Here is a 72,089-nt window from a genome sequence, read left to right on the forward strand (position 1 = left end):
TTAAATTGTTAAAGGTTGATTAATATTTTGAAGGAGTAATTTTTTGTTTTTATAATTTTAATTAGGATTTTTAATAATTGAAGAATTAAATTGGAAATTAAAAAGAGTGGTATTAAATGGGCAAAAACGGATCTGGGCCAAATTTTCTAAACAAAATCAGGCCCAATCCAAATGACCATGTCCGGTCCAATTTAAAACAGAATCAAACGACGTCGTTTGGTTACCCCTTATCAAGGGCCGTTGGATTAAATCCAACCAACGGCCAAGATCTCATCACCCTAACCTAAGACCCTTACCCGATCCGATACCCAGTTCAACCCGTTCCCCTAACCTAAACCAAACGACACCGTTTGGTTAAGTGAGTAGATCTCATCCATCCATTCTACTTGATCCAACGGACGATACCAGTCCACCCCACCCCTATATAAATCCCAAGCCTCTACCCAGCCCCTAACTGAACACCCCCCCCTCTCCGCTCCTGTTCATCATCGTTCCAAACAGACCCCTAACCCTAGCCGCCCCTATTCCCCTTCGCCTGAAACCCGGCGGCATCAACGCCGCCGGTCACCAACTTAACACCCTAGGACCTCCTGAACCTCCCCTACACGAATCCAACCTTAGTTTCCTTCGAATCAGGCCACAACTCTTCGAATCTTAAATCGAAGGTTGGCCTGAAAACTTGATCTAAACCAATCAGCCCCAAATTAACACCATGGCTTCCCTAACAACCCTTGTTATGGATCTGAAGTTAGTTTGGTTCGAATCAGCTCTGAACTTCTCGAATCTTATTTTGAAGATTCGGACCAAACAAGGACGAACTCAGATCCGTTTCAAACTAGCACCAAATGACCCCTAGGCTACCCTCACCATTGTGTCATGTTTGGTTCTTCTCGAATCTGACCAGAAATGGTTAAATCCCAAATCGAGTTTTTAAGAACCCTAAAAATACCAAACTTCCGGATTCGGTTCAGATTATGATGGAGATTGAGGTTTAATCGACCTTAGTCGAAGTATTTTCAGTGGAAAATACTTCGACTAAGGTCAGTTTGATTTCAAACAAAAAAATCCGAAATCCAAGTTGAGTTCGAGTCGGATTAAAATTAAAATTCAGAGGTATTTTTCTATTTATTTTGTGTATTCTACGTATATTGTTGTCTGTATTAATAGCTTGTTAATTTTTTATATTTGTGTTTTGATTAATTCTGTCATTACTGTTTCTTACCTATCTACTTGATCAGAATGTGAATTGTTTCTATTGATTGTGATTGTTTACAATGTGTGTAATCGACTCGATTAAGTTCGTCGATTAGTTATATTACGAATTTTTCATTTCTGAAAATGTTGACTGAAACAGTCTGCTTCTATTGTTTAGACTAATTATTGACAAATGTTGTAAATAGTCAATTGATTAGTATTCGTCAATTAAATCATGTTTGTTTATGAATTAGTGAATTCAAATGTATGTTGTATTGTTGTTTTCTAAACGGGACATTGTCAGTATATTGACAATGCTCCTGTATTTGTTTGCTTTTAATTCAGTTTTGAATTCCAGTTGAAAGAATCCTGCATGTTCTGTATAATGTTAAGGTTGTTTTTGTTCAGTTGAGAATTCCCTGTTTAAATTCAGTTTTTGTCAATCAGCCATTAGAGATGTAATATACTGTCTCAAAATCATAGGATTGGTTATAGCTGAAAATCAAAAAGATAGTTAAGTCTATACAGTTTGTAGAATCTGTTTTACAGTGGGTTCTGATTTTTCAAGTAATAACAGTAGGTCAGGGGCATTTCTGGGAATGAAACAGTAAAAAACAGGGTGTTAATGCTAGTATATTATAATGTAATGTTAATGGCTATATTTAAGTAATAAAGGGGGAACAAGGGATAATGGGGCTGCTTAAAATCAGGATAGGGTCATTTAATTTATTCAAAAGCAGTTTTTTTAATGGAACTTTTGATTTTAAAAATAAGAAGGGGGTCCAAGAAGCACTTAAATTGCCTAGGACCAGTCCTGTATAAATACAGGAGCTGGACAGACAGTTAAAGGGCAGAATTTTTCAGAGGGAAGATTTTAAGAAAGAAAAAGAAAGACAGAGAGAATTTTTAAGAGATTTTGAGGGCTGAGATTTTAAAGAAAGGAAACAGAAAATAGAACACTCACATACACACTCACACACAAATACAGCAGCAGAAACAGAAAATCAGAAACAAACTGAATTTGAAACTGAAGAAAAACTGAAATCTGAAATGTTGTTCTTGTGTTGAATCTGTTCAACTTTGTGTGATTCCACTGTTCAGTAAAAATCTGAAGTGTCTTTTAAAATACTATACTGTGCATCTATTTTCTTCGGGTCTTATTATTGTTCAAATCTGTGGGAATACTGATATTTGGCTGAGTGTGTTACTGTTGCTACTGCTGAAATTTACTCCTCCTACCTTCATTTTCAGGTATATGTCTTTTAAATTTTAAGTTGGAAAAAGATTCAACATGACTCATCAGTGAAGCTTGAACTGAAAGTCTATTTTCTATTTGTCCAAGTTCATTAATTTAAATTTCATTTTTGTTTCATGTTAGTTAATTAGTAGTGAATTCAATTTGATAGCTATGAGCTAATTGTCTTACTTTGAAAGTTTGTATAAAGGTTTGTAATAATATTAGTTCATTATCTCATTAGTTTAATAAATTGTCCAAATAGGGAATATGGCATGAATGTTGGTCATTATTTAATTTTGTTGTTAGTTAAGTAAGAAGTGATGTAGAAAACTACAATAATGATATTTATTTGTTAAATAAGGTTAAGATGGTGTTGATGGTATATTTTTATATAATAGATGTGGGTATAAACGTTGGCGAAAGGTAATATGATATAGCTCGTCATGATGGTAAAACGTTATGAATGTTTACGCCAAATAGTTGGGTTGCATGTAAGGTAACTTTGTTGAATTAACTTGCATAATAATGCCTTTTCTATAAATTCGATGCTTATCTACTTTCATAAAACAAAGTGACCAAATAATTAGGCCTATTAGACTAAAAGTGAGTGTATGAGAATGAAAAGAGATGTACAAGCATAAATTGCCACACTTTACATAATTGATAATTAGAAATAGAATTTGCATTAAGTAAACAATGAAAATTCTCGGAAAATATTTCCTTCCTTTATGAATCATTTATTTTCAGTTTCATATGCCATTTATTCTTTGGCATGTATATATATATGTCATATTTGTTTTTAAAGATAGTATTAATCATATTCTTATTATGTCCTTTGAATTTGAACAGTTGGAATAAATTTTTTATATTCGGAAAATATAATCAACGGTCAACTTTTAATATTGTAAATTCTTTGAAACCTTAAATGGGAATTTATCATGATTTTCACATAAAAATGTATGGATATAATAAATAATTTGTGGAAAAATCCTTAATATCATTGCAAATATTTTTGCGCAATTAGGGATACGTTCGCGTACCTTGATTATATTTTTAAAAGCAAAAAATTCGGATTATGCGTACGCGCAATTTCGAACGAATATTTAATAAAAGGATTTATCCAAAGGCGTTAAATCAATTTCATAAAAACCCGAGATGTACGGTTCACTATTCAAGAAAAATAAATATTCTTGATTCAACACAATCTCGGAAAAATGATTGCTTAATATATTATCAAAAATTATTGTGTACACGTACGCGTGACACAATTCCGCATTTTTAAATTTGTAACACGAATATACGTACGCGTAATTCGATTCAAAGAAGGGTCCTTAATCACGATAAGTAAAAGCGGTAGAAAAATCACGTAACAAAAAGTATTTAATAAAATCAAGATAATTAAGCCATTAATAAAAAACAGTTAAGCGACCGTGCTAGAACCACGGAATTCGGAAATGCCTAACACCTTCTTCCGGATTAACAGAATTCCTTACTCAGGATTTCTGGTTCGCAGAAAAAATAAACAGAGTCATATTCTCCTCGATTCAGGGATTATAATTGGTGACTTGGGACGCCTCAAAATTCCCAGGTGGCGACTCTGAAACAAATAAACAAATCCCGTTTCGACTGTCCTTTAATTGGAGAAAACTCCCCACGCACCCCAGTGGGCGCGGGAAAAAGGAGGTGCGACAGCTCTGGCGACTCTGCTGGGGACAAAACTGTTATTGTAACCCAGAACCATTGGTTCAGGGTTTAGAGAATTCGAGCTTAAAATATCTGTTTTTATTGGATTTACTTACTCTATAATTTTCAACTGTTTATATGCTAATATGCTAAATGTTTTTTTTACCGCTTTAATATTATTTGAATTGTGAATATATACAACTGCTACGAAACCCCCTTCTTTCTGAGTCTTCTGAATTTATGGTGTACACGTGCGCGTGACCCACCTTTCTGTTAAAGTCATACCAAATAAGACGGAGTTGGGACAAGTAACTAGGCCGGGCAGACTTTCGTGCTCCCGGTACGTTGCCCCCGCTTCGGCTCAAACTGTCCGTTTGGGTAAGCCAGGTATAGAACAATTAACCTAAGGTTTTACACTTAGAATAACTCAGTCATGTACCGGATCCCTAGTAGGAACGAATATTTGCATCATATGCATTTGGCCTTGGAGACTCAACACAGGGGTTGGGTCTGTCTAGGACATGTGAACCCAAAATTAAAAAAACCATCATGATGCATCCTATTTGTTATTTGTGCATTCATTCGCCTCGAACATGCTTGTTGACCAGCTTAAATAAAATCTTGATAAGGAGAAAGGAATAAAATGGGTTGCTTTAAAAATTTTGAAAAAATATAGTTTTAAATTATTATTTTTTAATAAATAAAAGAAAAAATTTCGAAAATGATTTTTAGTATAAATTTTGACTTTATTAAAATTAAATTTCAGATACAAAATGAGCACTACACAAAGCCCCTCATCCACAAGTACGGAGGAATTTCTATGTCAGCTTCAAATGTGGTGGTATGATTTAGGCGAAGACGGTCAAAAATGGGTCGTCAAGCATTTGGGAAATCTCACGGACATTATGAAAGTTGAGCCTCGGGATGATCTGATTACGGCATTAGTAACTTTCTGGGATCCTGTTCACAATGTTTTTCGTTTCTCTGACTTCGAGCTTACTCCTACATTAGAGGAGATAGTTGGCTATGTTGGTTTTGACGGAAGTTTAAGAAATCAAAGCTTGATATTCACAAAGGCTCCTTCAATACATCGATTCTTCGGTCTTCTGAACATCAGCAGTCAAATCAGAAAAAGCAATGTCATCAATGGATGTTGTTCCTTCAATTTTTTGTATTCCAGGTTTGGAAAGTCAGATGGGTTCAAAATTCATGAGAAAGGCCTTACTAATAAGCAAAACAAAGACACTTGGCAGATGCACCGTCGATTTGCTTTCATGGTGGCTTTTCTAGGAGTCATGGTCTTCCTAAATAAAGAGCGAACAATTGATATTCGCACCGCAAAAGTTGTGCAAATCCTCACCACTAAAGAAAATCACACCCTTGTCCCCATCATTCTATCAGATATTTATCGGGCTTTGACTTTATGCAAATCAGGAGCGAAAGTTTTCGAAGGATGCAAAATTTTGTTGCAAATGTGGGTGATTGAACATCTCCAACAACAACCCAAGATCATACAGTATGGGTCGAACAAAGCTAATTGCATCGAGAGCTATGAGGAAAGAACAAAAAATTATCAAGCTCCAGAAGGGATAGAAGCATGGGTATCTCATCTAAAGGCTTTAACGGCAAATCAAATTGAATGGACTCTGGTATGGCTCCCGATGAGAGAAGTAATACATATGTCAACCTCAAATAGTTATCTACTACTATTAGGATTGAGAAGCATTCAGCCGTATGCACCACTAAGAGTCCTAAGGCAACTAGGGAGATATCAAATAGTTCCTGATGAGGAAGATTTGAGTATGCAAGTAATCGAGTTACACCCAGAAGCCACTATTCCCGAAGCTTCACTTCAGCAAATGTGGAATGGGTGCCGATACTTGAAAAGTGATACTCAAGTCCTAGACACTACCAAGGGTGAGATAAATCCTGGATATGCGAGGTGGTTCGAAAAGCGGTCTCGCGTGGATGATGTACCAGAACCTGAGCTAAAAAGGCCAACAAAAAGACCCCATGTTCAAAGCTTCAATGATAAAATCCAAGAGCGGTTAATCTAGGGAGAAAAAGAAAAAGGGTACAAAGCCACTATCCATGCCCTAAAAGAAAATCTAAGAAGCCTCAGTTTGGAGAAAGATTTGCAAGAACAAGAAGCCAAAGGCGAGAAAAAGAGTCTAGCTTGTGAGAATGAAAATCTTCATGCTCGATTCCAAAAAATGAAAAGAGTCTCTGAAACGCCAAAGAGAAGCTGGAAGGATCAAAAAATCATCGCCAATCTCTTCGAAAAATGCAAGATTATGATTCCATTCTTGCGGAAAACGAAAGGGCATTGAGCAAAGCAAAAGAAAGGATCCAACAATTAAACGAAGAAGCCAGATCTAACAAGGAACGCCAAGATAGGCAATCCGAAAAAGACAAGGCTCAATTCAAGAAGGAAAAAGACTATTGGATGCGATCAGAAGACCAGCTTCGTGCACAACTAGAAGAGGCAAGAAGATGCAACAGAGAATACCAACAAGCAGACCTCGACAGGGAAAGATCGCAAGCAAGATTAGAGCAGGCCAGACTCCGAGCTCTATTAGAATCAGCTTTAGATCGTGAAAACTGTGTCAGAGACATAGCCACCACTCGTCAGCAGCAATTGCAAGACCAAGACCAACGTCTCCAAGGTTTCAGGGCACAAATCCACGACTTGGCAGTCTTCACATCTCAAAGTTATGTAAACTGCCAAGGAATGGATTATGAAAGGTTTACAGAGCATGCGCCCACTTTTGCTCGTCATCTAGCAATGGAGTTGGAAAGGATGTATCGTACGCTGGGAGGCCATCCAGGTCAAGCCCCACGTTGAGCAGATAATCCAATATTAGAGAACAAAAGTGGAAAGTGGGGCATTTTGTGAGATGTTATGAATTGTATCTTTTATTTTGATTTAAGTGTGTGTGTTTCAAGCTATTTTCTTAAAGTTTTCAAATGTAATTCCATCTTTGTGTAATAAATAAACATGATTGACTTTGGTCCGAACTACGCAAGGTCTGATTCATATTTGACATGATACGTAGGCAATCTCTAAGATTCGACCACCACGATAAAGATATATATAGTAAATAAAAGCGAATGACAATTTTTTTCAATTTCAAGAAAGCTGGGACGACACAAGCAACCGAGCGAATGCATAATAGAAAGGGATTATTTGTCTAGGAGCATTGCATCTCAACGTGTGATTATATATGTGTTAAACTCTCAAAACTAACAAGTTTGTTCATTTTCAGAATTCAACCAGTTAGTTTCTCTAAAGAGTATACTGGCATACTATCACTATCATACAAGATCAAAAGGACCAATACCCGAAAGTATGTCTATCTCAGATGTTGACACAGGTATGGAGATAGAAGAGATGGATGTCGGGAAAATGAAAGAAGAAATGCTTAAGCTCAAGCAGCAAATGGCTGAAATGTACCAAGCTTGGTCTACAGGACAGTTACCCCCATCTTACCCAAATAACCCTGCTCCATCAATGATCCAAACTCAGGATAATATCACCACTGAATTATCCCCAAGTTTTCCCATTTATCAGCACTACCGAGGCACCACCTCTCAGACACCACAGTCTCCACCTCCAAAACCAGTTCTGTACCTTCCTCCACCTATGACTCCCGTTTTTGTAGCACCTCCCCCTGCTACATTTCACAAATCTCCTAGTGAGCCTACATTTCAGGCCCAAGACAACCAATATTACCCCCGGAGCCCACCTTCAAAGCCTCCGAAATCAATTCACCTGCTCCTCGGTTTGATCTCCCAACCGAAATTGACAAGCCAGCCAAAAATGCTGAACAAGAAGAGATGTTCAGGAAGGTCAAAAGTCTAGAACAATCGTTCCGAGACATGCGGGGATTAGGTGGGCAAGTCAGTGTAGCATACAAAGATTTATGCCTATTCCCTAATGTACAATTGCCATTTGGCTTCAAGATGCCCAAATTTGACCTATACAGCGGGCACGGCGACCCAGTAGCCCACTTAAGGGGTTTCTGTAGCAAGATGCGAGGAGCTGGGGGAAAGGATGAATTATTGATGGCTTACTTCAGTCAAAGTCTAAGCGGATCAGCTTTGGAGTGGTATACACGCCAAGACCATGGAAGATGGTACACCTGGGATGACCTGGCACAGGCATTCGCATACCATTTCCAATACAATCTGGAAATCATCCCAGATCGATTATCTTTGACCAAATTTGAGAAGAAACACAATGAAAGTTTCAGAGAGTATGGTTTTCGGTGGAGAGAACAGGCAGCAAGAGTGGATCCTCCTATGAAGGAAAGCGAAATGGTAGACTACTTCCTCCAAGCCTTGGAACCAACTTACTACGCCCATTTGGTTTCAGCGGTTGGAAAGTCATTCAACGAGGTAGTGAAGATGGGAGGTATGGTGGAAGAAGGCCTCAAGACAAACAAAATCATGAGCTATTCAGCAATTAAGGCAACTACTCAAGCTATTCAAGGCGGGGTAGGAGGAATCGGAAGAAAGAAGAGGGAGGAAGCAACCATAGTTGATTCAGGAATTTGGCCGGGACCCAGGGGTTCACCGCTTTACTATAATCAGCAACGACCTAGCCAATCAGCTTACCACCATGATTCATCCCAACATTACTATCACCCTTCAGAGCCTCATTTCGCCATTAACAACGCTCAAGCATACAATCAGCCACCTGTTCACACCAATTGGCGTGCTCCTGTCACACCAAATACCTACCCCCGAGCTTATCCCGGACCAGGTTTCAGGCCTAGGCCAGCATTCAGAGGAGAAAGGGAACAGAAAAAGAAAACTTACACTCCATTGGGAGAGTCTTACACTAGTCTGTTCCACAGGCTGAGACAGTTAGACATGTTGAGACCAATACAATCCAAGCTACCCAATCCTTCACCAAAGAATCTGGATTACACCATTAGCTGTGAATATTGCTCCGGTGCACCAGGCCATGATACGGAGAAATGTTGGCATTTGAAAAATGCAATACAAGAGCTGATTGATACTAATAAAATCGAGGTTCAAACCCCCGAAACTCCAAATATCAATAGAAATCCAATGCCAGCCCATCAAGAGGCTAACATGATAGAAATCATACAAGCTGATGGGGAGACAAAGAAGCCGTCACAAACTGTCATGATGATCAAGTCTCATGAAACCAAGCCAGATAAGCAGTTAATGGAGGAGAAGCCGGTGTCTAAGCATAACAAGAATGGTGGTGAACCGTCTATGATAGTCGATGAGGGATCATCGAACAAAGTTGCCGCAAAACAAGAGAGGCCGAAGGTGATAGTACCAGGGGTTGCTAACAAACCCGTTGTATTCGTGGAAGGAGCACGTACATATCGGGTTATTATTGCACCTGTAATCCAGCTGCCAATCATCAACAACAAAACCATCCCATGGAACTATGAACGGGTGACCGTAATATACAAGGGCAAAGAAATCAAGGAAGAAGTGTGTGAGGTGCAAGGCTTGACTCGTTCGGGAAGATGTTTTACTCCCGAAGAGCTGAGAAAAACTAAAAACAATCCAATGCCAACAAAGAAAGTTGTGACGGAAGAAGAGGCGGAGGAGTTTTTAAGAAAAATGAAGCTCCATGATTATTCTGTGGTGGATCAATTAAAGAAGACCCCCGCTCAAATTTCATTGTTGTCATTACTGATCCATTCAGAGGAACACCGTCTGGCGTTGATAAAAATCCTGAATGAAGCTCATGTTCCTAAAAAGATCTCTGTAAATCATTTGGGCAAAATAGCCAACAGAATATTTGAGACAAACAGGATTACATTTGCTGATGATGAATTACCTGTGGAAGGTACCGAGCACAACAAAGCTCTTTACCTCACCGTGAAATGTGAAAACTCCGTAGTAACCCGGGTATTGGTCGACAATGGGTCCAGTGCAAACATATGCCCTCTCTCCACTTTAAACAAATTAAAAATTAAAGAGGAGAGGATCCAAAAGAATAGTATCTGCGTACGAGGATTTGACGGTGGAAGCAGAGATTCATTTGGCGACATAGTGTTGGAACTAACTATAGGGCCAGTTGAATTCACAATGGAATTCCAAGTGTTGGACATGACTGTTTCTTACAACTTGTTGTTGGGTCGACCATGGATCCATGCTGCTAAAGCAGTCCCGTCAACATTACATCAGGCTGTCAAGTTTGAATGGGACCATCAAGAAATAGTCGTGCATGGAGAAGAAAATTTAAATACTCACAACAGCACCATTGTACCAATCAAGGGAGCAGAAATTGACCAAGGACCATGGGTATACCAAGTGTCAGACACAGTGTCGGTAGAGAAAATTCCAGAAGGAAAATACCTTGCGAATCCAAAGGTATCCTTTGCATCAGTCATGGTAGCTTATGAAATGCTGAAGAATGGCTTTATACCCGGCAAAGGTCTGGGCTTATCTTTGCAAGGAATTGTACAACCAGTATCTCTCCCCGAGAACTGGGGAACATTCGGTTTAGGGTTCACACCTACCACCAATGACGTGATAAGGGCCAGGAAGTTGAAACACCAAGCATGGGTTCTTCCAAAACCAGTACCACAGCTGTCGAAGTCTTTTGTCAAGACCGGTGCTAAAAATCGCCCGATAACAACAATTCCTAAATCCCAGGACAATCCTGAGGAGGAATTAATTGAAAAGTTCGAGAAATTGTTTAGTGATGTGAATATGCTGGAAGGCGGAGAAGGGTGTAGCAACGCAGAAGTTCAATTCGTTGGACCAGAAACAAAGCTCAATAATTGGAAAGCCACTCCTCTCCCAATTCGAAAGGAGTCTTGGTAGTTTATTTTGATCTTCTTTCAGTTTGTTTGGGTTATTTCAAGGTTGTAATCCCAAAGTTTATCTTACAGTTGGTTTGAAGTGTGCAAAACCTTGTTATCTTTCGTTATCCAATAAAAAACAGTTTCCTTTTTATTATCATTCCTAATAGCTTTCTTTTCTTTTTCTTCTTTTCTATACAGTTCTTTTTACGCTGGCTCTAGTGATATGGCATGCATGAGGAATCTTCAGCCCAGTCTTAAAAATCAATCTGGTTCTGAAGTAATAATTCAAGAAATATATTGTGATTATGAATCAGAATATGATGAAGATGAGGGTTTTGAAGAGATTAGTAAAGAGTTAATTCACTTTGAGGAAAAAATCAAACCTAACTTGAGTGATACCGAGGACATCAATATAGGGGACACGAGTAATATCCGAGAAACTAAAATAAGTGTCCATCTCGAACCAAAGATCCGAGAAGAGTTAATTAAAGCACTCATAGAATTCAAAGATGTTTTTGCATGGTCGTATGACGACATGCCGGGCTTGAGCACTGATTTAGTGGTCCACAAATTGCCCACCGATCCAATGGTGCCTCCTGTCAAGCAGAGGCTGAGAAAATTCAAGCCTGATATGAGTATGAGAATTAAGGAAGAAATCACCAAACAATTGGAAGCAAAGGTCATTCGAGTCACTCGATATCCTATTTGGTTAGCTAATGTCGTTCCTGTGCCAAAGAAAGACGGCAAAATTAGAGTATGCGTCGACTATCGCAATCTCAACAAAGCAAGTCCAAAGGATAATTTCCCATTACCCAATATCCATATTTTGATCGACAATTGTGCCAAGCATGATATAGGGTCTTTCGTGGATTGTTATGCCGGATATCATCAAATTCTAATGGATGAAGAAGATGCAGAAAAGACGGCATTCATCACACCATGGGGAACTTATTGCTACCGGGTAATGCCATTCGGTTTAAAGAACGCCGGAGCAACCTATATGAGAGCAATGACCACAGTGTTTCATGATATGATACACAAGGAAATTGAGGTATACGTGGATGATGTAATCATAAAATCAAAGCATCAGGCCAACCACGTTGGGGATTTGAGGAAGTTCTTCTTAAGACTTCGCAGGTACAACCTCAAGTTTAACCCTGCCAAATGCGCATTCGGAGTTCCGTCCGGAAAGTTGCTGGGATTCATAGTCAGTCGCTGAGGCATCGAGCTAGACCCATCAAAGATTAAAGCCATTCAAGAACTGCCACCTCCAAGAAACAAAACTGAAGTAATGAGTTTGTTAGGGAGGCTAAATTACATCAGCAGGTTTATTGCTCAGCTCACAACAACCTGTGAGCCAATTTTCAAATTGTTAAAAAAGGATGCTGCAGTCAAATGGACCAATGAGTGTCAAGAAGCGTTCGATAAGATAAAAGGGTACTTGTCGAAACCACCCGTGTTAGTCCCGCCAGAGCCAGGAAGACCTTTGATTCTTTACTTAACAGTTTTGGAAAATTCATTTGGTTGTGTATTGGGGCAACATGACCTCACGGGCAGAAAAGAACAGGCCATCTACTACCTTAGCAAGAAGTTCACAGCTTATGAGGTTAAGTATACTCATCTGGAAAAGACATGTTGCGCCCTAACATGGGTAGCTCAAAAATTGAAACACTATTTGTCATCCTACACTACTTACCTCATTTCTAGGTTGGATCCATTGAAATACATTTTTCAAAAGCCTATGCCAACAGGAAGACTTGCAAAGTGGCAGATATTGCTCACAGAATTCGACATCATCTATGTGACTCGAACGGCAATGAAGGCTCAAGCACTAGCCGATCATTTAGCCGAAAACCCGGTCGATGAGGAATATGAGCCGTTGAAGACTTATTTTCCTGATGAGGAAACAATGCATATCGACGAGGTGGAGCAAATTGAAAAACCTGGCTGGAAACTTTTCTTTGATGGAGCTGCTAACATGAAAGGAGTCGGAATAGGAGCTGTAATCATTTCTGAAACAGGGCATCACTATCCTGTTATGGCTCAACTACGATTTTATTGCACCAATAATATGGCTGAATATGAAGCTTGCATTTTGGGGTTAAGGCTAGCCGCCGATATGGGTATCCGAGAAATCTTAGTCATGGGAGATTCGGATCTTTTGGTACACCAAATTCAAGGAGAATGGGAAACCCGAGACTTGAAGCTCATCCCATACCGGCAATGTTTACATGATCTTTGTCAGCGGTTTCAATCAGTGGAATTCCAACATATTCCAAGAATCCATAATGAAGTTGCCGATGCATTGGCTACCCTAGCATCAATGTTGCACCATCCAGACAAAGCTTATGTGGATCCAATACATATTCAAGTCCACAATCAGCACGCTTATTGCAATATGGTTGAAGAAGAATTTGATGGAGAACCATGGTTCCACGACATCAAGGAATATATCAGGATGGGTATATATCCCGCACAAGCCACAGGAGATCAAAAGAGGACCATTAGGCGATTAGCAAATGGATTCTTCTTAAGCGGAGGAGTTTTATATAAAAGAACACCAGATCTTGGATTATTAAGATGCATAGATGCCAGACAAGCTACAACTGTCATGTCTGAAGTACATTCAGGAGTTTGCGGACCCCACATGAGTGGATATGTGTTGGCAAAGAAAATCCTCCGAGCTGGTTACTATTGGCTTACAATGGAGAGAGATTGTATCAATTTTGTGCGTAGGTGTCATCAATGCCAAATACACGGAGATTTGATTCATTCTCCACCATCCGAGTTGCACACAATGTCAGCATCGTGGCCTTTCGTTGCTTGGGGCATGGATGTGATTGGACCAATTGAACCGGCAGCATCCAATGGACACAGATTCATTCTGGTAGCTATTGATTATTTTACCAAATGGGTTGAGGCCAAGACATTCAAATCAGTGACCAAGAAAGCTGTGGTCGATTTTGTCCACTCAAATATCATATGTCGATTCGGAATCCCGAAGGTGATCATCACAGATAACGGTGCTAATCTTAACAGCAACTTAATGAAAGAAGTATGTCAACAGTTTAAGATTACACATCGTAACTCTACCCCATATCGGCCCAAGGCGAATGGAGCAGTAGAAGCAGCCAACAAAAACATAAAGAAGATACTGCGGAAAATGGTAGAAGGTTCAAAACAATGGCATGAAAAATTACCATTTGCATTATTAGGATACCGCACTACCGTTCGCACTTCAGTAGGAGCAACTCCTTATTTGTTGGTATACGGCACTGAAGCAGTAATTCCTGCAGAAGTTGAGATTCCTTCCCTTCGGATCATCGCCGAAGCAAAGATTGATGATGATGAATGGGTCAAAACCCGTCTAGAACAGTTAAACTTAATTGATGAAAAACGATTGACCGTAGTATGCCATGGTCAATTATATCAAAGAAGAATAGAAAGAGCATACAACAAAAAGGTGCGTCCCCGGAAGTTCGAAGTAGGTCAGCATGTGCTGAAACGCATTCTTCCACATCAGGCTGAAGCAAAAGGCAAATTTGCTCCGAATTGGCAAGGACCATTCATTGTGACCAGAGTATTATCGAATGGTGCACTATGTTTAACAGATATTGAAGGCAAATGCATAGATATGGCGATCAATTCTGATGCGGTAAAGAGATATTATGCATAACTTTTTGAATGTTTGTATTTAGCACTATTTCGAAGATTGAAATGACAAAGGCAATTTATTCTGCTATCCAAACACTATACCATTTGCTTCCCCTTTGAGCCATACTTGTTTCTTTCCTACCCTCTCTTGGAATCAATAAAATAAAAAATAAAAAATAAAAAAGATCAAAATCTTCACTATTACGTTAGTGAACTACGTTTGACCTGATTCCTCAAAGAAGGATACGTAGGCGCCTCACGGCTCGGTCATAGGGTGCACCACATGCACAATGTGCACGGAAAAGAAACATTAAGAGACCCCAATCAAGAAACTGGGGCAGGAATTGTGTCGGAAATAAGAAAAGATTTCAAGAGTTGTAATCTTAAACCCATACCAAAGCTATTTAGCTTTTAATACCTCTTTCATTTCTAACCCTATACAAAAAAAAGACCTTTCGATCAATCTTAGAAAAATGCTGAGGCAAGCAAATAAAGTGGTTCATAACACTCTGGTACAAACAAGGAAAGGAAGTAAAAATGAGAGAGTCTTATAGGTGAAAACCCACACGGGCACCATAAGGCGAAAAGGAAGTGAAGAAGTGAAAAACGAGAAAAATTTATCGGTGAAAACTCCTTGAGACAATTGAGAGGAGATTGATTAAAAGACTAGGTTGATTAATCCGAAATGCATACCCTGATCATTGGTGCCAGTAATTCCAATCAGATAAGTCCTTTATTCCTTTTCCAACAGTCATCCAAAAATTGGATTTTTCTTTTCATTCTATAAATTGTCGAAATCAGCATATTTCGTTACTAATAATCTTACTTTCTCCAAGCTTGGAGATAAGTTTTATTCCAAACAAATAAGAAGGAATGTCAAGGTATACTACCAAGATTCAAGGTTACAAAATACAGCCGCGAAAGGTGGGAGATAAAATACGGGTGTAAGAAAGATGAAACCAAAAGTGGATCAGCAAAATCAAAAGAGGCACATGATTACAGTTGAAAGGTTTTGAAGGAAAACACACAGAGGGGAATCCTATAGTCAAGGATCAATTACAAAGACAAAACAATCTTTTCAATCATTCCAAGGCAATAAAAAGAGACGAAGAGAAACATCACCATCTGCAAGAATACTACAGCAAACCACCCTACTTTAAACTAACGAAGTTTTCTTTGATTTAAAACAGGGGCAAAAACAATATTTGTGTTAGGAAATACCTGGTGAAGAATTAAAGAAATCAGGCGTCCACCTGGAGAATGAGGATGAGAAAAGAAGAAGTCAGGTGTCCACCTGGAGAATGAGGATGAGAAAAGAATTAAAGAAGTCAGGCGTCCACCTGGAGAATGAGGCTTAGAATTGAAGAAGTCAGGCGTCCACCTGGAGAATGAGGATGAAGAAAAGAAGAAGTCAGGCGTCCACCTGGAGAATGAGGATGAGAAAAGAAGAAGTCAGGCGTCCACCTGGAGAATGAGGATGAAAGAATTGAAGAAGTCAGGCGTCCACCTGGAGAATGAGGATGAAAGAATTAAAGAAGTCAGGCGTCCACCTGGAGAATGAGGATGAGAAAAGAAGAAGTCAGGCGTCCACCTGGAGAATGAGGATGAGAAAAGAAAAAAAGAAGTCAGGCGTCCACCTGGAGAATGAGGATGAAGAAATTGAAGAAGTCAGGCGTCCACCTGGAGAATGAGGATGAGAAAAAGAAGAAGTCAGGCGTCCACCTGGAGAATGAGGATGAAAAATTGAAGAAGTCAGGCGTCCACCTGGAGAATGAGGATGAGAATTGAAAAAGTCAGGCGTCCACCTGGAGAATGAGGATAAGAATTGAAGAAGTCAGGCGTCCACCTGGAGAATGAGGATGAGAATTGAAGAAGTCAGGCGTCCACCTGGAGAATGAGGATGAAAGAAAAGAAGAAGTCAGGCGTCCACCTGGAGAATGAGGATGAAAGAATTGAAAAAGTCAGGCGTCCACCTGGAGAATAAGGATGAAAGAATTAAAGAAGTCAGGCGTCCACCTGGAGAATGAGGATAAGAATTGAAGAAGTCAGGCGTCCACCTGGAGAATGAGGATGAGAATTGAAGAAGTCAGGCGTCCACCTGGAGAATGAGGATGAAAGAAAAGAAGAAGTCAGGCGTCCACCTGGAGAATGAGGATGAAAGAATTAAAGAAGTCAGGCGTCCACCTGGAGAATGAGGATGAGAATTGAAAAAGTCAGGCGTCCACCTGGAAAATGAGGATAAGAATTGAAAAAGTCAGGCGTCCACCTGGAGAATGAGGATGAAGAAAAGAAGAAGTCAGGCGTCCACCTGGAGAATGAGGATGAGAAAAGAAGAAGTCAGGCGTCCACCTGGAGAATGAGGATGAAAGAATTAAAGAAGTCAGGCGTCCACCTGGAAAATGAGGATGAAGAAAGAAAAGAAGCAGTTAAGGCACCCACCTGAAAAACGAGGGAATGCAATTGAAGTGTTGAAACCAAAAGCCCACTCATGTGAGAAAGGAGCACACTTAGAATCAATAAAGCAGAGGAATCCAACAGAATCTCCAGCAAGAAACAACAAGAGTTCCAAGAGGAATACGGAATAAGCCAAATGCCCAAGATTCACCAAGATATCAAGACAACAAGAAACGCAAGGGCATGATCTAGATAAGATTTTTATAATTCCTGTACCATAATCTAGCTTAATTTTGTATTTCCTTTAAAGTAAGGTGTAATAAGGAGGTCAGCAAGCAGTAAAAACAGCACGAAGCAGCAGTAACATCACAGTCCCATGGTAGTCCCAGCTACCAAAAAATTCCCGAACTACATTGACCTGATTCCTTTATAGCCAAGGATATGTAGGAAACCTTTGAAGCAGAGGTTCGGTCAAATCTTTCTAAAAATGCTTCCCACGGAGTATTCGAACGGGCAAAAATCGCTCGTATCCGCTCACTTTATCTTTGCACGAAAACTCTTCGAGTTTCCGCACAAAGAGGGGCAGCTGTGAGCACGTGATTTTTGCTTTAACGAAAACTACTCCAAAAATAAATCAAAAAAATAAAATAAATTTCTTTTACTGTGTAATTTTTGAATTTGCGTGGTATTAAATGTTTGTGTTATGTCCGTAAATGTTTATTTTGTCAAAATAAATCAAAAAATAAAATAAAATACATGTTGCATGCATATAGAATTTAATTATGCATTTAAGAGTTAATTTAAATAAAATTACAAAAAATATGCGTTTGTTCTAATTTTAATGTTTCACTATGTGATTAATATTTTTTGTCTATGTGTTAAATTGTTAAAGGTTGATTAATATTTTGAAGGAGTAATTTTTTGTTTTTATAATTTTAATTAGGATTTTTAATAATTGAAGAATTAAATTGGAAATTAAAAAGAGTGGTATTAAATGGGCAAAAACGGATCTGGGCCAAATTTTCTAAACAAAATCAGGCCCAATCCAAATGACCATGTCCGGTCCAATTCAAAACAGAATCAAACGACGTCGTTTGGTTACCCCTTATCAAGGGCCGTTGGATTAAATCCAACCAACGGCCAAGATCTCATCACCCTAACCCAAGACCCTTACCCGATCCGATACCCGGTTCAACCCGTTCCCCTAACCTAAACCAAACGACACCGTTTGGTTAAGTGAGTAGATCTCATCCATCCATTCTACTTGATCCAACGGACGATACCAGTCCACCCCACCCCTATATAAATCCCAAGCCTCTACCCAGCCCCTAACTGAACACCCCCCTCTCCGCTCCTGTTCATCATCGTTCCAAACAGACCCCTAACCCTAGCCGCCCCTATTCCCCTTCGCCTGAAACCCGGCGGCATCAACGCCGCCGGTCACCAACTTAACACCCTAGGACCTCCTGAACCTCCCCTACACGAATCCAACCTTAGTTTCCTTCGAATCAGGCCACAACTCTTCGAATCTTAAATCGAAGGTTGGCCTGAAAACTTGATCTAAACCAATCAGCCCCAAATTAACACCATGGCTTCCCCTAACAACCCTTGTTATGGATCTGAAGTTAGTTTGGTTCGAATCAGCTCTGAACTTCTCGAATCTTATTTTGAAGATTCGGACCAAACAAGGACGAACTCAGATCCGTTTCAAACTAGCACCAAATGACCCCTAGGCTACCCTCACCATTGTGTCATGTTTGGTTCTTCTCGAATCTGACCAGAAATGGTTAAATCCCAAATCGAGTTTTTAAGAACCCTAAAAATACCAAACTTCCGGATTCGGTTCAGATTATGATGGAGATTGAGGTTTAATCGACCTTAGTCGAAGTATTTTCAGTGGAAAATACTTCGACTAAGGTCAGTTTGATTTCAAACAAAAAAATCCGAAATCCAAGTTGAGTTCGAGTCGGATTAAAATTAAAATTCAGAGGTATTTTTCTATTTATTTTGTGTATTCTACGTATATTGTTGTCTGTATTAATAGCTTGTTAATTTTTTATATTTGTGTTATGATTAATTCTGTCATTACTGTTTCTTACCTATCTACTTGATCAGAATGTGAATTGTTTCTATTGATTGTGATTGTTTACAATGTGTGTAATCGACTCGATTAAGTTCGTCGATTAGTTATATTACGAATTTTTCATTTCTAAAAATGTTGACTGAAACAGTCTGCTTCTATTGTTTAGACTAATTATTGACAAATGTTGTAAATAGTCAATTGATTAGTATTCGTCAATTAAATCATGTTTGTTTATGAATTAGTGAATTCAAATGTATGCTGTATTATTGTTTTCTAAACGGGACATTGTCAGTATATTGACAATGCTCCTGTATTTGTTTGCTTTTAATTCAGTTTTGAATTCCAGTTGAAAAAATCCTGCATGTGTCTGTATAATGTTAAGGTTGTTTTTGTTCAGTTGAGAATTCCCTGTTTAAATTCAGTTTTTGTCAATCAGCCATTAGAGATGTAATATACTGTCTCAAAATCATAGGATTGGTTATAGCTGAAAATCAGAAAGATAGTTAAGTCTATACAGTTTGTAGAATCTGTTTTACAGTGGGTTCTGATTTTTCAAGTAATAACAGTAGGTCAGGGGCATTTCTGGGAATGAAACAGTAAAAAACAGGGTGTTAATGCTAGTATATTATAATGTAATGTTAATGGCTATATTTAAGTAATAAAGGAGGAACAAGGGATAATGGGGCTGCTTAAAATCAGGATAGGGTCATTTAATTTATTCAAAAGCAGTTTTTTTAATGGAACTTTTGATTTTAAAAAGAAGAAGGGGGTCCAAGAAGCACTTAAATTGCCTAGGACCAGTCCTGTATAAATACAGGAGCTGGACAGACAGTTAAAGGGCAGAATTTTTCAGAGGGAAGATTTTAAGAAAGAAAAAGAAAGACAGAGAGAATTTTTAAGAGAGAATTTTTAAGAGATTTTGAGGGCTGAGATTTTAAAGAAAGGAAACAGAAAATAGAACACTCACATACACACTCACACACAAATACAGCAGCAGAAACAGAAAATCAGAAACAAACTGAATTTGAAACTGAAGAAAAACTGAAATCTGAAATGTTGTTCTTGTGTTGAATCTGTTCAACTTTGTGTGATTCCACTGTTCAGTAAAAATCTGAAGTGTCTTTTAAAATACTATACTGTGCATCTATTTTCTTCGGGTCTTATTATTGTTCAAATCTGTGGGAATACTGATATTTGGCTGAGTGTGTTACTGTTGCTACTGCTGAAATTTACTCCTCCTATCTTCATTTTCAGGTATATGTCTTTTAAATTTTAAGTTGGAAAGAGATTCAACATGACTCATCAGTGAAGCTTGAACTGAAAGTCTATTTTCTATTTGTCCAAGTTCATTAATTTAAATTTCATTTTTGTTTCATGTTAGTTAATTAGTAGTGAATTCAATTTGATAGCTATGAGCTAATTGTCTTACTTTGAAAGTTTGTATAAAGGTTTGTAATAATATTAGTTCATTATCTCATTAGTTTAATAAATTGTCCAAATAGGGAATATGGCATGAATGTTGGTCATTATTTAATTTTGTTGTTAGTTAAGTAAGAAGTGATGTAGAAAACTACAATAATGATATTTATTTGTAAATAAGGTTAAGATGGTGTTGATGGTATATTTTTATTTAATAGATGTGGGTATAAACGTTGGCGAAAGGTAATATGATATAGCTCGTCATGATGGTAAAACGTTATGAATGTTTACGCCAAATAGTTGGGTTGCATGTAAGGTAACTTTGTTGAATTAACTTGCATAATAATGCCTTTTCTATAAATTCGATGCTTATCTACTTTCATAAAACAAAGTGACCAAATAATTAGGCCTATTAGACTAAAAGTGAGTGTATGAGAATGAAAAGAGATGTACAAGCATAAATTGCCACACTTTACATCATTGATAATTAGAAATAGAATTTGCATTAAGTAAACAATGAAAATTCTCGGAAAATATTTCCTTCTTTTATGAATCATTTATTTTCAGTTTCATATGCCATTTATTCTTTGGCATGTATATATATATGTCATATTTGTTTTTAAAGATAGTATTAATCATATTCTTATTATGTCCTTTGAATTTGAACAGTTGGAATAAATTTTTTATATTCGGAAAATATAATCAACGGTCAACTTTTAATATTGTAAATTCTTTGAAACCTTAAATGGGAATTTATCATGATTTTCACATAAAAATGTATGGATATAATAAATAATTTGTGGAAAAATCCTTAATATCATTGCAAATATTTTTGCGCAATTAGGGATACGTTCGCGTACCTTGATTATATTTTTAAAAGCAAAAAATTCGGATTATGCGTACGCGCAATTTCGAACGAATATTTAATAAAAGGATTTATCCAAAGGCGTTAAATCAATTTCATAAAAACCCGAGATGTACGGTTCACTATTCAAGAAAAATAAATATTCTTGATTCAACACAATCTCGGAAAAATGATTGCTTAATATATTATCAAAAATTATTGTGTACACGTACGCGTGACACAATTCCGCATTTTTAAATTTGTAACACGAATATACGTACGCGTAATTCGATTCAAAGAAGGGTCCTTAATCACGATAAGTAAAAACGGTAGAAAAATCACGTAACAAAAAGTATTTAATAAAATCAAGATAATTAAGCCATTAATAAAAAACAGTTAAGCGACCGTGCTAGAACCACGGAATTCGGAAATGCCTAACACCTTCTTCCGGATTAACAGAATTCCTTACTCAGGATTTCTGGTTCGCAGAAAAAATAAACAGAGTCATATTCTCCTCGATTCAGGGATTATAATTGGTGACTTGGGACGCCTCAAAATTCCCAGGTGGCGACTCTGAAACAAATAAACAAATCCCGTTTCGACTGTCCTTTAATTGGAGAAAACTCCCCACGCACCCCAGTGGGCGCGGGAAAAAGGAGGTGCAACAACAGGCAGATTAGAAAACTGAGGTCAAAGAACATTGCTTCGGTAAAGGTTCAGTGGCGAGGCCAGCCAGTCGAGGAGGCGACCTGGGAGACCGAGCAGGATATCCGCAGTCGTTACCCTCATCTTTTCACTACTTCAGGTATGTCTCTATGCTCGTTCGAGGACGAATGAATGTTTAAGTGTAGGAGTATGTGATGACCCGGCCGTTGTCTTTAGAATTAACGCCCCGATCCCCTATTAACTGCTTTCTCCAAGTTTATTTCTGCTGATGTAATTTTCGGGGATGTACGGTTTTGAGTTTCAGAGAGTTTGGGACACTTAGTCCCTAAATGAGAGCTTAAGTGTTGAAAAATTGACCGTAGTCAGAACATTGTGAAGACGGCTTCGGAATAGAAATCTGATGGTTCCGTTAGCTCCGTTAGGTGATTTTGGGGTTAGGAGCGTGTTCGGATTATGTTTTGGAGGTCCGTAGCTAATTTAGGCTTGAAATGCCGAAAGTTGAATTTTGGAAGTTTCCGGTTCGATAGTGAGATTTTGATCTGAGGGTCAGAATGGGATTCCGAGAGTTGCAGTAGTTTCATTATGTCATTTGGGATGTGTGTGCAAAATTTCAGGTCATTCGGACGTGTTTTGGTTGCATTTTTTATCGAAAACGGAATTTGGAAGATTTTTAGAAACTTAGGCTTGAATCCGATGTGTTTTGGTTGTTTTGATGTTGTTTGAAGTGTTTTGAAGATTTGTAAAAGTTTGAATAAGGTTTTAGGATATATTGATGCCTTTGGTTGAGATCCCGGGGGCCTCGGGATGAATTCGGATGGTTAACGGAGAAAATTTTGGAGTTGAAGTTGTGCAGCAGCTGGCCTTCTGGTATTTTTGCATATGCGGTTTGGGAACCGCAGATGCAGAGCTGCAGAAGTGGCTAAGCAGCCGCAGAAGCAAAAATTGGCCATCTCTCCAAGAAACGCAGATGCGGTGTATTTTCCGCAGAAGCGGTACAGCACCTGCGGGTAAAGGGCCACAGATGCGGAATCTGGTCTTAAGTAGGAAGTCGCAGATGCGACATTTGTTCCGCAGAAGCAGGACCGCAGATGCGGTCCCAGTACCGCAGATGCGGAAACTGCTGGGCATTATTTTAAAAGGGGTTCTGCGACTTGGGAGTTTATTTCCACCATTTCTAATCGTTTTTGAAGCTTTTGAGAGTGATTTTTGAGGAACACAAAGGGAAATCGCTTGGAGGTAACATCTTTGACTTCATAACTCGTTTTTATGTGATTAAAAACTTAATTAGTGGCGGGAAATTTGGGAAAAATGGTTAATTAGGGCTTGAGTTTAAGAGGCCTTTAAATGAGGATTTGAGGGGTCAATTGGACTCTGATTTCAGTGTTCTTGCTATGTATGGACTCGTGAGAGTACGAGGTTTCTGAAAATATAAATTTCACCCGATTCCGAGACATGGCCCCGAGGGGCATTTTGGTCATTTTTTATAATTTCGCATATTAGCTTAGAATTTAATTGTAGAACCAGTTACTTGAAGTGTTATTTACATTATGCAATTTAATTGAATAGTTTGGGACATTTGGAGTCGAGTACCCGTGGCAAAAGCGTGGGTTCAGGTTGATTTTGAGCTGGTTCGAGGTAAGTGGCTTGTTTAACCTTGTGTGGGGGACCTTCCCCTTAAGATTGGTATATTTGGTAATTGAAATGCCTTGTACGTGAGGTGACTAGTGCATATTTCGGGTCCAGTTATTTGCGTACTTGTGCTAATTGTTGGAAATCTGATTTTCTTAAGTAATTACTAGTATGCTTCCTTTCCTATTTCTATTTCTTGCACTATTAAGCATGTTGTTAGCTTAGGAAAACATGTTTAAGTGACTTAATTTGCTTTATTTGATTCAGCCTGCCTTACTTGAATTCTGTGCAACATGCTAGGCTAGAATCACTTGTTGCCTTAATATGAGATTTTGTCATTTCTGGATATCTTCCTGTTGTTGCTGTGTATTTATTTTGAGACTATGGATGTGGGATTCTGGTAGCTCCCCCTTGTATATTTACTTTGGGACTACGGGTTAGATTCCCGGTAGAACCCTCTGTACAGTTATATGGAACTACAGGAATGCACCCGGTAGATTCTCCCTAGTACTGGTATTTACATTTGGGACTACGGATCGGGATTCCGGTAGATCCCCGCGCATTGATAGTTGGACTACGGTACTGGATCCCAAGAGATCCTTCGGACATATATATGATGGACTACGGGACGGTATCTTGGGAGATCCACTGGACAGTTATAATTGGGACTACAGGACGATATCCTGGAAGGTGCCCCGATTTTTATCTCTATGTTGAGCTGTATTTCTTTCAGTGGCTTGTTTTGTCTCTGATCTAGTTGTTGTTGTTCTTTCAATTCTATGTTATTTCTTACTGTTGCACTTATTTATACTTTTTATTCCACATTGTTAACCCTTATATTGTATTTAACCTCAGTAGAGCCCTGATGTTTCTCGTCCCTACCCAACCGAGGTTAGGCTTGGCACTTACTGAGTACCGCTGTGGTGTACTCATGCCCCTTTTGTGCATGTTTTTCATATGCAGATCCAGGTACCGCTGATCAGGCCTACTATCGTTGAGGGAGGCGACTGCTTAGAGACTCCGAGGTACATCTGCCGCGTCCGCAAACCAAGGAGTCCCTTTCTATTCCTGCCTTTAGTATTTAGCCTTTCTGTACTTTTCAGTCCTTTATTAGAAATTCTAGAGTTAGAGCTATGTAGTATTTTTTTTCTTAGCTTGTGATTCATGGGTTTCCGGGTCTTGGATTTATGTTTGGTATTGAGAGTTAAACATGGTGTGTGCCGAGCGGCACATTTAAACATTATTATTACTTTATTTTTGTTTTAAGTTGTGTATCTCCGCAAATTTTGGTTTTTCTTCTACAAATTAGGCTTACCTAGTCGTAGAGACTAGGTGCCGTCACGATGGTTCACGAAGGGTGAACCGGGGTCGTGACAAAAGCTACTGAAAAGAGAGGTCGTGGAAACTCAACAATAATGGGAGCAAACATTGTTGAGGATACTTCTCAAAATAATAGAAAGAGAAAGCAGGCTTCTGGACCGAAAAGCAACCCAAGCAAGAAGCGGTTCAACGGAAATTGCTACAAATGTGGGAAAGCTGGGCACAAATCTATGGAGTGTCATGCTCCGAAGAAAGACAAGAAGAAGGGTCAAGCAAACATGGTTGAAAAATATGAAGATGTTGATGACTTGTGTGCTATGCTTTCTGAATGCAACTTGGTTGGAAATCCTAAGGAGTTGTGGATTGATTCCGGAGCCACTCGTCATGTATGTTCTGTTAGGGAAGCCTTTGCAACATATGCTCCTATGGGACCCGAAGAGACTCTTTCTATGGGAAATGTTGCAACTGCCAAGATTGAAAGATGTGAAAGATCTTTCTGAAAATGACTTCTGGCAAGGTGGTGACTTTGAACAACGTCCTTCATGTTACCGAGATTAGAAAGAATTTAGTCCCTGCTGGACTTCTTGTTAAGAATGGTTTTAAATGTGTTTTTATTTCCGATAAGGTTGTAATAAGTAAGAACGAAATGTTTGTAGGAAAAGGTTACCCCACTGAGTGCCTTTTCAAGCTGAATGTAATGGTTGTTGAGAATAATAATAAAATTTCAGCTTCGTCTTACTTACTTGAGTCAAATGAATTATGACATAATATAGCTTGTGCTATAAGTAAATTATGTCGATACACGAAAAATCCATGTCAATCTCATTGGATGGTAATGAAACGAGTTTTGGGATATTTAGAACATACCCAAGGCTTTGCTTTGCACTACAGTAAATATCCTGTGATGATTGAGGGATATTGTGATGCAAATTGGATCACCGGTTCAGCTGATTCGAAGTCCACAAGTGGATATGTATTCACTATTGGTGGAGGAGCAGTATCTTGGAAGTCGTCCAAACAAACTTGTATTGCCCGCTCTACAATGGAGGCTGAGTCCATAGCCTTAGATAAAGCCGGTGAAGAAGCTGAATGACTCCGAAATTTCTTGGAAGACATTCCATTTTGGCCCAAACCGTTGGCACCAATATGCATACATTGTGATAGTCATGCAGCAATTGGAAGGGCTGGGGTAAATCTCGTCATATATGATGAAGACATAAAATCATTAGGCAATTACTCTCTAGAGGAATTATCACGATTGACTAGTAAAGTCAAGTGATAATCTGTCGGATCCACTTACGAAAGGCCTAACTAGAGAGGTAGTTGAGAAATCATCAAAGAGAATGGGACTATGGCCGAGAACAAGTCATAGTGGCGGTAACTCTACCTAGAAGACTGGAGATCCCAAGATCTAGGTTCAAGGAGATCAAACAAAGTCATTGATGACGGTTCAACATTGTCAACTAAACTTTTGGTCCATTCTCGTGATGAGACAATGTTCAGTACTAAGGATAAAGTATTAAGTTTTTTTAATGATTTCTAAATTTGATACGGGGTATATCAAATAGTGTATCTACGGGATGACACATTTAGGAATCACATATGTAAGTGTGAAGTGTTAGCCGCTTTAAGGAGAACTTTGTAAGGCCAGTTCTCTACGCACCTATGAAACCAGGCAGTGTTCATGGCTGAAACGAACACAACAATGAGAACCAAAGACGGTTAAGAGTTGGTTGTATGACTTATGGTTGTCTAGGTATACACCAAAGTTTGACGGTTCAAAGATATCAAATCTACCGATTGACCGAGTATATCCGACATAAGTTCACTACAGAAAGTTCAAAGGGAAACCTACTTATCCAGATGCAATTAATCCTTGCTTGCGAATCACACAGTTTTTCATGCATATTTCCGTGATAGCCATTCCTCATTCATGTGGGGGATTGTTGGGTTTTAAGCATTAATATGGCTTAAAAGAGGGTGAATGGCAAATGGAGGAAAATAAAAATTTTGAGTGAAATTTTAAGTCCACCCTCCCCCCCCCCCATGAAGGAACATTATCCCATATTGGAAGAGGAAAAGGTTTTTAATGGGTATATAAACAATTTCTCTTCTTCTATCTCTTAAAGAGTTGAGAAGAAAGCAAGTCTCGCGACGTCGTCGTCGTCGCTCGCTTGGCTTCGACTTCGGCTTTGGATTTGGATTTGGTCAAATGATCGATTGATTGATTAATTTTTTGGCCCAAATTTGTTTGTTAATAGTAAATATTAACAGAAATGTTATTAAATATCCGTTTTAATAATAAAATATTAATATTAAATTCAAGAATATTAATATTAAAATCCAACCATTTTCAATTTTCTGTTTTCTGTTTTGGTAACAGAAAATTAACTACCCTCTTCAATTTTCCCTCTTTATTGTTGAGTAAATAGCCATTTATGTTATGACAATTATGCTGTGGCCGCTTTGCATAAATAACCATTCTGAACAGTTGTACCTCTTCAGATTTCAGCCCAACATTGGCTATAAATACAAGTCCATTCTCTCAGATTTTTCATACGATTTTCTGAGTTTCTCCTCCTTCTTCTGCATTATTTTAACTGCAAAGAAAGCAATAGTAAGTGTGATTTGTTACCGAACTTTGTGTTCGCTAAAACACTGGGACTACACTAGTGTGTAATTCGTTCTATCCTGGAAGGAAATAATCCATAACATTGGGTACTAGGAGGGGATTAAATCCTTAAGGAAACACTGTGAATTCAGTGCGCTCAGATTAACTTTGTTTCTTTACATTTTCTATTTATATGTTATTCTGTTTTTTCCAGAATTAGTTTACAAATACAGATTACTAATAAATACAGATTACTAACAGCTATTTTACTATTTTATCCTTAGTATCTTTTCTAGTTCTCAAAATATTCTTGTCAAAACAGAATTCCTAACTTCCTCTCCATTCTATTTTCATTATTCGTTCCTCTTCGTTTACATACACTTTTTAATTCATAATTTTTGTATATAGCTTTAAGGAGATACCAATCATTTTAAAAAAAAAATTGCTTTTCATCACTTTTAACAAAAATATCAATTGCTTATTTTGTTGCTTTATTATCATTGTTTCTTGAGTCGAGGGTCTATCGGAAACAGCTTATCTACCTTTATAAGGTAAGAGTAAAGTCTACATACTCACTACCTTCCTCATATCCCACTTATGAGATTACACTGGAATTTTTTTTTTGTTGTTGTATGAAATGAAAATTCATGTCAACACCAAATAGTGATCTTTAGCACTTTGATTATCAACTACTTCAAAATTCCAATCAATTAACTCAAACGCGCTCTAGGTAATCCTCAATACCCATCCAAATATTTTTGCTTGCTTTTAGTTCTATATAACAAGACTGATGCGGGGCAAGAGCACAAATAGTCATTTTCAGAGATACTATTTAGCTATTAATCAGTACTTATTTTGTCCTGTAATTTTAAACTAAAAATCTTAACTTCGGGACAATTTAGAATATTTTTATTCTGAAAATTTGAACTGAAAAATTGAAATTCAGGACGTACTGGCTAATTTCTAAATAACATCCCTTTAGAGTGCTACATGGTGCGATTTATACGTAAAAATTGCACGGGCGTCCTATTTGGTCGCCCACATTTAAACCATACCCATTTTTTAAAATGTTTTAACTTGTACCCACTTTTTAAACAACTTCAGCCCCCTTTCTTCTGATGATGTTGGTGCTGCTATGAAACTTTAGTTCATGGGTGCTGCTGTTAAACTTCAGTTCATGGGATGATTGCCATAAGTATGTTTATCAGATTATTTAAAAATAAATTATAAATAATTATGTAAGGTAGTAGATAATAATTTGTAAATATTTCCACGTAATTCTATTCTTTTCACGTTTATTGTTTCCTAAATTTATGATTTAGATACTGCTGGCAATTTGATTATTTTATAGTAGTAATAGACTATGAAACAATAAGGTGATTATTTATCTAGTATGTTAGAAAGCTTTTTCAAAAACTTCAGCTTATATAGTGCTGAAGTTTTTACAAATGAACTAAATAACTTCAGCATCTTCTACTGAAGTTTTTGAAAAAGCTTATCCAGGACAAAAAAAACTTCAACGTATTGCCTTTGCTACTTCAGGCCCGTCTACTAGAATGCTGAAATTTTGCGTGATTGTCTTTGCTACTTCAGTCCCGTATGCTGAAGTTACGCGAAAAAGTGAGTACGCTTGCAATTTTTTTTACAAAGCGGCACAAGTTAAAGGGAGAAATTCAAAAATAGCCAGATTTACAACTGGTCGTTCAAAAATAGCCCAGTTTCAAAAGTAATCGAAATTTAGCCACTTTTCATGTAAAGATAAATCTGAGCGAAAACACTGTTCAAAACCCGAAAATACGCAAGCATATTATACTGGAGTTCCAGCATAAGTATGCTTGAACTCCAGCATATTATACTGGAGTTTTAGGATAAGTATGCTGGAACTCCAGCATAATATGATGGAGTTCTAGCGTAAGTACACTAGAACTCCAGCATAATATACTGGAGTTCCAGCAAGTACAATTGTCCAGTATAATATACTGGAGTTTGGAACTGAATGTTGGCCGGTAAAGAACTCACACATCCAGAAGATGAAAGTAGCAGAGATGAGGATGTTGAGGTGGATGTGCGGGCATACAAGGATGGATAAGATTAGGAATGAAGATATTCGAGAGAAGGTGGGCGTGGCCCCCATGGAGGACAAGATGCGGGAAGTAAGACTCAGATGGTTCGGGCACATTCAGAGGAGGAGCACTGATGCACCGGTGAGGAGGTGTGAGCGACTGGCTGTAGTGGGCACGCGGAGAGGTAGAGGGCGACCTAAGAAGTATTGGGGAGAGGTGATCAGAACAGGACATGGCGCGACTTAGGATTACTGAGGACATGGCCCTTGACAGGGAATTATGGAGGTCGAGCATTAAGGTTGTAGGTTAGGGGAAAGTTGTGAATATTTCTACAGAATAATAGAGTGAGACTAGCCAGTTAGGAGTTAGACTAAGAATGCCATTGGTCGTCTATTGATGCACGGCTTTACCTGCTAGTTTTTACTATACCAGCCATCTATTTCGTATTTCGTATTCTGTATTTCATATCTCGTATATTACTGTTATTTTATTACGCATTTTTATGGTACTAATATATCATCTCCTATTGCTTTTTTGAGTCGAGGGTCTCCTGGAAACAGCCTCTCTACCCTTCGGGGTAGGGGTAAGGTCTGCGTACATATTACCCTCCCCAGACCCCACTTGTGGGATTATACTGGGTCGTTGTTGTTGTTGTTGTTGTTCAGTTTGTTTCATGTTTGTTTCATTCTCCAGTATATTATACTGGAGTCAGCAAAGTATACCGGTCCAGCATAATATGCTGGAGTTCATACACAGGTGCACCGAACTCCAATATATTATGTTGGACCGGTCTCTGTTGCAGCAAAATAGTGGTTATTTTTTATTGACTTCGTAAATGCTGGCTATTTTCGAATGACCAGTCCGAAAACTGACTATATCATGCTTTTTTTATCAAGTTAAAACGTGACCCAAAAAGTGGATATAGATGCAAATCCCCTGATTTATACAACTGGTGCTTGAGCTAAGCCTGGAACTGGCCCAACTGATTCTTTGGACGGGTTTTTGGCCCAGTTGCTAACTTGCGGATTGGTCCAGGCTCATAACTAATCGATGCACATCCAATGATCCAAATGTCTCCGTTCTCCAATCTCCAACACCTTCTAAGTCTAATGGTTGACCAAGGAAACAAACTATAGTCTATAGTCTTTGAGGCACAAGACGACCTTTTCTCCTTCAGAACCCAGAACTTAAATTCTTCTTTCCCTTCACTTAACTAGAAAATATGGGGTTATACCAATGCATCATATACTCTAGAGTATATGATGTGATATTATCTGTTTCGGGTTAAACTTGCACAGATTCTATAAATAAAAATTAAATAGGGATTCCTACATAAATACCGGTCAAATTCAACATTTACTTTTTTTAGCTGATATACATAAATTATACATTGATTATATATATTTGTACATATATTATATATCCGCCAACAATATTATTTTTAATTTAAGAGATTAGGCGAGCGGCTATTTAAATTCTTCAATTAATAAAATATGTTCCTTCTTTATTTTCTTATTTTTCTTGCGCTATCATCATGAAGCTAAAATGAGAACTTTTGATCATTGCTTCTCCCAAAAAACAAAAAAAGAAACCACTGTCCATGTACCTCTGTTCAAGTTTTTGATTGAAATAACACATTGGCTGTGTCGTTAGAATAACAGGATTTGAATTAGTATTATGAATGTGTGATCTTGATAATATGTACTCTCAAAAGGCACTAAAAAAATACCATCAAGGCACTACATTTTTTTAAAATTCTAATAGTTTCCGGACCACCACCGATTCAAATTCACGTCGCATAACTACTAAAGGGAAAGTATTTTTTAGTATATTTTTTTATTTATGTCGCATAACTACTAAAGGAAAAGTATTTTCTAGTATAATTTTTTTTAAACATTCATAAGGTTCAAATTTGAGAAAATTTGGTTAGGGATAGAGGGAATCCTGTTCATCCGCCAATCCTTATTAGTAAGGCACTATATTTTAACTATTTTTTATTCTTGCTCAAGATTCCTAGCATATGGTCATACCTAGGCGTCTAGTTTCTTAATTTTGTTATTAAAAGATAAAAAGGTAACATGTACGGTCTCATACTCTTTTTTTAAAATTTATAATCTTCAATAATGAATCAACCTACATTATAACATTCGACCAGTAAATGGAATGTAATGAACCTAAGGTTGTCGGCTGAAGATGAGTTAGGAAATGAAGTGAATAAAGAGTAGGGTTAAAGATGAAAGAATAAAGGGGGTGACATGGCAGTATCGGGAGCGTCCAAGAGCACTTATAATATGTGGCTTAGATTTCATTTTCTACTAAGATCCAAGGGTGGAGATTTAATGGGGAATGTTCTAGAAACCCCTATTAGTAACAGGATTCTTAACAGAATCAAGCAAGCAAATACTGGTATTCAACTAACTCTTTCTCTCTTCATCTTCTTTTTCCCTCTCGACTCTCTCTCTCTCTATCTTCTAACCCAATTCTCTTCTTCTTCTACAGGACTCCATTGAAGACCTTGGAATAGTTTGTAGTTATAGTTTCATAATATCGTAATACATTGATTGAGCTAACAAAATTCCCCTTAACTTCCGCTATTCATTTCTATTTACAATTCCTTCAATATTGAGGTTTATTGCAATTGGTATCAGAGCTCTTTCTTGGCCCTAAATAATGACAATTATAGAGACTAGATCGAAATCTACTGAAGAAAATATTAAACGAGTGGAGAATCAACTACAGGAACACATCGCCTCGACGAATCAGAAATTTGAAGATCTGAGCAGCAAACTGGATCTTCTAATGGAGAAGCTTCTCTCCACTCACGATGACATTTTAGGAAGTGATCCACGAGAAGGATTGCAGTTGGACAACTCTGGAGCTAGGAATATGTGTGGGGATACAGTAGAGTCTTCAGATGAGAGAGGATATTTCAGTCACAGATTCGAATTCCCTTATTTTGATGGAGTTGGATCTGATCCTTGTTCATGGCTACGAAGGTGTGAACGACACTTTCAATACAACCAGGTACTAGATCCTTAAAAAAAACTGGAGGCTGCAGTGCTTCATTTGGTTGGCAAGGCTAAAGCTTGGTTCTTCTCATATCAGGTGAGCCATAGAACTATCTCCTGGAAGGATTTCTGTGAAGAGACCTTAGAAGATTTGTTGAAGGAGATAATAGTAAGTTCAAATTTAATTGGTGAATTTAAAAAAATAGAACAAAAGGGTACAGTCAATGAATACCTAAAAAAATTTGAAGAACTCAAGGCTTGGGTGTTAATTAGGAGACCTACTATCCCAGAAGAATTTTTCTTAGAATTCTTTGTGGAAGGGATCAAGGAAGAAATAAGGAACATTGTGAAAATGCTCAACCCTTATACATTGAGCCAAGCTGTGGAAAAGGCTAGATTTCAGGAGAAGGTTGTTGAAGCCCAAATGAGGAAGAGCAAGGTCACCTGGAACAAGGGCCAGTGCAGAATACTAATGCTATAGTAAACAGATCTCAGGGAAATTGGTCTAGAGAAGGGCATGAGAACACATCCAATGCAGGAATGAAAAGAAACCACAATTTGTGCTACAAGTGTGGAGATAAATGGCCTCCTGGCCATCAATGCAAGAATAAGCAGCTCAATGCAATGACAGCTGAGGAAGAAATAAGGGAGACAAACCACACAAATGACCTACCTCAGGAACTGGAGTTCATTGAAGACTCACATGAGTTAGAAATGGTGGAGGAAGCTATTAGCCTCAATGCCTTGTCTGGAACAGAGGTTCCAAACACAATCACTTTGAATGGTACATCCAAGAAAAAGTTATTAACTATACTTTTAGATTCAGGAAGCACCCACAGCTTCTTGGATATGGAAACTGCTAGACAGATTGGATGCATACATAAGGAAGCTAGACCTATGAGAGTTACTGTGGCCAATGAAAACCAGTTGATGCGTCTTTATCTTGTCCTATGTTCAAGTGGAAGATACAAGGGATAGAATTTGAGGACTTAGTGAGACTAATTCAGTTGGGGGGTTGTGATTTGATACTAGGGGGAGATTGGATAAAGGCTCATAACCCAGTTCTATTGGACTTTGTAGCATATAGAGCTATAGTGTCACATAAGGGAAAAGGAGGGGAGCTCAAGGGCATGTACAATCAAGCTATGCTGCAGAGTATGTCTAGTGGCAGCATAAGATAGTTGTTCAAAAAAGGGAAGGTATTTTGGGGACACTTATTTACAGTAACAACAACAGAGATGGGAAAACAAGAAGAGTTACCTTCAGAGCTCTCAGGGGTATACAACAATATAGTGATGTGTTTGCAGAGCCAACTTCCTTGCCTCCTAAAAGACAGTATGACCATTTCATACCCCTGAAACCAGCATAAACTCCAGTCAGTATCAGGCCTTGCAGGTACAATTACTTCCAGAAAAATGAGATAGAAAAAAAAGTTAAAGACATGTTATCTAATGATATCATACAACCTAGTCACTCCCCATTCTCATCACCTATACTTTTGGTTAAAAAGAAAGATGGTAGTTGGAGGTTTTGCATTGATTATAGAGAACTTAATAAAATGACTGTTAAGGATAAGTTCCCAATTCCATTAGTAAATGATTTACTAGATGAATTAAGTGGCTCCTATGTGTTTTCTAAGATAGATTTGAGAGCAGGGTATGATTATATTAGGATGAATGAGGAAGATATCCACAAAACAGCCTTCAGAACACACTTGGGTCACTATGAGTTTAAAGTAATGCCATTTGGGTTAACTAATGCTCCTGCTACCTTTCAAAGCCTTATGAACCATGTGTTCCAGGATTACTTGAGGCAGTTTGTCTTAGTTTTCTTTGATGACATTTTAGTATACAGTCCTACTATTCAGGAGCACAAGGAACATTTAACAAAGGTGAATTGGCCTGTACCTAAGTCAATTAAAGCACTAAGGGGATTTTTGGGTCTAACAGGGTACTATAGGAGGTTTGTGCAATCATATGGGGTAATCAGTAAGCCCTTGACTAACCTACTTAAAAAGAACTCCTTCTAGTGGGGGCAGGAAGCAGAAACAACTTTTAACAACCTTAAACAAACAATGACCACTGCACCTGTTTTAGCATTGGCAGACTTCACTAAGACATTTGTGGTTGAAACTGATCCATGTTCAAGGGGGAATGGGAGCTGTATTAATGCAGGAAGGAAAACCATTAGCATTTTTTAGCAAGGCCTTAGCCCCTAGACATTGGGGATTGTCTGCTTATGAGAAAGAGTATATGGTAGTCCTAGCAACAGTAGACAGATGGAGACATTACTTACAAGGGGGACACTTTATTATGAGGACTGATCATCACAGCTTAAAATACCTATTAGAGCGGAAAATAACAACTTCTCTCCAACAGAAGGGTTTAACTAAATTGCTAGGGTTGAATTATGAAGTACAATACAAAAAGGGGACAAAGAACATAGTAGCTGATGCATTATCTAGGAGAGAGGTAGAAGACTCCAGACTATCTGCCTTCACTACTATTGAACCTACTTGGATGCAGGAAATTGTCCAAAGCTACCAGGATGATCCTACAGTGGCACAATTGACTATTGAGCTAACAACAGTCCCTGGCAGCAAACACCACTATACCTTACAATAGGAAATTATAAGGTATAAGCAGAGGATATATGTAGGAAGAGGAGCTCACCTCAGAAACAAGATTTTTAAGGTATTACATCAGTCACCCTTGGGTGGCCATGCAGGACAGATGGGTACTTATAGAAGAATTAATGAGTGTTCTATTGGCCCAACATGAAGGCTGAGATAATAAAGAAGATTTCAGAATGTGATGTTTGTCAGAGAATGAAATAGAAAATGTGCTCTCTCCAGGTCTACTACAACCCTTGCCTATCCCAGAAATGTCATGGCAGGACATAGCCATGGAATTCATTGAAGGACTTCCTAAGTCTGATAGTATGGAGGTTATATTGGTGGTAGTGAATAAACTAACTAAGTATGGCCATTTTGTAGCCCTTAAACATCCTTATACAACACAAGATGTAGCTGAGATCTTCGTAAGGGATATATAAAAGCTACATGGATTACCCAGAACTATTGTAACAGACAGGGATACTATTTTTACTAGTCAATTTTGGCAACAGTTCTTCAAAACTATGGGAACTAAGCTGAATATGACTACCTCCTATCATCCCCAATCTGATGGTCAAACGGAAAGGCTCAACAGATGTTTTGGAATCCTATTTGAGATCTATGGTGTTCACTAATCCTAAACAGTGGGTGAAGTGGCTACCATTAGCTGAGTGGTGGTCTAACACCAATTACCACAACTCGCTAAAGTCCACCCCTTTTCAAGCCCTGTATGGCTTTCTACCTATACAGGTTCCCTTGGGATCCCTACCATACTCTACAAATACAGAAGCAGGACCGCTTATAGCTCAGAGACAACAAATGCTACAGAACTTGAAGGAGAATTTGAATCAAGCACAGGCTCGTATGAAACTTTATGCAGACAAACACAGGTTAGACAGAAATTTGGAGGTGGGAGATTTAGTCTATCTAAAACTCCAGCCATACATGCAAACCTCAGTAGCAGTGAGAAGAAACTTGAAACTAAGTGCTAAGTATTACGGACCGTACAAAATTACTGAGAAGATAGGAGCAGTGACTTACCGACTTGAGTTTCCACCTGGATCTCAAATCCACCCAGTCTTTCATGTGTCACAGCTCAAGAAACATGTTGGCCCATCGATCTCTCCACAATGACAGCCTCCGATTTGTGACGAAGAAGGCCAGGTGCTGGTTCAACCATTATCAATCTTGCAGATACGAATGGTTAAGGTTAATAATGCAGTGGGGGTTAAAGTGTTGGTGAAATGGACAAATTTAGGGGAAGAAGAGGCGACATGGGAAGACTGGGGCTATATTAAGGGCCGATTTCCTGATTTTGTGGCTTCACCCAGACCCTGAGGATAAGGTCTTTTTTCATCGACGGGGTATTGTAATGAACCTAAGGTTGTCGGCTGAAGATGAGTTAGGAAATGAAGTGAATAAAGAGCAGGGTTAAAGATGAAAGAATAAAGGGGGTGACGTGGCAGTATCGAGAGCGTCCAAGAGCACTTATGATATGTGGCTTAGATTACATTTTCTACTAAGATCCAAGGGTGGAGATTTAATGGGGAATGTTCTAGAAACCCCTGTTAGTAACAGATTCTTAACAGAATCAAGCAAGCAAATACTGGTATTCAACTAACTATCTCTCTCTTCATCTTCCTTTTCTCTCTCGACTCTCTCTCTCTTCTAACTCAATTCTCTTCTTCTTCTACAAGACTCCATTGAAGACCTTGAAATAATTTGTAGTTATGGTTTCATAATATTATAATACATTGATTGAACTAATAAAAATTCCCCAAACTTCCGCTATTCATTTCTGTTTACAATTCCTTCAATATTGAGGTTTTATTACATGGAACCAACAAACTAGTCATTCCTTTAGAATTTCAGTGAATGGATTTGGCTTTGGCTGGTATTTTATGCCGACCTACTCAGCCATGTGCACATAGCGAATTAGAAGGGATTGAGTTGAGCAGTGGGTCCCATTAAACCATTCATTTGAATACATCATCATAACTACTCCAACCATTCTCCAGCGTGGGATCAAAACAGTCTCATCTATCAGCCGTTGATCATAAAACAATATGGGTACACAATTATGAAAAAGCTCAATCACCGGAACATGTCCAAGAAAAAGGTCCCCACAAGCGGTTATTATCAAGTCAATTATGAACACCTGTACACGCTTTTTATCACTTTACCGGCTGCTTTTTTGTCTTGTGCCTATAGCCGGTATATACACCGGCATATGAAAACCGGGTCCAATTGTAAACCGGTGCTTGTCATGAAATGCGGTATGGTATTCAACATTATAATGTGACGGGTCTAACTGGAGTAAAAGATTCACTGACCTGATCTTTCGTTGTTATACTTTTTATTTAATATCAGCCTAAATTTTTTTGGGTTGTAATTGTATAAAATTTAATAATCGACTCGGTTTATTGTGCATCGACCGGTTTATGGGAATAATTGACCGGAGGTGCCCGGTTGGCTATAAAAGAATATCTGGAATATTTTAATTGGAATAATATCAGTCTTCTCGAAGGTCAATCAGTGGGCTGCCTCGGTCTTATCCTAGCCTTACGTTTGGTCCCAAACCTGCTAGGCTCGGTACTTCTGCCTATAAATATAAAGACGTCAGGTCCTCCGCTGAAGATAAGAATTCATACGTGTACGAAATCCTTTCTGTAGCTGAACGAACACGTCTATTTGAAGGTACTGTAAAATCGCCATTGAATCTTGTAATGTAATTTCTAGCGTTCAATTTTCGACTTTTCCTGCTTTTGATCTGTCGATCTGTTGAATCGTTTATCTGTAAATTTTGGTACTTTTTCTGTAAAAATGATTTATTGGATTGATTTAGTACGTTCTTTTTGCTTTTGTTTTGAATGTTTATATATGCCGATAGATGAATATATCTAATATTATGAACAATTGTGATGTGTTCTGCTTATTTAGTTGTTTTTGATGGATTTTATTTAGTCAATTCGAGTCAATAGCTTGTTCATTTTGGTAAACGTCGTCCGTATTTGATGCCTAAATGATGTGAAGGGATATTCTTACCAAAAAAACAAGGGACTTTTAGGGAATTTAGTATAAAAGACCAAAATTATTGTTTGAGTAGATCTAGAAGGATTGTAGATGTTTTCTTTGTAATATGTGTTGAGGAAGAGAAAATGATCATATACGGGATAGTATCAGCAATTTTATGATGTATTAGTTACTACTTATTGTCTATGTGACTTCAATTAAGTTATGGTTTATAACCAATTTTGTGTTAGTTACCTCTGTGGCATTGGGTGCAAACCTATTGCAAAAATGTTCCCCCCCCCACAAATTGATTACAATTACGGTTCCGGCTAACAAAATCTTGCATCAGCCTATGTCTGTGATTACTATTGCTTTGGCTGTGTAGTAACCTGTGGTAAATAGAATCGTTGCTTAGAGATTACACTAGATGTTAATGAAGTTTCTTTGAAATTTATCCGTACGGGAATCCTATGTTGCTCAAGGACATCAGTTTTCCGTTTCTGTCTTGTTAAATTTGATAAATTTGCTCATGAGCTTGATTTATGTATTAGAACCTGATTGTTGAAGGTTAGATGTTATTAGGTCGGGAAGAAATTCTATTTCAGTTCTGTTGATGATTTGAATGTTCGTATTCAGAGTCATACCCTAATTTGTTTTCTTCTTTTGTACTTCAGGTAGCAATTTTGGAAAAAAGCATTATGGCATTAGTTTCTGGAGGAAGATCATCGTTGAATCCAAATGCGCCCCTCTTCGTTCCTTCGTTTGTGCGCCAAGTGGAGGATTTTTCCCCAGAATGGTGGAATTTGGTGACAACTTCAACATGGTTCCATGACTATTGGATGAGCCAGAACCAGGGAGAGGAATATGGTAATGATCAATATGGAGCTGGTAATGATATGGCTGATTTGCTTCCTGAGAATATTGATCTCAATGTGGATGAGGATATCTTGAACATGGAAGCTCAGTTTGAGGAATTTCTCCAATCATCCCAAGGTGGGCAACAAGGAATTAAGTCACCTCTCTACGGTGTCAATGGAGTGCCACAATATGGTATGCACTGTCTCTCTCATTCTTTCAATTTTTTGTCATAGCTTCCAGTTTAGCCAATGGTTATTACTGTTATTCTCATGTGATTATTCTTTCATAACAAAACAACAGGTTTGCCCAATGTTTCTGATACACTGATAAGAACTATGAGTTCACCAAGATCCCCCGTTTCGCCACCAATGTACTATGAGAAGCCAGCCAAGATCGTGAGCCCAACGAACAGCTTCCGCAGCATCCAACAGCCTTGCTGAATGTGATTAGCTTAGCAAAAGCTTTTGGTTTGCATTCAGAAAGTCAGTTCTTAGTTTGCAGCTACTCTTGACAAGCAGTAGTTAAGAAAGTCTCGAGTTTTAGTTTTCATGTAACCTTTTGTATAGAGCAAGGTAGGGCAGCACTCTTGTATCTAGCCTTGTTCATAGTCTGATATCCTTTCTTTAGCTTTACTTGTAAACAACAGAACTATAAAAAGGGGAAAAAAATGTAAAATTCAGTTGACAAAAAGTGGAAAAAAGAGCAGCTTTCTAGTTTCGTTTCTCCTCTTCCCAATGATGGAAGATTATGATCATTTAATTTGCTTCTTCCCTTCCTTTGTTGTTTTCTGCCATGAGAGAAACTAAGACCTAAAAAGTATACTCATTTAGGGGTTCTGTGAAGCATAACTATGCCATTGGCTGAGGACATATCCAAGTTGCCTTCAATCTTGGGTACTTTAGTGATGCATCCTTCACTCTCCTTACAATATCCAGCATATGCCTGAGAGCAAATCTAAGATTTAGAGTTAGCACCTTCAGAATAATATATAAGATCTTCATTCTAACTTAATATAAGCCGAGAGCAATTGCTCAACAAAAGATCTGCTTTAGGACCCGTTTGTTCATAATTTTTTTTTTTCAGAAATTTTTTCAAGAACATGTTTGTTTAATGAAGTTTTGCAAGTTCATGGAAATTTTCCAAAAATGAGTTTTTCAATCAGATTTTTTTTCCACACGCACAAAATATATTTTTTCAAGTGAAATACATGTTCAAATATAATTTTAAATCTTTTTTCAAAACTTCAAATATTACTTTTTTCAAAACTTATAATTTCTATGTCCAAACGCCTACTTAAATTCGCGAGAAAAAAAAGTTGCAAAGGTTGGGAGTAGGGTCTTTTAAACCTTTTGTTGTACTAATAAATATGGGACAGCTCTAGAATGCAATAGAGAGTTGCAAAGTGGAAAATTCTTTAGTGGGGAACTCCTACATCAAACGGCTAAAATGGGTGGAGATTTATGTCTTATCAATATTTCCATCCAAAAGATGCATTACTTTCAACATCATAAAAGTAGAAAAGGTGAGCTCGACACGAGTGTGTGTTTCATGTAACGGTCAATTACATTCCTTATCCTAACGAAATAAAAAGAATATTCGTATAAAAAACTTTTTCAATCAAACCCTTGTAAGATGATTTTTCTCGATGGTGGATAGCGATGGTTATGTCCCATTTCCGCACATCATTAAGGTGCGCACAGCGGGCAAATTAGTGGGCAAGTGTCCATTGAGAAGTCTATTTCAAAGCTTTAAGATTTTTATAAAGCATGAGCCTAATTATCATATCTAATTTATAGATTGCTAATTACTATTCGTATCTATTGTTTTATTATTACCAGCTTGTATCATTTGTATTCATTCATTTTAAATGGCTGTATCATCGCATACAATACACTAGAATACAATGATACGTGCAGTTAGTGCATGTATCACTGTATGTGACTCCAATTCGCTCTAAATGGTTATATCAACGCAAACAATACACTAAAATACATTGATACATATGTGTCATTGTATGTGACTCTATACTGTATTTACCTTGGAATTTTGCTACAAAATACAAAAAGTAGCTACAAGTATGATAAATGCAGTGTATAAGTTAGTTCCACCATGTAATTTTTGAAAGCTCCCCTAGACCCACTTGTGTGTTGGACCCAGTAAAGTATTAATGGATATTCGCATTTGGGTCTGAATTCATTGTACTAAAGCAGGAAATGAAAGTGATCCCCCACATGTTACCTTGAAGTTGATTTTTCGAATTTGTATCCTAGTAATTAGAAGTAATTTTTAAGAAAATTGCACCTCAATGGAGTGTTAGGAAATTATAAAGGAGGTAATTTTAAAACATATATTGGCCTTTTCCCAATATTTTAATATCGCATGGCGGAACGTGGAGTAGCAGAAGATGGTCAATTCTCATTGAAGTGTAGAAAGCCAGAAGCCTGGAAAACTTCCAATCAAAATTATTCGGCAACTCAGCACCAGTAAGTGCTAAAAATTTAACGATTATTACTTTTTCTCTCCCGAGCAAATTTGATATTATTCTTAAATTATTTGGATCTCTGAAATCTTTGATCTTTCAAGAAATAATGGGTAAACTGGGTTTCAATTGATTTTGTTATATAAGCATGTACAGGTAGAAGAACCTTTATTATTGAATAAGAATTCAATGTGGAATAGCAGAAGGAATCTGTCAGATTGGTTAAAATTTAAGGACCATACAAATGTGTTTGTTAATCAGAATGTAACTGCTAGAGATCATTAGTATCTGGCGAGGCCCCAAACTATTGCAAGATTGCATAAGTTGCCTTTAGAAAGAACAAAAAGAACCGAACCATATTGGGTCTATTCTTTTTAGTGATTACTTTAGAAAAAAAAATCACCAGAAATGTGGTGCCAAGTCAAAGCTATTGAAAGTTAAGTGACAGGTGAATGATGACATGGACATACCGAAAGGAGACAGGCTTGTGCTAAGGGGCTTAAAATTTCATGGATATCATGGACATGGAGTGAAGAAACAAGAAAGAGAGTTAGGTCAGAAGTTCCTGGTTGGATGGATCTTCGAGTTGCTGGTAAATCTGACTGCTTGTCAGATACTCTAAGTTACACAGATATATACGAGTGAGTTATCATTTCGAGTTTGTTCATTTGGAAGAACATAAAGAACTTGACTTCATAGCTTAATAGATGAAATTTTGTCAAACATTTTGAACTTGACTCATGGCTTTCCCTTTACTCTATTTCTTTTACTATGTTGTGACTATGCCGAGGGTCTATCAAAATATCCTCTTTATCTTAACAAGATAGGTATAAGGTCTACATACACACTAACCTTAAATAGTACAAACAGAGTTCTATTTAAGGTTAAATAGACATCTGAATAACAGAGTTCTATTGCTCATGAGGCCAGCTTAAATAGTACAAAAAGATACGAGGATTGAGCAGTTTCACCAAAGCTAAACTGAAAGTGTTGAATACAACAGAACAGAACAGATGAAAACTCAAAATTGGGTTATGACCATCTGTAAAAGGTTTAATCATATAATGATTTCTCATATTAAGAACTCTACTCATTTGAAACATCTTCCGCTGCACACTAAAGCAATTTCTTTCTTATTATGTAATTTCTTGAATGTTCCGTCAATTGGAATTTTAAAGCCATTGCAATAGGCGATCTTGATCCTTTACTTTCTTGAGGCCATTGGATTATCATCATTATCATCATCATATTATTATTATTATTATTATTATTATTATTATTTATCTCAGAAGACTTCATTTTACAACAACAACAACAAAAAACCCAGTGTAATCCCACGAGTAGATTCTAGGGAAGGTAGAGTATCTGCAAACTTTATCCCTATCGTGTGAGAGTAAAGAGACTGTTTTCGATAGACCCTCGTCTCAAGGAAGGATGAAAAAGAAGCAATAGCAATAACAACATAAAGTAAACAACATTATGATAATAGAATAATCGAAGCGAAAGAAACAAGAATGGGAATAAGAATAGCAATATCAATACTACTGGTATGTGAAAGAAATAAGCTCGCTACCTACTATCCATTTGCCCTAATCCTCTACCTCAATACCTCATATCAAGGGTCATGTCCTCGGTAAGCTGAAGCTGCAAATGTCCTGCCTAATCACCTCTCTCCAATACCTCTTTGGTCTACCTTTACCTCTTCTCATACCCTCCAAGGTTAACCTCTCACATCTCCTCACTGGTGCAGTTGTGTCCCTCCCCTTCATGTGCCCGAACCTCCTTAATATCATTTCACACATCTTGTCATCTACGGGGACCACTCCTACCTTGTCCCTAATAACTTCATTCCTGACCTTATCTCTCATGGTATGCCTACATATCTATCTCAGCATTCTCATTAGTCATTTTTGCCACTTTCATCTTCTGGATATGGAATTTCTTGACTGCCCAATACTTTTCCCTATACAATATAGTCGGTCTAACCACTACTCTATAGAATTTATCTTTTAAGTCTTGGTGGTACATTCTTGTCATATAAAATACCAGATGCAAGCCTATATTTCATCGATCCCGCTCCAATACGATGAGTGACACCATCGGCAATCCCAATTATTTTGGATTACTGACCCAAAGTACTTGAAAGTCGCTCTCTTAGGGATGACTTGTTAGTCAAGCTTCACTCCACATCCGCTTAATGAGTCATACTGCTAAACTTGCACTTCAAGTATTCCGTTTTGGTCCTGCTCAACTTGAAACCTTTTGACTCTAGCGTTTGTCTCCAAACCTTTAGTCTCGCGTTAACACCACTTTGCATCTCGTCAATTAGTACTATATCATCAACAAACAACATGCACCATGGCACCTCCCTTCGAATGTGATGATCAAAACGTCCATTACCAAGGCAAATAAAAATGGTCTAAGCACTGATCCTTTATGCAACCCCATAACAAGTGGAAGTTTTCAGAGTCCCCTTCCACCATCCTAACCTAGTCTTAGTTTCATCATACATGTCCTTAATCGCCCTAGCGTATGCTACAAGAACACCACTATCCTTCAAATACCTTCTAAAGACCTCCCTCGGGACTTTGTCGCTTTTTTAAGGTCAATGAACACCATATGCAAGTCTCTCTTATTCTCTTTGTAGCGCTCCACCAATCTTCTTACAAGGTGAACGACTTCCATAGTTGAACGCCTCGACATAAATATAAAATAGTTCTAAAAAATAGACACACTTCTCCTCACCTTCACTTCCACCACACTATCTTAAACATGGTATGACTTAGCAGCTCTATAGTTATAGTTTTGGATATTATCCTTGTTCTTGTACAACGAAATCATCGTACTCCACCTTCACTTTTCGGGCATCTTCTTTATCCTAAGGATGATGTTAAACAACCATGTGAGCCACTCCAAGCCTTCCCTGATCGCGTACTTCCAAAACTCTACTGAAATTTTGTTTGACCCGGTCGCTTTACCCCTGCTCATCCTATGCACAACCCCCTCAACCTCCTCATCCTTAATATGCATACAATACCCAAAATCACGTTGACTCTTGGACTACTACAACTCGCCTAACACAATGTTCCCATCCCCCTTTGTTTAATGGTTTATGAAAGTATGTTTGCCATCTTTGTCTAATAAGTGCCTCTTCCATCCAGGGTTATTAAAAGCGAGCGCTTCTCGCTTAAAGCGCGGAAGCGAGGCGAGGCGAGGCGCAAGGTCTATGCTTTTCTGCCCTAAAGGGAGGCACTTGGAAAAAAACACACACTTCAGGCAAAAAAGCGAGAAGCGAGGCGAGGAAAAAAAGCGAGAAAAGCTCGGTTAAGCGAGGTCCAGCGGTTGCCTACGGGTTTTTTTTAAAAAAATTTGCAAATACACTCATACGCACCTTTCTTCCAAATCCATCTGCTTCTCCAAGATGTTTTGGTGAATTCTCCAAGATGTAGTGTGTTTCTTGAATCTTATGACGCTAGTGACTCTTCAACTGATTCCAATAAAATGTTCAATTTGTTTGAGAAGACTATATTGAAAGTTAGGAAGGAAAATGTTGTACAAGTCGTTATCGATAACGCAAGTGAGAATAAAAAAGCGTGTGACATGTTAAGAGTAAAGCAAGTCAAACCTATCGTGTAAGCAGACCTCGACCTCGAGCAAGAGCGACCTCGAGGTAAATAAACAAGAACAACAAGGACAATAAAACAATAAAAAGATGATTCAGATGAGCAGTAGGCAAGAAAGTGAAAATGTATATTCTCTTCTCAATGATTGATGATCCTTATAAATGATTGAGGTCCCCTTTATATAGTAGGGGGATCCTTAATAAGGTACAATTCTAATTGTAGTAGGGAATCTTATTATACAGCTGTCTAACCGCCTACTACAAATCCATTCTGGAATTTACGCCGTGATCCTAGGGCCACTGCGGGAATCTTGCTCTTTCTGTTATGGGACCATAGCGATATTATCTCGATGTCGGTCATACTTGGCCTCGGTGTTCATCGAGCACTTCAATCTTTGAAGCTCGTACTTTGCTATCGGGCTCGCACCTGGTCTATTTCGATCTCGCTCTTGAAGTGACCCTCGAGCCCACGAAATCGGGTAGCCCCGATTTCTACCGTATACATCCTTTTAAAAGCTTGGCAAAAAATCCAGCTAGCGTTTGGACTTAAATTTAATTGAAACTTGAAAAGGAAGGTTTTTGAAGTTGTGTTGCAAAATAATTTTTGGAAGTTGAAGTTGTGTTTGGACGTGTATTTTAATTAAACAAATGTTGAAGATTGGGATAAGAAATGTCACACAGAAACTAGCCTAACCAGTTTTTGGAACTTGATTTTTTTTAAAAACCATATCAAGTTTCATGAACAACCAATATTTTTAATATTTCTTTTTGAAATAAAATAGCCAAAATTTATGTCCAAATGGGAGCCTAAACTTTGAAAAAAGCACATTTGCTCAAAAATAACTTGGCCAAACATGCTATAGATGGGATTAAAAAAGGGAAAGGAAAACTTATGGCATAACTTATATTCTAGTATGTATCATTATTTATATATTTCCCGTTTATATCACTTGTCTTTAAATAAGGACCTTTTAACTTCTTCTTTTTTTGGTTAAAAGGGATATTATATTATAAGTCTAGATAACAAAAGATAATACAGTAGAGTCATTGCTAGGGTATTGTAGTACCTCCATACTAGTAATGTTATGCACGATTATGTCTATATTACAACCCACAAAAGTTCTAACCAATTCAGTTCCTAGGATGTCTGCCCAAAATATATCATTGACAAACATCGAAGGAACTGATAATATCTTAGACTTGTTCAAAGACTTCTTTTGCTGCCTCCTTGGCCAATACATCAGCTACTCTGTTCTGCTCATGATAGGTGTGCTTCACTACCACCCTGTCCATCCTGTGAATTAGTGACCTGCATTCACAAATTAAGGGATCATAAATAAGGATTCCTTGCGTTAGCATATTGATAATTTCATAGGAGTCAGTATTTATCTCTAGGGGAGCCAAGTTATTTTGCTTCGTAAGTTGTAGACCCCTTAGGAGTGCCTGTAATTCTGCCCTAGTATTTGTTGTGTGAGAGATATTATCCCCGTACCCCATTATCCAGTCACCATTGTGATTCCTAAATACTCATCTTGATCCTCCTATCACTGGATTCTCCTTTGCTGCTCCATCCGTGTTTAGCTTGTAGAAACCTCTATTTGGGGGCTCCCATTTTATTACAATTTGATGAGTTATTTTGCTAGAGCCATTTGTTGTAAGCACAAGGTATTCAGTAGCTTTGGAAATTGTGTTTGTGGAGTTGATGTGCTCCTTCTTGTTATTGAATAAATTGATGTTTCTAGTTAGACAGATGTGCTAGAAGAAGAAGGGAATGAGGTTATCCCATAGGATATAGCTGTTAAAAGGGACATTTCTGATTGAGTTCCATGTTGATGGCCATTGAATGTTGGAGTCTGTTGTGAAATGTCTCTTGTAGATTTTGACAGTATTTCATTCCATAAGTGGACAGCATTATGGCACTCAAAGAAGATATGGTCAATAGTTTCCTGGTCATTGTTACAATAAGGACATTGGGGGTCACAGTTGATCCCAATTATATGGAGGTAGCTCCTAGTTGGGAGTCTCTTATGGGTGAGGAGCCAAATGAAATTCTTGATTTTGTTGGGAGCTTGCAGTTTCTAGACCTATTTGAAGGAGCCTTCCTCACTAGAATGAAGGCTGGTGTCAGTCTTTCTTAGGAGGGAGTAAGCAGAACTATTTGAGAATTGGCCATTTGGAGTCAAGTTCCATATGAGGTTGTCTTCCTTAGTTGTAACTAGGGGAATAAACACCGAGTATAACATATTCAGGATACTTGGGGGAAGAGCAATAGACAAAGAGGATGCGTCCCAAGTTCCTAGGTTGTGGATTGAGCTAACCTTAGCATTGAGGTCATTTTGGTTTAAAGGACCCTCAATCAACTGTTTGATTACTAGCTGGTTGGGGATCCATACATCATTTAAGAAGTTGACCTTGTTTCCCTTGTGAACTACCCATCTAGTTTCTTTGTAGCAATTATCCTAGCTCCTTAGGATGCACTGCCAGGTTGTTGATTTTGGATGTCTAGGATATTTAGAGGCCCTAAGTAACCTAGCACTGTTGGACATGTTATTGTGCTTATGGATTAGAACTCTTGCCCATAGACTGTTGGTAGTTTTGTAAGTCCTCCAGGCAAGATTTGTAAGAGAAGCTTTGTTCTTAAGACTAGCCTTTTGGAGTCCTAGACCTCTATCAGCCTTGCTCTTTGTGACCACCTCCCACTTGATTAGGTGGAGCTTCTTCTTTTCAGGAGTGGTGCCCTAAAGAAAGTTCCTTTGAATTTTGTCAATATGATTGGTAACTTTAGTAGGTAGGTTGATGTACTGCATGACATGGCTAGGAATGTTGCTTAAAGAGGTTTTGGCTAGTACAGTTCTGCTAGCCATATTATTTAGGCAACTTGTTTTCCAACCAGCCAGTTTGGATTACATGTTATCAATGATGAACTGAAAGTCTACATTAGTTTGCTTTTTATGGAAAATAGGAAAACCAAGGTATTTTCCAAAGGAGGTGGTGTGTTGGATGGACAGGGAGTTGGTAAGATTCTGTATGGAGTCCTATGGAGTGTTTGAGGAAAACAGGACCCTTGACTTTGTAAGATTTATTTTCTGGCCTGACTGTTCATTGAAGTTCTTCCTAATAGAAAGTATGGTGTTACAGTTCCTATCATTAGCTTTAGCAAAGAGATTTAGATCATCTGCAAAGAAAAGATGGGATATTTTTGGACCAGATCTGCTTATACTTATAGTTTGCCACTGGTTATCCAGAACAGCCTTGTCAATTGATCTTAATAATCATTCCATGAACATTATGAATAGGTAGGGAGACATTGGGTCTCCCTGCCTAATACCTCTTGAAGGTTTGAAAGGTTCAGTTTTTCCCCCATTGACAAGAATGGAGATGGAGGATGAACTGATGCAGGACATAATGAGTTTGGATAAACCTTGGGGGAAGTTGAAAGTAGAAAGGGTGTCTCTAATGAAGGACCATTTCAGCCTGTCAAAGGCCTTTTCTAGGTGGATTTTTAGGATCATATTGCCATTTTCCCTTTTATTTTCCTAAAGTGAGTGATGTACTCTTGGACAATGATGGCATTATCACAGGCTCTCCTATTGGAAAGGAAACTGGCTTGACTTGGCCCAATGATGTGAGGCAAGATAAGCTTTATTCTGTTCACTATGATTTTGTGACTGACTTGTAAATTGTGTTACACAGTCCTATTGGCCTAAAACTTTTTAACATTGAAGCTTGGGGGCATTTTGGGATTAGGTACAATAGGGTTTGGTTCATGGTTTCATCCATAGAACTTGAGGAAAAGTATTTTTTATAGAAGTTTGTGACAGAGTCACCAACTTTGTCCCAATATTTTTGGTAGAAGAAAGGGTGGACGCCATCAGGGACAGGAGATTTAAAGGGTTTGTGGGAGAAGACTGCTCTTTTTATCTCACTCAAATCAAGAGGTCTATCCAGGAAAACTTTTTGGCCTTCAGACAGAATGTGGGACATAGTGGAGTGGTTAGTGACAGCCCAAGGGGCTTGGGAGTGGGATGTGGTATATAGATCAGTGAAGAAGCCCAATATGGCTGCTTGGATATCCTTCTAGTCATGGAGCCAGTTTCCATTCTCTTCTTTAAGAGAGAGGATTCTGTTCCTTCTTCTTCTATTGAGGGTGGAGGAGTGGAAGAATCTAGTGCTAGCATCACCCTCGTTAAGCCAATTTATCCTAGATTTGAGCTTCCAAAAATTCTCTTCATTTTTGAGGATTAAGTTAAGCTTAGTAGTCAAATTAGTCTCAAGGTGTAACAGGTAACTACTGAAGTAGTAGTTAGGAGATCTCTGGATTCCAGAAATTCTTGCTAGGATTCTTCTCTTTTGGTGGAAGAAGTTTCCAAAAGTTTCGTGGTTCCACTTGGTGACCAGTGTCTTGAAGGAATCAGTGGATTGGAGGAGGTTGGAATGATCTGAGAATTCCATATTGATGATGTTAGGAAAGGATGGGTGGCTAGCCCACATTGACTCAAACTTGAAGGGCCTTGGAAGGTTATTGTTTGGAGACCCTACCAAATTAATTTGAAGGGGACAGTGGTCTGAGTGGGTCCTAGGGAGGTGCAGTACGGTTGCCTCGGGGTACTGCTGAATCCAGCCTTCATTGGCAAAGCACCTATCTATTCTTCCCAGAATTAGCGATGTTCTATTACTGTACCTTTTTATTAGACCAAGTGTATTTACTTCCTTTATAGCCTAGGTCTAAAAGGTTACACTCATTTATACAGTGCCAGAACAGATTGCTGCGGCAGAGGGTTATGGGGTTGCCCCCAAATTTATCCCTAGCCTTTAAGACTTCATTGAAGTCTCCTCCTACAAACCAGTTAGTTGTGAGGTTCTTTGATATTTTGATTAGTTTCTCCCATAGGAGCTTCCTATTAGCTAAAATGTTACTAGCGTAGATAGCAGAGAAGAGCCATGGAGGGTGGTTAGGACTCACCTTTACCATTGCATGGATGCCTTGGGGGGTAGTGGCCACCTCTTCAACTGCCACATACTCTTCTTTCCACATGAACACTATTCCTCCAGAGAGCCCTACTGCCGGAGACTGGATGATCATATCAAATTTGAGCTCTTGAGCCAACTTCTGGTGGGCTGCCATCTTAGTTTCAAGCAGAACAAGCATGACTGTGGCTTGTGCATTTTCACCATTTCTAAATAGTGCCTCTTGAATTCGGCATTGTTCCCTCACCTAACATTCCATATGATGTAATTCATCAATGTAGTTGGGGGTGGTTGGTGAGGTCCCTCTTGAGGGTTCCATGGTCCTTGCGGACACTTCGTTGGAGGTGATGGGGATTTCCTCTTGAGACTCAGCACTGGGGTTAGGTTCAGTAGTGGCTTGATGGGACCATGGGTTTGGATGGAGACCAGACTCATTCCACACTTGACCATCGATCTGGGACAAAGAAAAACTATCACTTCGATGGTTTCTGTACTGAACTCTATCGCTCTCATTGAGTCCAGTAGGAGCGAGTCCGTTTGTGGTGTGGCATATGTTTCTCCCTCTTCCTCTGGTGTGTTTTTCTTCCTAAGGATTTCTAGGACTTTAGAGATTCCTTTTTTGATGTTGTGGAGAAGGGGTGAAGTGCTTTTCTCTCTTGGTGTAGAAGATGATGGCCTTTGTTGATTCTGATGGTCGATTATTATGAAGACCGACTCCGTCGATGGATCCTCCTTCGTCAGGTCTGGGAAGAATGGTAGGGTTTGGAAGCTCTGCAACATGTGGCTGCTGAGTGTTTGGGGGTCGGTTATCGGTGAGTTGCTGTCTCTATTGACCATCGACTGCCATAAGAGAGGCCCAAAGGCCGCTAGGGCTTTGCTCAACGCTTCCACTGTGACTCTGGCTAGGTGAACTGGGTTTTGTACAATCAAGGTCACCTTCTGATTGCCTAGGGTACAATTGTAGGAGAGGCCCTGGCCCTGAAGAGAAACCTCTAACTAAGAAGCCGGTTGGTGGTCCAGTGGCGGCGGTAGGGAGGTGATGATAGTTGGTGGCATTTCGTTTTCCATTTTTGTGTTTCTTGGCATTGCTACTTTGGGTAATGAAAGGGGTGATCTTACGGGACTGGCATTCCATCAGTACTCCCTTCAATGTCAAATCTCGGTCAGTGGAAAGGGTTACTGGAAATCGGAGCTAGGGGTGGATTGGTCATTAATTGTGGATCTATTGAAATTGATGGTTTGAGTCTTTTCATATGGAATGGGGGGGGGGGGGTACCAGATAGGGCACTTGATTTTTGGTGGTGACTGTTGATATTTCCCCATTAGAAATTGTTTCAGAAGGATTGGTAGGGGAAGTGTAGGTGAGTGTATTTGGGGGGTTAGATGGGTTGACAATTGCGGATTGGGAGTGGAAACCATTTGGAGAAGAGATATCGGCCCCATTGGGTATCTCTCCATCTTTGAGATGAGAGATCTCGGTAGTTGGGCTCAAAGTGGCGCCTTGAACGAGGGGTTCATGATTGGGGTTAGTGGAGTCGTCAGGCCCCGGCCCCGCCTTCTGTTTGACCCTTGTACTGGGCTGGGCTCGCGTACAGGGTTGTGGCCGTTGTTGGGTCAGCCCTTGTGGCTTGGTGGGGCTTGCATTGTTCATTGGGCCATTGGGCCTTTTTGGGAATTTGGGGGGGGGGGTGGGTGGGTTGACTTTTTTTGAATTGTAACACAGAGATTGAGTTTGAAAAAATTTACCTGAGTTAGCATCAAACAAAGTTACATGTATATGGTCCGCTTGTGGAGCTTGGTGTGGATTATTTAATCCTGCGCCATTTATATTTGTTGATTTTGCTAGCCCTTGCTTCCTTCTTCTTGGGAATGTGACAGTTTTCCACTCACTCTCCTCAGTCTGCACTGCCTTCCTCTGTTGTGTTTCCTGTGGTTCATGGGTTGTTTTGGGTGTGGCAGCCCGGTAATTGTAACCTACTGCAATATGCCCAATTCTGCCACAAGAGGTGCACAGAGTCCCTTCACCTTCATAGATCACTGCCTATTTATGGTCTCCTATTATGACCGATGTTTCCATTGGGGTTTTCAGTGGCACTTGGATACAAATACGGGCATATCGTCCCCTGAGAGTAGAGGAAGTGCAATGGTCGATTTTTAATAGTTTGTCCAGCTTCCTTCCAACCTTTTCTAGGATATCCTTATTGTAGAATTCTGTTGGTAATTGTGGAAGCCGGATTCATATGGCAGTAGAAGTGAGGGTGGCTTCTTGAGGAACGAATTTAGGTTCCCATTTCCGCACAGACAAGAAATTTTCGGAGATGAACCAAGGGCCAAGGTGGAGTGCCTTAACTATACTCTCTTCTTAATTAAATTTGACTATGTAGAAGTCCCATCCTAGGTCAATCAAGATTAACTGTTCGGATGTCGTCCATAGTTCAATTAGTTTAGACCGAAGAAATAGTGAGGCATCTTTCGCTTGAAGACTTTGATGATCACGGAGTAACGCCATGGAAGGTAGAAACGCTTTTTTTTCATCCTGGAAAAAGGGGATTGAGCCTTTTATGTGTTTCCCTTTATTGAGATCTAAATTTGGATACGAGTCAACTTCGTAGTAATCAGTTTTATGGCTCTCCAGTTTGTCCAAGAGCATTTCCTTATAGGAGTGGGTTGGTTGGATTAATTTTACATCCATTTGATTGTGCTTATCCGGAGGTTCCGGTGGAATATATGATTTGATTAATGGGGGATCCATGTTTGGAAGATACTGTTTCAAGAGATCTTTTTGAGAGAGAGAATTTTTTTTGAGTTATGATGGCTGACATGTTGTTGAACACAGGACCTCTTAACTTCAATTCTCACAATTATCGCTTAAGTATTACTCCGTGCCTCCCTCTCCACTTTCTACCGGCATTACAAGCTAGTAATATAATTTTTATACACAACTACCATTTAAAATGACTTATGAAAGTATTTTTATTTAATTTTTGTTAGTGTTCAAAAAGGTTTAAAATTTATATCGTGAAGTTCTTAAATTTCATGTTTTAATTTTTTTTAACATGCTTTCCATATTCAAAAAAAAGTGTATGAGGTAAAATTGGTTAGTGGCAGTTGGACGAATGACGAAGTGACGTGTAGAACTAAAGGCAGGTGGGACGCGAGTCAGCAAATAACTAGCACCGGATGCAAGTATGTTACCGGTGCTGGGTGAATCCCTAAGGCAGAATAGCCGACAATAAAGATTCAAAGATTGGATATCGAGAAGCATTCAATGAGTAACCATTACAGAGAATATCAATATTTATTACCAACCATTATGCAATCATCAATGACGATTTTATTCTCATTCAAGAGGAGCTTGATTTGGGGATCTTTTCTCCCAAAATAAGGCTATAAATAGGAGTACTAGCATCATTTGATGGGATACGAAACATTCTGTACACAAAAAAGCTATACTTTGCTCTCATTTTTATATTCTCAATTTTTTTTCTTGAATATTGTTCTCATTTTTGTCACTAGAAAGGCTAAATTCATTCCCAGGCTTGTGTTTCCCTTAATTTTATTTCGTATTCTTGTTTATGTTATTATTCATTTTGTACTTTAGGATCAAGTCGATCCACTTGTTTATAAACCACGTTACAAATTCAATTGTATAGTTTTAGTGGTAAACAACACGTATTTTTATTATAAACCTAAATAATGAACGAATTGAATCAGTCCAACGTCTTTTTGGCAGTGTACTAGCTGCTTGTTTGGATGGTTGTTATGTATCATTTCATAAAGTATTGTACTGTATCGTTTTGATGTATACAATATTTGGATAGATTGTATTGTTGTCGTCGTTTCTGTAGGAATATATACCACAGCGGAAGCAATAACAGAATCTTATTCACGTATAATCTAAACAACTAGCACATATGGAGATTTTAGGATTACCTCTTGAAGCGTAAACACAACAAATCTATGTCGTTCTCCAGTTCCTTAGTTGAAAACACACCAGCAGATTTCCACAGTTTTCTACTGTGTTACCCAAACAATAACCGAAAATGGAGAATTTTGGGTGGGCAAAATTCTAGTAGAAACCGTAGTCAGAATCTTGTCAAAAACGTCCAGCCCTTATATCCATATATATAGCTGCGTTTTTAGGTCAAAACCGTTTTCAAAACCTGTTAGGTTTCCTTCTCCCACTAAGGGACGGTTTCCACGTTTTCTTTCCCACTAAGTAACAGTTTCCACTATTTTCTATTATTTAGGCACAGTAGGGACCACAAAATTTAATTAACAAGGCTTCCTATTATGATATTAATTTCGAAATTCTGAAATTAATTTCCATCATAATAAATTACGAATTATTCCACTAAAAATTCGTAATTGCACTCCTTAGTTCAATTTCGAAATTCTTCCATAAAACCTTATTTAACTCCCCATGTTAAGATTCAGATACTAATCAATCAAATTAAATTACTGACTATTTAATTTATTGATTACTTCCTTTAGACTTACACTTAACTTATTTCATGTGTCGGATACAAAATCCACCGGTCGGGTTTACACATGAAAACTTATAAGCTTTCATAAAGGAGTATCATCAATCTCAAAATCGAGACATGGATTCCATCGACTAATTATTACTTCGCCAATGTATATCATTGTTATCCAATTTACCAGGCTTATTGACTCGCGAAAGAATCTCGCCTTTTAATAAATCAAAACAACAAGTGACATACACAACTAATAATAATTATATCAGGATTAAGAGTATAAGTACATTAAATAGATTAGAGAAATTATTTTATAAAGTCAGTATAAAATACTCATCTCTACTTGATCCGTTCAATACATACAAAATGTACTAGCACAAGAAGTTGGAATTAAACTATTCCCATAATCAAGATAAATTATATTTAATCTTGTGCTACAATCATTCCGTTGATTTGTCCAATTCCATCATTAGATTGTGAACATTAACTTTTATGTCTTACAAGAACCGATGATTTAATCTTCCGTGTATAAGCTAAACTCTATACACTAAATCATCTACTATGTAAGCAATGGACGCACAAACCAACACATGATCTATTTAAAATGAAACTTTATTGAATTTAAACAAGTAAATAAATAATTGTTCATAAAGAATACTATAACAATACGCATGGCTTATAGTATATTCTAACAATCTCCCACTTAGACTAATAACCATGCGTCTACAATTTTGACACCCATTCCTTCTACATGCTTATCAAAAGTCTTCTGTAGTAAGCTCTTAGTAAACGGATCTGCCAAGTTGTTCTCTGGCGCAATCTTGGTAACCACTACATCCCCTCTCTACACTATATCACGAATTAAATGATATTTACGCTCAATGTGCTTTGCCCTCTTATGGCTTCGTGGCTCCTTTGAATTTGCAACCGCACCACTATTATCACAGTAAAGCGTAATTGGCGCTTGAATCGAAGGAACCACACCCAACTCTCTCAGGAAGTTACCGAGCCAAATTGCCTCTTTGGCTGCCTTAGAGGCTGCCATATATTCGGCTTCTATGGTGGAATCAGCAACACAAGTTTGCTTGATACTCCTCCAACTTATGGCTCCATCTCCAAGAGTAAACACATTACCTAAGGTAGACTTTCTAGAATCTCTATCTGATTGGAAATCCGAATCAGTATACCAATAGGTACCAGGTCATCCGAATGGTAGATCAACATGTAATCCCTAGTCCTTTTCAGGTACTTGATTATATGTTTAACCGCCGTCCAATGCTCTTTCCCAGGATTAGACTGAAATCTTCTAACAACGCTAACGGCAAAGCAGATATCAGGCCTAGTGCATAACATAGCATACATGAGGCTCCCCACAGCTGATGCATAAGGGACTGCCTTCATCTTTTCTATCTCTTCATCAGTCTTAGGAGACTGATCTTTAGATAGAGAAATTTCATGTCTGAAAGGAAGGAATCCTTTCTTGGAATAATGTATGCTAAACCTGGAGAGTATTGTATCAATATAAAGACTTTGGGACAAGCCTAATATCCTTTTCTTGCGATCTCTCAAGAGTTTGATCCCAAGGATATGAGCCGTTTCTCCCAAATCTTTCATATCAAAATGTGTGGACAACCACTGCTTAACTGAATTCAACATGCCCACATTATTTCCTATGAGCAGTATGTCATCTACATATAAGATCAAAAACACCACTTTGTCCCCATCCCACTTTTTGTATACACAAGATTCGTTAAGACACTGATCAAAACCAAAAGTTTTAATCACCTTATCAAAACAAGTGTTCCATGCCCTAGATGCCTGTTTTAGTCCATAAATGGACCTTTTAAGCTTACACAACATGTGCTCTTTGCCACTTTCCATAAAACCGTCTGGTTGCATCATATAGATGCACTCATCAAGACTTCAATTAAGGAAAGCTGTCTTGACATCCATTTGCCAAATCTCATAATCATAATGAGCAACAATGGATAAGAGAATCCTTATAGACTTAAGCATGGCTACCGGCGAGAAGGTTTCCTCATAGTCGATCCCTTCTTTCTGAGTAAACCCTTTCGCTACAAGCCTTGCTTTAAAAGTTTGTACTTTTCCGTCTACACCTCTCTTTTTCTTATAGATCCATTTGCATCCAATGGGTTTAACCCCATCAGTTGGTTCTACAAGATCCCAGACCTGATTAGAGTACATAGACTCCATCTCTGATTTCATAGCAGCAACCCACTTATCGGCATCCTTATCATGTAGTGCTTGGTCGTAATTGACAGGTTCGGAGGTAGGCTCCTCAGGGATCCTATCATATGATTCTCCTAAGAGCGTATAATGAACTGGCTGTCTTATTTCTCTCCCACTACGACTACGCACTACATCAGTTGCAACTACATCACTTTGATTTTGTGGTTGAACCACAACATCATCAGGAACCTGAGTCTCCATGCTATCCACAGGGATATCAACGACTTCTTCCTGTTGTGCAGTCTGCTCAACATGACTCCCACTACTTTGTGGTAGTATGACTGCGGGCACTTGTTCTTGTGGGACATTAAGTCTATTGACATTTCTCCCACTACTAAAGTGCAATGGTATGTCAAAATCGACTTCCGGGGTTTGGATATGGTCGTTTTGATTTTCAGATGACTGAGTTTCCATTCCTTTGCTAAGTTCCTGTAAAACGAGTTTACTTCTAGGAACATGGTTCATCAAATAGTCCTCTTCTAGAAACTTGGCATTTATGCTAATAATTACCTTTTTCTCTTTAGGACAATAGAATAAACCACCTTTCGTCCCGTTTGGATAACCTATAAACACGTATACATCCGTTCTTGCCTCCAATTTATCTGTTTTCCCCTTTAGCACATGTGCCGGACAACCCCAAACTCGAATATGCCGCAGACTAGGCTTGCGCCCAGTCCACAATTCTGTAGGGGTCAAGGGTACTGACTTTGAAGGAACTAAGTTCAGAACATAATTCACCGTTTCTAAGGCATGTCCCCAAAAAGACGAAGGCAAATCAGAATAACTCATCATTGATCTAACCATTTCCATAAGAGTCATATTTCTTCTTTCAGCTACACCATTTTGTTGTGGAGTTCCAGGTGCAGATAATTGAGATGTAATTCCACATTCTGATAAATAACCAATGAAGTCCGTAGAGAGGTACTCCCCACCACGATCATATCGTAGTGTCTTGATATGTTTATTATGTCGCTTTTCAGTCTCAGTCTTGAATTTTTTGAACTTTTCAAAACATTCAGACTTTCGACGCAACAAATAAATGTATCCATATTTTGAGTAATCATCTGTGAAAGTCACAAAATACTCAAAACCACATCTTGCTTGGACATTCATTGGACCACACAAATTAGAATGAATTAACTCTAATTTATCACTTGTCCGATTTCCTTTTGAGGGGAAATTTTGTTTTGTCATTTTTTCCTTCTAAACAAGATTCACAAGTTGGTAGTGCCTCCACTTTCAATGAACTTAAAGGTCCATCCTTGACCAACCTGGAAATTCTGTTTAGATTTATATGACCCAAACGCAAGTGCCATAAATATGTTTCACTCAATTCAGAAGAACGTTTTCTCTTACTTGGTAAATCAACATTATTCAGTTCTTTAGGTGGTAACAGTTTAGGAATAGAGTCAACAACAAAAAGACCATTAATCAATGTAGCCGAAGAGAGATAACGCTTATTATGGGTAATAACACATTTATCAACGCCATGACAATTAAAATCATAACCATCTCTCATAGCGCTAGAAATCGAAATTAAATTCCTTCTAACGGAAGGTACATATAATGTGTCTTTTAAAGCTAAAACTCTACCACTACCAAACGAAATACTAATATTTCCTAATGCTAAAGCTGGGGCTGCTGAACCGTCTGCTTGATAAACATTGATTTCTCCTCTACTTAGCCGCCGCGTTACCTGAAACCCCTGCAAATAAGTGCAGATATGATTAGTGTCTCCCGAATCTACACACTATGACATGGTAGAAACAGCCACTAAAAATGTTTCAACGACAAGTAGATGCAAATCACCTGGTTTATTTTTCAGCTTGGCCAGATAAGTTGGACACTGCTTCTTATGATGCTCGGGCTGCTTGCAGTGATAACACTTGCCCTTAGCCTTTTTCACACCAGCAGTCGCGCCACCAACAGAGGGTTTTTGAGCCTTTTTCTTTTTCTGCCCGCCTCTCGGCTTAGAAGAAGAACCTGCCTCAAAATTCAATGCCACGGGAGGAGCTTGGGACTTGATAATAGTCTCTGCCGACTGCAGCTCATTCAACAATTTTGCAAGGGACAAATCCATTTTGTTCATGTTATAATTCAGGCGAAATTGCTGAAAACTGTCAGGTAAAGTCTGCAGGATCATTTCAACCTGCGTGTCTTTATCAATGTTAGCTCCAAGGACCTCCAGTTCATTCAGAAGACTCATCATCTTCAGAACATGGTCCCTGACCGATGAACCTTCAACCATTTTGGTATTCAGAAGGGCTTTCATGGCAGTCTGCTTAGCCGCACGATTCTGATCTCCGAACATTTCTTTGAGATTTTCCAGAATGTCATAAGCAGACTCCATCGACTGATGCTGATGTTGCAGAACATTCGACATGGATGCCAAAATGTAACACCGCGCCATCTCATCAGCCTTAATCCTTTTCTGGTAAGCCTTCTATTCATCATCTCCAGGTTTTTCTGGACACACCTCATCGAGCACAAATTTGTACTCTTCAGCAATTAGAACAATATCCAAATTTCGTTTCCAATCAACATAATTTGGACCCTCAAGTTTGTTTTGTGTAAGAATGGCAGTAAGGGGATTGAAAGCAGTCATTGTCAATCTGGGAGGCATTAAATATTTAAATAGATCAAATCAGTTTGTATTATGAACATTAAAATTCAAAACACATTATATATATACAATCTATGCACCTTGAACAACAAATTTCGATGGGAAAGAAGCTATTCTTGCAATATACATATATAATGACAGATTTTCACTCCATAAACTTAAACATGTCATACTCAGATGGAGAGTAAACTGTTAATTTAAGCCAAGTGAATATCAACATTCAACATATATTAGTCCCATTGAACCAACATGCATACTCAGATGGAGAGTATATACAAATAATCAATGACTAGTATAACATAGTGATTATTCATAATAATTTTATCCGATATGAAAGAAGACCTACGTCAACGTGTAAAACATTATATCACTAATTTTTAAGCCCGGGGACCAAGGGAATTGATCCCCACAATTACTGGAATTAAAAACAACTAAATTTTTTTTCAGAATTTTAGAAAAACAGCAAAAACACCATCTAAATGACCCCGAAAGCCCAAAAAATGACTTCAGTCATGATGAAATCCATTTGTATTGCTCACTGGGCCGTTTCGCATGGACCTGCCAAGTTTCAGGTCAATCGGAGTCCGTCACCTTTTTGACCTCCGATTTTCTGCCCTAATTCGGCAAAACTTGTTTTTCCGTTTTACATGATAAAATTCAACTTTCAGATTATTCTAACTCAACATCACCAATATTAAAAGGATACATCAAGTTTTCAGAATAATCAACACAATCCATAACAGATAATCACACCAAAAAACAATGCAGGTTTTCAGAAAAACAAACTTTGCATGTAATTCAAAACTTGCATATAGAACATGATATTAATCCTTATGGTTTATCCTAATTATTTAATTAGACATAAGTAGGCTCTGATACCAATTGTAGGAATATATACCACAGCGGAAGCAATAACAGAATCTTATTCACGTGTAATCTAAACAACTAGCACGTATGAAGATTTTAGGATTACCTCTTGAAGCGTAAACACAACAAATCTATGTCGTTCTCCAGTTCCTCAGTTGAAAACACACCAGCAGATTTCCATAGTCTTCAACTGTGTTACCCAAACAATAACCGAAAATGGAGAATTTTGGGTGGGCAAAATTCTAGTAGAAACCGCAGTCAGAATCTTGTCAAAAACGTCCAGCCCTTATATATATATATATATAGCTGCGTTTTAGGTCAAAACCGTTTTCAAAACCTGTTAGGTTTCTTTCTCCCACTAACGGACGGTTTCCACGTTTTCTTTCCCATTAAGTAACAGTTTCCACTATTTTCTATTATTTAGGCACAATAGGGACCACATAATTTAATTAACAAGACTTCCTATTATGATATTAATTTCGAAATTCTGAAATTAATTTCCATCATAATAAATTACGAATTATCCCACTAAAAATTCGTAATTGCACTCCTTAGTTCAATTTCGAAATTCTTTCATAAAACCTTATTTAACTCCCCATGTTAAGATTCAGATACTAATCAATCAAATTAAATTACTGACTATTTAATTTATTGATTACTTCCTTTAGACTTACACTTAACTTATTTCATGTGTCGGATACAAAATCCACCGACCGGGTTTACACATGAAAACTTATAAGCTTTCATAAAGGAGTATCATCAATCTCAAAATCGAGACATGAATTCCATCAACTAATTATTACTTCGCCAATGTATATCATTGTTATCCAATTTACCAGGCTTATTGACTCGCGAACGAATCTCGCCTTTTAATAAATCAAAACAACAACTGACATACACAACTAATAATAATTATATCAGGATTAAGAGTATAAGTACATTAAATGGACTAGAGAAATTATTTTATAAAGTCAGTATAAAATACTCATCTCTACTTGATCCGTTCAATACATACAAAATGTACTAGCACAAGAAGTTGGAATTAAACCATTCCCATAATCAAGATAAATTATATTTAATCTTGTGCTACAATCATTCCGATGATTTGTCCAATTCCATCATTATATTGTGAACATTAACTTTTATGTCTTACAAGAACCGATGATTTAATCTTCCGTGTATAAGTTAAACTCTATACACTAAATCATCTACTATGTAAGCAATGGACGCACAAACCAACACATGATCTATTTAAAATGAAACTTTATTGAATTTAAACAAGTAAATAAATAATTGTTCATAAAGAATACTATAACAATACGCATGACTTATAGTATATTCTAACAGTTTCGTGATGTCATACGCCCATAATATGAAGAATAAACTTGCAATATATAAAGAAAAAGAAAGGTACGAGGTAATATTATTATATAAAAATATAAGATAAATGATAAACTAGGATTATTAAATAACAAAAAGAGGCAAGATGAGAGAAAAAATAAGGTAACGACGCTATCACATCAAATTGATCATAAGTGGCACTTTTCATCGTTACGTAACGACGAATTTAACGATACGATACAATAAAATTTAAATAACAATAAAAATAAATATTATATTTAAAATAAAAATGTCATACCATACAATAATTAACAATCATCCAAACAAGCTATTAAATAACTTGTGTCATTCCTTACAGTACAATAGGTTAGGTTTTTCATTCTAGTTTATTAAGTACTGTAACAATTTAAACCTGAATGGTAGCGTCAATTGCTGGAAAAGATATACTAGCTGTCCCTAATTTGAATATCTGGAGAAGAATCGGACAAAAGAAAAATATCTGGAGAAGAAACAATAATAATTTAGAATATATGTTGGGGATTTCTTTTTCTTTTTTTGGGTCATAAAAAGAAAATTAGACGATAGTAAAGTAAGAGCAACACCATAGAAAAATATAAAAACAGGAATGTGGCACGCGCACAGCCCCAACACCACTTCCCTCTTCCCTAAGCCCGTTTTCTTCGCGGCGGTCGGAATTTCAAGAAAGCTTATTTTATCCACCCCCATTAGTAATAGTGTACTATGGCTAAAATGGGTGCTGACCCTTTTTCTGTACGAGCAGAAGCTAGTTGTTCCTCTTCTCCTTCAAGGATATTTGCTTTCAGAATTAGAGCTTATACTAATAATCAGCATATAGATGACAAGAACAGGTTCTACAAAGAGCTTGGTCTGTAATTTCCCTTCTCTTTCTTCCCTCTTCTCTGCTCATGCTTTACTTTAACTTTTTGAAATAAATAAGTAAAACCACCATCTTCTTTACTTTAAGTTTTTAGATGAGGTAGTTGCATTGTTTAGCTGAAATTCAGAATTCATTATCAGAGTCATTCGTGTGAATTTGGCACAGTCAAGTCATTTACTTTGCTTTTATATCAAGGGTTCTTTTGTTTTTGTTGTTGTTGTTGCTGGCAGTGGTTCTTTAACTATCATAAATTCATAATTGGTAGTGCTAAGTAGACTACCTACTTAATGCTCCTGTTTTACAAGGTTGTTGTACTTGGTATGAATTCATCTACTTTGCGTTATTGATTGCTTGTGCAAGTACTAGTAGTGTGAAATAATTAGTGGTTGAGAGGACCAGTGGCAAAGCCAGGAATTTACTAAGGGTGTTCAACTTCAAAAAAAGTAAAAAATATTCTCCGAGAAAGAGTGTTCAATATATGTTAAATACCTCTAAAATTTAATATTTTACCTATATACGCAGTGTAATTTTCTGACGAAGGGTGGTCAAGTCAGTTGACCACCCTTTATAACATGTAGCTTCGCCCGTGGAGAGGACGGAGGCGGAGAAAGCTCAGTGAAAGAGTGAAAGACAAATAAGCAGGCTAATTGAAAGAAAGCTAGAAACTTTCCAAGTTCTTAGTGAATGAGAATGATAAACTAAGGCCGGGAAGGAAGTGTAAAGGTCTGGATTGGGTATAGGCATTTCACAACTTCCCTTCCCGATAGGCGAAGTGGAGTATTCGTCAAACTGGGGTTGGGTGAGAGAACATAAGGTAGAGATTCTAAAGGGAGGAAACACAGAACAGATGAAAAGAATCTTTGTCAAGAGGCATGTTGGATGGAGCACAATTCAGTTAGAATTGCCAATATATTCATATTCTACGATATCAATAAGAGAAGGTATACAATACACAATTGTGTTTAAGCAAAGGGATATTAAGGGATTAAACGTTGTCCAGTTAATAAGTAGTTTACATTTATTTACAAGTCAGTGCTGTACAATATTTCCCTTTTTAATTGATAAATAAAATAAATTCCATTAATATCAAACCAAGTCGGCATAACATAAGTTTATACACGGTATCTAGTTACTGTTATAGAATCTTTGCATTCTAGTGCGTATACAGTAGGTAATAGTCTGTTAAATGTTGGTGGTATTGATGATTTCATGATGTAGGTACATTCGCTTTGAAAAGGAAGATTGAAGATTTGGTACTCCGTGCTGAGATGTTGACACCAACAGCACTAGAATTTGAAGAAGCAAGACGCCTCAAACAGGAAGAAGTTATTCGTGAGTATGATTTGTGGGATGACGTAGCCAAGTCAGATGAAGACCTTGTTCAATTAGCTGAGAGCGCCAAAGCCATTGATTCCCTCAAAGACCTTCGATACAAGGTATCATGTCCTCAAAGCTTGTTTTCACTTGTCACCATATGTTTATTGCCTTATTTGTTAATACTTCAAAGGAAAAACCATAAAACTCAACCGTGTTATTTGATTCTATTTGATTGAGTGTGATTCTGCAGGCTGAAGAAGCTAAGCTGATTACAGAGCTGGCAGGAATGGATTCTATCAACTATGAGTTTTTAAAGCAGGCCTATACTGCCTGTGTCAGTGTGAATAAGTCATTAGATAAGTATGAACTGTCCAAACTTCTTAGGGAACCATATGATATGGAGGGAGCATGTGTCACCATTGAATCTGGAAATGAGGGCATTTACTCAGAGGTGATGCGTTCTTGCTATGTTGCCAAATATACTTACGGGTTGGTAGCAAAGGACCATATACATCTTAGGTTAAAATAATAAGTCAATGAGTTTTCTAAGGAGGGAGAGAGGGTTATATTTGTGTAGCTTTACCCCCTTGTGTCGGAGACACTACTTCGAAAACTTGAAGCTGTTACGGCTTTATTAAATTGAGGTATCCTGGAATTACTGCAAGGCTCACACTGTAAGAAACTATATAGATGAAGGATCTAAATGATAATAATAGAATGCCTACAGATATTATCTACAGAATATTATTCACTTTGGCTATTTTTGTTGTTGCCTACAGATATCATCTATTGATAGTTTGCTTTTACAAGAGAATATTATTCACTTTGGCTATGTTATTGGAATTTTATCATTAAATGGCAAGAAAGGCTGTTGAAAGACAAATTAGAATGGTATAGTAACTGGGGTGTAAAACTGATAGGTATTTAGTTTTTTTATGGTTGCAATGTACTCTAGGTGGTACTGCTTCTCACTTATCCAATTATGATCCAGATTTGGGCAGAACAACTGACAAGAATGTATATCAAATGGGCCGAAAAGCAATGTCATAAGGCGAGGATTGTTGAGAAACAAGATTCAGATAGTGGTGGTATCAAATATGCGATGATTGAGTTAGAGTTCAAGTCGGCATATGGCTATCTTTCAGGGGAAAGAGGAATCCATTACATGAGTGGAAATTCTGAAAATAAATTAGATCTCTCAAAGGTATTCTAAGGATACTTAGCTCAGATTTAGTTATCCCTTTGCTATCAGTTGCCATATGCATTATCAAATTCTTATATTATGCGCTTTGTGTTCCTAAGATTGCCCTTTTCTATTCCCTCCTCAACCTTTTGAGTTATGTGTTTCTGGAGAGTTATTAGGCATGCTTTCCCTGTCAGCTTCTTAAGCTATGTTGCTCGGACTCTCCGAAAATGTCGTTAGGTTCGTGTCGGATCCTCCAAAAGTAGTGCACTTTTTGGAGGATCCGACACGGGTGCAACAACATTTTGGAGAGTCCGCGCAACATAGCTCTTAAGACAAAAACATTCTATGTTCTATTTTTTAAATAAAAAAAAAGTGGAAAACAATTCATCTTAAATCTCAGTGTTGCAGCTGCATTTTGCTTCTAATATAGTTTCTCTGACATGATCAATCAATCACAGTCACTGACAGTTAGTTCAGGAATCCTCTTTAATCTAATTCAGTCATGAAATGTGATCACTACCATTAACGTTATGAAGGAAACTGTGATTATCCACATTTAACTGAAAAGGGAGGAGAAATAATATAGTTATCATGATGTGATATTATAGCATAGAAAACTATAGTATTTCAAGTTCTGAAATAGTATATGTATAGAACGTGATAATTAATGACACAGGCTCAAATTTCATCTGGACTTAATACCAAGGTATTAGCAGTGTATCATGAGTTTGTAATGTTTAGCAGAATAAGGAGCGAAAACAGTCATATAACTCAAAGTACAATGTTCTCTCCCTATTAATAAACTCCCAATCAAAATAAAGCTATCCCCCTTTCATTTGCCAAGAAGGTGGAATATAAATCACTTGGCTAGCGATTTTCATGGTGAAGTACTGTTTATCCTCCTCTATTTAGACGTAAAAAGATCTCCTTATGCCATGATGTCCTCATAGTCTCTATTTGTGCATAAAGTTAAGATGAATAATGAAATTCCTTTCAAGTGTTAGGAAGGCAGCAAAATTTAAGCTGATGAAGTATTTAACTGACTAATAAAGGAGTGATGATTCAGCTCATGTTTGTTGACCAATGATTATGTACCATTGTACCTTACATTAACACAAGATTCTATCTGATGAGATAGATACTTGTATCTTCTTAGATGCTCATCAAAACGACAAAATTTACAGGTTATCAATCCTGATGAATTGAAGGCTGGAACTGCTGCTGTTGATGTTATTCCTCTTTTTCTTGAATCGTCCCCTGACCTCTCAATTGATGAAAACGATCTAGAAATCACGATACGACCATCATATGAAGAGGAACAGAGCAACACATCGCCTTCACTCACCATTCAGCATATTCCAACAGGATTGCAAGTCCGATCAACAGGTAATAATATTTTTGAGCGGAGTGTCATTGGTTCTGTAGGGTGATTCCTATTACTTGAGTGTTTTTGCACTATGATCTATTTAAGGTTTCTGCATACACATTATATGCGTGTGTATATGTATATAAAGAAAGTCTATTTAATGTGTCTATGCATCTGAATATTGGTGAAGATAACGAAAAGCTCTTGTATTCAGTCCTGCTGACGGCAGAGATGTGGCGTTACTGCTCTGGAGGCACTCTAATAGAGACTGATGAGTGCGTGTCAAATTAAACTCTTCCAAAGCATACAACAACAAACAACAACAACAACGACCCAGTATAATCCCATAAGTGGGGTCTGGGGAGGGTAATATGTATGCAGACCTTACCCCTACCCCGAAGGGTAGAGAGGCTGTTTCCAGGAGACCCTCGGCTCAAAAAAGCAACAGGAGCCGATATATTAGTACCATAAAAATGCATAATATAATAACAGCAATATAAGAGATATGAAATACAGAATACGAAATACGAAATAAATGGCTGGTATAGTAAAACTAGCAGGTAAAGCCCTGCATCAATAGACGACCAATTATATTCTTAGTCTAACTCCTAACTAGCTAGTCTCACTCTATTGTGCTGTAGAAATATTCACAACTTTCCCTTAACCTACAACCTTAATGCTCGACCTCCATAATTCCCTATCAAGGGCCATGTCCTCAGTAATCCTAAGTCGCGTCATGTCCTGTCTGATCACCTCTCCCCAATACTTCTTAGGTCGCCCTCTACCTCTCTGCGTGCCCACTACAGCCAGTCGCTCACACCTCCTCACCGGTGCATCAGTGCTCCTCCTCTGAATGTGCCCGAACCATCTGAGTCTTACTTCCCGCATCTTGTCCTCCATGGGGGCCACACCCACCTTCTCTCGAATATCTTCATTCCTAATCTTATCCATCCTTGTATGCCCGCACATCCACCTCAACATCCTCATCTCTGCTACTTTCATCTTCTGGGTGCGTGAGTTCTTTACCGGCCAACATTCAGTTCCATACAACATGGCAGGCCTAACCACTGCTCTATAAAACTTACCTTTTAGTAACGGTGGCACTTTCTTGTCACACAAGACTCCCGACGCTAACCTCCACTTCATCCACCCCACCCCTATACGGTGTGTGACATCCTCGTCAATCTCCCCGATCCCCTGAATAACCGATCCAAGGTACTTGAAACTACCCCTCTTGGGAATGACTTGAGAGTCAAGCCTCACTTCAACTCCCGCTTCCGTCGGCTCAACTCCAAATTTGCACTCGAGGTATTCTGTCTTCGTCCTACTCAACTTGAAACCTTTAGACTCAAGAGCATGTCTCCAAATCTCTAACCTCTCGTTGACGCCGCCTCGTGTCTCGTCAATCAGAATAATGTCATCAGCAAATAGCATGCACCATGACACCTCCCCTTGAATGTGATGAGTCAGTGCATCCATCACCAGGGCAAATAGGAATGGGCTGAGCGCAGACCCTTGGTGCAACCCCGTAATAACTGGAAAGTGTTCAGAGTCGCCTCCTACTGTCCTAACCCGAGTCTTAGCTCCAGCATACATGTCCTTAATCACCCTAATATAGTCAACCGGGACCCCTTTATCCTCTAAGCAGCTCCATAAGACCTTCCTAGGAACCCTATCGTACGCTTTCTCCAGATCAATAAACACCATGTGGAGATCCTTCTTCCTATCCCTGTACTGTTCCACCATCCTCCTAATATCCTCTAAACTCTTCCAAAGCATGTTGACAAAGAATACTTGGTGCAAGAAAATACCTTGCAACTCTCTTGGTTTTCCTTTCTCCGAGGTTAAAACAATATGAGAAACCGAAAAATTATATGTCGAGAAGCACGATTCTCAAATCATGGGCATGATATATGACTTGACAGGGAACTCCTACTGTTCGTTTCCAAGATGTACGATTGGATACATTGTCAACAAGCAAATAAGTTAAATGCAAATAAGTTAAATTTCTATGAGGCACCCGATAGAACACTGTAAGTCAATATAATACATGTAAGTTGTTATATATCATCTTAATCACGTAGGCGCGTTAATTAAGTCTGGCACTGATGATACCACTGTTGAGTGAACTCAGAGGATTGCTTGATTGAATGTTAGAATCATTCCTGAAAGATTTCTTTTCCGTCAGTCATTCAAAAGTCATTCTACAGAAAAATGTGATACTTTACATGTTGGGGTGGAGAAAAATGTTCTGTTTCAAGATTCAGCAGTAGATTGTATGCTCCTATGTTGTTGACAGATTCAAGGCAGGTGTTTGAGATACTATCCTATATACCATTGATTCTCTAATGGCTGTGAGATACGATCTAAGATATTGGTGTCCAACACAAATACTTAAAATCTCTTTTTCTTCTCAATGTTTTCGACTAAGGTACGGATTTCCTCCCTGCCCTGAAGCAGACGTGTTACAGCGAGCTCTGGTATATCTAGTGAAAAAATGTTTTGTGAAAACAGGAATAAGAGAGAGCATTTGATCTACTTAAATGTTTTATGCCTTACATTTAGCTTTCCTTTTACAAATTATATTTATGTGTGCACTTTATTGAGCTGTTTCTAACTTCTCCATAAAATGTCCGATCCTTTTCATAACGGTTGCTATTTGTAGGTGAAAGAAGCCGGTTTGCAAATAAGCTGAAGGCCCTCAATAGATTAAAGGCAAAGCTTCTCATTGTAATGAGGGAACAAGGAGTCTCCGACTTGGCTAGCGTTAGAAGTAGTGCTATCTCTAGTAGCTGGAATCAAGTGGCCAGAAGGTATGTATTTCACCCAAACAAACTGGTAGAAGATGTAAAGACGGGCATCCAATTGTCTGACCTTACTGCTGTGTTAAACGGAAATATTGAACCATTTATCGGTGCCCACATCAATAGTAGACGGCATGAAATCCCATGAGCCAGATGCGAAAGGATCCGAACCTTGGAGTTCTGCTAATGATTTGATGCATCATTCTCATATTTTATATTGAAGGCCAAGATTCTTCAACCCCTTTTCTTATAAGGAAAAGAAACAAAGAGAGGTATTGTGATAAGAAAAGGAAAAGGGAAAGGATGGGAGAGAAATGGAGTCAGTGTTCCATTTTGAAATGCAAGATGATGCACTTGTTTGTCATATTTTTGTTAGAATTGGTTCTTAAATTTTGTGTTCCTAAGCTGGTGGCAACTTTTTATGGTAGTTGTGCTCCACAGATCTGTAAAACAGTGAGAGTAATGTGCTACAACTTTTTATATACTAATGTGAGAGTAAATATCTTGTGGAGATTTTCTTTACTCAAAGATTGATATTTGCATGAGCAAAGTGGTAGTACCAAAATAAATATCCGACCAAAAAAAATCATAAATAAATAAATGTTGTAAGTAATTATTTGAAGTAGAACACTCATTTGGTAGGATAGTTTTTGTTATAATAATATCTGTGTAATTTCTTCCCATCTGTCTAATTCTTGGTGGATAGAATTATCCAATATCTATACTTGCAGGAGATATCAGACACCAATAAAATAGTTGATATGCACACAAGTCACAAACTGACGTGAACACTACGTTATAAATGAACCAGAAAACAAAAAAAAAAAAAAAAACAATATCATCTCATTTTGTGCATGAAACAAATGTTGCGAACTTAATGAAATAAGAAGCAAAAAAGTTCCAAAATACTAAATTTCAGTCATGTAGGCAAATTACTGAAGATCCTCTCTTATTTTCAACACTTTGTTAGTTACATGAATCAAGGGACTCCAGTCAGTTCATTATAGCTGCTTTAACTATTCAATTAACAGCAGCTTCATTAATTTGGCAATAAACACGTCCAAAGTTTGTTAAGTTCTATCACATGTTTCACATAAGAAAAAGTTCTTTTAGAAAACGGGTACTCTACTTTTAGCAAAGTTATAAATACCCATAGATGAACAAATATAATACTTCTGGCAATTTCATGATTAATTATGTGTTTGTGTGTGTGTGTGTGTTAATTTTTTTCATACTTTATAATTAGTGAGATTGAGCATTCGTTTTTCTAATTTTATGACTATTTTACTGCGCCTTCTCCTTTCAACATAACCAATCACTCTGGGATTTCTTCAACGGTACATAACGTTTTTCTTTTTAATTGTCAAGGAAGATTAATGCTAATTCTCCTGAAATTAATTCTACATTGATTGTTGAAGGAAGAAATATGAAGGTATATAGTTCAGCACTAAGCAATAGTACAAAACTTCTTGTCGTACCATGAAATCTGTATATTCATCTTTAAAATATAATTGCAAATAATTCATAGTATTGTTTATACAAAATTTTGCTAGCAATATCTAAAGGCCAAAATGTTCATCTGAACTAATTAAAGTGAGCAAGTGCAGACAAAAAAATAAGCAACCTAACAAATATAATACTTTAATTTCCACTTCGGTTCCACTTTTCTCCTCGATCGGACCCCTTATGAGATAAGTTACTGTTGTTGTTGGTTCCACTTTTCTGCTCCATCAACTTCTTCTAATAACTGAATTCATATTCGACTCAATCGACCTTTTCTCAAAATAATCACTTGAATAATTGAATATAAGCAACAATAACAGTAATACCATCAACTTTTCCTCCTTTATGACTTCGCCATTCCCTCTCAGCTGCTCTTCCAAAAGGTGTATCTGCAAACCTATCAAATGAGTTATACAACGCAACATTCCCAATTTGACTAGCCAATTCCTTTGGCTTCAACTTCTCATCAATCCCTCTTTGTACAAGTTCCTCAATCTCACTTTCATTCATATTATCAAGCAATCCATCTGTTCCAACTACTAAAACATCGTCTTTTTCCACGATTATTTCCATCTCTTGAGCAACACTAGGATTATCTTTAGCATTTCCCAGTTGATATGGACAGTTAAACCTCCGTTGTTGTATTGGCGATTTGTATATAACTCTTCCGTTTCTAACCAGAAAAAATCCACTGTCACCAACGTTAGCAGCGCGTAACGTATTTTTCTCACTGTCCAAAGTTATAATACATGCTGTTGACGATCCTTCAGAATTTGTGTTTTTGTAAGCTTCTTGAAGAACCCTTTTAGGGTTCACAACAGTACCCTTTGGTTCATTAATATCTACGGCAATAAGTGAATTTCTCATAATTTCTCTTGCGTATATTCTAGCGCCGACACCCTTTTTTCCCCAGCCACCAACACCATCTGCTACACCAATTGTTTGAAATAATTTCTGGATAAAATGAGCATCTTCACCTCGTGGTTTCATTGGGTTTTCTTTAGGTAAGTATAAAGATCCAGCCACCATTTTTAGGCTTGGTAATTTTTTAATACAGCGCGGGAGTTCTGCGCCTTGGACGACTTGAGTAATAGGAGAATGACAACCGAGCCCTACAGTAGTAGAACCTCGTGAACCGGGCAGCCTGAGAACTTCATCAAACTTGTTGAATGAATATTGATCATCATCTAATTGTGGCTTCTTTGGGTCTTCTTTGGGACGTTCGTTAAAAGATGATGCAGCCAAAAGTTTTGGACTAGGGTTGTCGAGACTAAATTTGAGTTTCTTGTTGCTATAAT

General features: G+C 38.1%; 3 protein-coding genes and 1 long non-coding RNA gene across 7 annotated transcripts; 3 read left to right on the forward strand and 1 right to left on the reverse strand.

Annotated features, from left to right (window-relative positions):
* The first annotated feature begins 37,779 nt into the window (after positions 1 to 37,779).
* Positions 37,780 to 39,806, forward strand: LOC107779052 (protein EARLY RESPONSIVE TO DEHYDRATION 15-like). The gene is made up of 3 exons (XM_016599397.2): positions 37,780 to 37,916; positions 38,906 to 39,281; positions 39,390 to 39,806. Exons 2-3 carry the CDS (start codon positions 38,930 to 38,932, stop codon positions 39,527 to 39,529), a joined length of 492 nt encoding a protein of 163 aa, XP_016454883.1. The 5' UTR covers positions 37,780 to 37,916; positions 38,906 to 38,929; the 3' UTR covers positions 39,530 to 39,806.
* Positions 39,807 to 41,168: 1,362 nt separating this feature from the next.
* Positions 41,169 to 53,708, forward strand: LOC107779053 (uncharacterized). 3 transcript variants are annotated; one of them, XR_012709651.1, is made up of 3 exons: positions 41,214 to 41,572; positions 41,716 to 42,209; positions 53,267 to 53,708. It is a non-coding gene; the product is annotated as an uncharacterized LOC107779053 (long non-coding RNA). The 3 variants fall into 3 exon arrangements; XR_001646518.2 differs by lacking the exon at positions 53,267 to 53,708 and having other exon boundaries at positions 41,169 to 41,572; positions 41,716 to 42,291; XR_001646519.2 differs by lacking the exon at positions 53,267 to 53,708 and having other exon boundaries at positions 41,169 to 41,572; positions 41,725 to 42,291.
* Positions 53,709 to 62,276: 8,568 nt separating this feature from the next.
* On the forward strand, positions 62,277 to 69,799 carry LOC107815884 (peptide chain release factor PrfB3, chloroplastic). Of its 2 annotated transcripts, XM_016641530.2 has the most exons (6): positions 62,277 to 62,603; positions 63,834 to 64,051; positions 64,183 to 64,383; positions 64,924 to 65,136; positions 66,303 to 66,504; positions 69,150 to 69,799. In XM_016641530.2, the coding sequence occupies exons 1-6, from the start codon at positions 62,459 to 62,461 to the stop codon at positions 69,434 to 69,436; spliced, it is 1,266 nt and encodes a 421-aa protein (XP_016497016.2). In that variant the 5' UTR covers positions 62,277 to 62,458; the 3' UTR covers positions 69,437 to 69,799. The 2 variants fall into 2 exon arrangements, with proteins under 2 accessions (XP_016497016.2, XP_075109940.1); XM_075253839.1 differs by lacking the exon at positions 64,183 to 64,383.
* A 1,277-nt stretch (positions 69,800 to 71,076) lies between these two features.
* On the reverse strand, positions 71,077 to 71,820 carry LOC107815882 (putative protein phosphatase 2C 55). Its single transcript, XM_016641529.1, has one exon. The coding sequence runs from the start codon at positions 71,818 to 71,820 to the stop codon at positions 71,077 to 71,079; it is 744 nt and encodes a 247-aa protein (XP_016497015.1).
* Positions 71,821 to 72,089: the final 269 nt, after the last annotated feature.

Source organism: Nicotiana tabacum, chromosome 5 (genome assembly GCF_000715075.1).
Source record: "Nicotiana tabacum cultivar K326 chromosome 5, ASM71507v2, whole genome shotgun sequence".
Taxonomy (NCBI): domain Eukaryota; kingdom Viridiplantae; phylum Streptophyta; class Magnoliopsida; order Solanales; family Solanaceae; genus Nicotiana; species Nicotiana tabacum.

Bases quoted from the DNA above. Each gene is read 5' to 3' on its own strand.
- LOC107779052 (XM_016599397.2), top strand. From the start codon at position 38,930: ATGGCATTAGTTTCTGGAGGAAGATCATCGTTGAATCCAAATGCGCCC. The intron at 39,282-39,389 runs GTATGCACTGTC...ACAAAACAACAG, and splicing joins CAATGGAGTGCCACAATATG to GTTTGCCCAATGTTTCTGAT.
- LOC107815884 (XM_016641530.2), top strand. From the start codon at position 62,459: ATGGCTAAAATGGGTGCTGACCCTTTTTCTGTACGAGCAGAAGCTAGT. The intron at 62,604-63,833 runs GTCTGTAATTTC...TTCATGATGTAG, and splicing joins CAGGTTCTACAAAGAGCTTG to GTACATTCGCTTTGAAAAGG. The intron at 64,052-64,182 runs GTATCATGTCCT...GTGATTCTGCAG, and splicing joins TCAAAGACCTTCGATACAAG to GCTGAAGAAGCTAAGCTGAT.
- LOC107815882 (XM_016641529.1), bottom strand. From the start codon at position 71,820: ATGGTGGCTGGATCTTTATACTTACCTAAAGAAAACCCAATGAAACCA.